The sequence below is a fragment of the Conger conger genome, chromosome 2 (genome assembly GCF_963514075.1).
Source record: "Conger conger chromosome 2, fConCon1.1, whole genome shotgun sequence".
NCBI lineage: Eukaryota > Metazoa > Chordata > Actinopteri > Anguilliformes > Congridae > Conger > Conger conger.
The window spans coordinates 29,222,027-29,294,115 of NC_083761.1; positions in this window are offsets into that span (position 1 = coordinate 29,222,027).

Below are 72,089 nucleotides of genomic sequence, written 5' to 3' on the forward strand. Positions count from 1 at the left end.
TGGTGGCATAGTTGTGACAATGACATGTTTCACAATATGTACACACTTTGGAAATAATCACCTTCCTGGACAACGCAAGTGTGCACAGGAATTCCTTTTTGATCAATGAAGATGTTTCTGCTGCTATTGAAATGCATCAATGATATAAGCCTCACTTCCTATTGCCAGATGGTGGCGCTATAATATTGAGCCGTGTATGGTTTATGGATTTGATTTCACTCCAATAATTAACATATTTGTACATTTTCAGCCAAATTGGAAGATGTCAAGTAAAATTTAAGCCACTTCCTGTTGCCAGATGGTGGCGGTATAATATTGAGCCGTGTATGGTTCATGGATTTGATTACACTCCAATAATTAACATATTTGTACATTTTCAGCCAAATTGGAAGATGTCAAGTAAAATTAAAGCCACTTCCTGTTGCCAGATGGTGGCGCTATGCCATTGAGCCTTTCTTGGTATATGGATGAGATTACACTCCAAAAATGAACATGTGTGACGTTTCTGCCACATCAGACAATGTAGAATGAAACAAAAATTACTTCTTGCTTGCACAGTGTAATAATATGCTCCAGTCCTGTATGGAGAGCAGAGATGAATTAATTTCCATAGATTTTACAGCGGGAGGCACAATTTACGCTTGAGAAGTCATTCGGTTATAAATATGCACTCAAAATAAAACCATTGGCGTAAAGAAACTATTCAACTTTATTGTGGCCGCACCGGGGATGGAACCGCGGACCTTGCATGTCTTAATCCACTGTCTGAACCATTAAGCTATACTGCCCTCTTATACACGTACGCCATTTATTGGCCAAAAGTTGTATGTTTCCTTTTATCCTGGTTAAATAATTTCTCTCCGAAGTGTCGGATAATATTGCATTAAACGTCGAGTTAGCCAGCATCATTCTTTTCCATTTCACCGGCAATTATGCTGCCTGAAACGCATTTGTTCAGCCAAATCTAAAGGAGATGCCAAGTCTCTGCCCTCAATCCGGTATTTTCATATTAAGTCAAAAATTCCTAGCGAAATTGTATGTTCTCTTAATTCGTGTTTAATGACAAGCAAAATAAACTAACATATCTGGCGATTTAACTGAAAGTTTTCTATTCATGTAAACAAACGTAGCTGACCTGTTTTTTGACTCACACAGAAAGTGGACAGGCTGGCTGCTGTTAGCCAACGACCTGCATGCCATACCTTTTTTGAACATAACGGTCTCATGTTAACACAGAGTTCGACCAGAGCCATCTCAAACGTTAACGTTTCTTTTTGACTTTTGACTCTTTTAAATATATGCTACTCTCCTGCCAGTTAAAGACAGTCATTAAATGTCTTTAATATTTATTTCAGATATTCAATTCATATAATGAAAATAGATGCAAAGAAACGTCGGGCTGGGTGTTGTCAATACATTTTGTCACGTAGGCTGCAGCTGTAAATCATACATCGTTATGCCTACTGCTGCTAGAAAAAAACAAAAACCTATCGTTGAAAAATCACTTGAAGGAAGAAAAAAAAAAAGTACCACTTTCAGCAAATAAATGGAATCCCCGTATCAGAAATGGGGGGAAGTTACAGCGACGCAGTTAGTCTGTGAGTAGAATAGATTATGTAGACAACTTCACTGTTTCCACAAAGGAACCAAAAATGTGCTTTTTAACAGGACTTGGTCAGTCTAATGATATAAATGGTAGCATTCGATTATGGTCAACGGTACCGAAAATGCCCGTTGCACCAGCCATCATAACAAATGTCCCAATATAGGATCGATTTAAACATCTATATATTTTTATTTCACGTTGACAGTGTAGGCGATTGTGTGTATTCCGACGCGAATTACATTTAATTGGGTTACGGCATTCACTTCAATCGAATGAAGTCAAATAGAAACGGCTCGAATTCCTTAATAAGGCTTCTTGGTTTTCAAGCTAACTTTCCGAACAGCTGTTTTGTATTGAGTCCTTAAAATGCTACAACACGGTTTTTTTTAAACCAAATAACATTGAACGTCATTGCAAGATATATGCAATACCAACTTTTGCCAGTAGATGGCAGTCGCGTATTAGAAATGGGAGAGTCATTTGCGACTTGCGTTGAAGTTTTAAGACCGGATATAATGAGTCTCCAGCGAAAATAGTGAACTATTATTGCTTAATGGATGTGATGACACTCCAACAATGAACATATGTGAAAAGTTGTAGCCTCAAAATCAGGCAATGTAGAATTTAATACCTTTTTGAAATTATTTAATACATAATTGTATTAAAACATGAACTGTTTGGGCAGCATTACAAGTTAATTTTAAGGCTGACCATAGCCATACCATTCCAAGATATTAAAAATCAGTTCATAGTTGTGTGTCAGGGCTATAATATCATGCTGACCACATTTTGTGTGAATGTGATGAACCCCCTAGGAAGAATATTTCCAAGTTTGGTACGTGAAAAAACACTTAAAAACACACAAAATCCAAAATAGCTCACTTCCTGTTGGGAAAAGTTAAGGGATGCAAATGAGAAATGTGTGTGTCTTGAGGAGACCCTTATGCCTACCAGACGTGGTGCATTTACGAGAAAGTATATGTCCACAATATTAGAAAAAAGCCATAGGGGGCGCTGTGTAGCCACGCCCAGATGAATGTGGATATGGATGTGATTGCACTCCAAAAGTGAATATATTTGTAAAATATCAGCCCGATCAGATGATGTAGAACGGAATTAAGCCCACTTCCTGTTTTTGGGCGTAACGTGTGTATTATACGCCTCGCCATTGCCAAACCGTTTGAGATATCAAAAATCCTTTCGTCATTTAGGGTCAGGACTATTCTAAGAAAATGATGACTACATTTGGTGTGAATGTGATGAATACCCTAGCAGGAACGCATACAAACATGATAAAAACCTCACTTCCGTTGCCAGATGGTGGCGCTATAACATTGACTTCTTCTTGGTTTAGCGTTGTGATTACACTCTAACAGTGAACATATTTGTAAAATATCAGCCAGATCAGACAATGTAGACCATGAATTTATGGCTACTTCCTGTTGGCGCGGCGTGACATGAAAATTGTACGCCTCGCCATGACCATACCGTTTGAGATATCAAAAATATCCTTTGGAATTAGTATCATGACTATCCTGAGACCGCTTTCACCACATTTCGTGTGAATGTAATGAACCCCCTAGGAGGAGTACTTAAAAGTGTAGTACATGTAAAATGCACAAAATTCAAAATGGCTGACTTCCTGTTCACATATTTGATTCGATGCGAATGACAAATGTGTTTTTCCAGAGGAGGCCCACATGCATACCAAATTAGGTGAAGGTAGCTCAAAGTGCCTGTCCACAATAGAAGACAAAGCATTAGGGGGCGCTGTGGAGTCCCTCGGCCACGCCCAGGTCTGAGCATCTGATACATCCTGAGAGCCAAAACTTCTCATGTGTGTGCAAAATTCCGTGAGTTTTCATCCATGGCAAGCACCTCAAAAATGCAAAATACATTGAAAAAAAAGAGAATAATAATTATAGGGGGCGCTGTCTAGCCACGCCCCGATTGATATGTATATATTTCATATTGTACTCGAACATTGAACATATTTATAAAATATCAGCCAGATCGGACGATGTCGAAAAAAAAGTCATTTTTTTGCACGCAATATGTGTACTGTACGACTCGCCATTTCCATACCGTTTGAGATATCAAAAATCCCTTCACAGCTTATGGTCATAACTATCCTAAGATCATGCGGACCACATTTCGTGTGAATGTGATGAATGCCCTAGCAGGAAGGCATACAAATATGATAAAGACCTCACTTCCTGTTGCCAAATGGTGGCGCTATAACATTGACTCGTTCTTGGGATATGGATGTGATTATACTCCAACATTAAACGTATTTCTAAAATATCAGCCAGATCAGACAATGTAGACCATGAAATTACGGCCACTTCCTGTTGGCGCGGCGTGACATAAAAATTGTACTCCTCCCCATGGCTGTCCCGTTTGATCTATCAAAAATATCCTGGCAATTTAGCATCATGAATATCCGGAGACCATTCTGACCACAGGTGGTGTGAATGTGATGAACCCCCTAGGAGGAGTACTTAAAAGTGCAGTATGTGTAAAACGCACAAAATCCAAAATGGCTGACTTCCTGTTTGTATATTTGATTAGATGCAAATTAGAAATGTGTTTGGTCCGAGGAGTGCTATATGCGTACTAAATTTGGTGAAGGTAGCTCAAAGTGCCTGCCCACAATAGATGACAATGCGATAGGGGGCGCTGTGGAGTCCCTCGGCCACGCCCAGGTCTGAGCATCTAATCGTTCCTGAAAGTCCTCCTTTCTGATGTGTGTGCAAAATTCCCAGACTTTTTATGCATGGCAAGCACCTCAAAAAGGCCCATTTGCATATAGAAAAAAGAATAATAATAATAAATATAGCTGCAAGCAGCAATGAACGGGCCCAAGCACCATGGGCGCAACCGCCTTGGTGGCATAGTTGTGCCAATGACATGTTTCACAATATGTACACACTTTGGAAATAATCACCTTCCTGGACAACGTATAGTGTGCACAGGAATTCCCCTTTGATCAATGAAGATGTTTCTGCTGCTATTGGAATGCATCAATGATATAAGCCTCACTTCCTATTGCCAGATGGTGGCGCTATAATATTGAGCCGTGTATGGTTTATGGATTTGATTTCACTCCAATAATTAACATATTTGTACATTTTCAGCCAAATTGGAAGATGTCACGTAAAATTTAAGCCACTTCCTGTTGCCAGATGGTGGCGGTATAATATTGAGCCGTGTATGGTTCATGGATTTGATTACACTCCAATAATTAACATATTTGTCCATTTTCAGCCAAATTGGAAGATGTCAAGTAAAATTAAAGCCACTTCCTGTTGCCAGATGGTGGCGCTATGCCATTGAGCCTTTCTTGGTATATGGATGAGATTACACTCCAAAAATGAACATGTGTGAAGTTTCTGCCACATCAGACAATGTAGAATGAAACAAAAATTACTTCTTGCTTGCACAGTGTAATAATATGCTCCAGTCCTGTATGGAGAGCAGAGATTAATTAATTTCAATAGATTTTACAGCGGGAGGCACAATTTACGCTTGAGAAGTCATTCGGTTATAAATATGCACTCAAAATAGAACCATTGGCGTAAAGAAACTATTCATCTTTATTGTGGCCGCACCGGGGATGGAACCGCGGACCTTGCATGTCTTAATCCACTGTCTGAACCATTAAGCTATACTGCCCTCTTATACACGTACGTTATCTATTGGCCAAAAGTTGTATGTTTCCTTTAATCCTGGTTAAATAATTTCTCTCCGAAGTGTCGGATAATATTGCATTAAACGTCGAGTTAGCCAGCATCATTCTTTTCCATTTCACCGGTAATTATGCTGCCTGAAACGCATTTGTTCAGCCAAATCTAAAGGAGATGCCAAGTCTCTGCCCTCAATCCGGTATTTTCATATTAAGTCAAAAATTCCTAGCGAAATTGTATGTTCTCTTAATTCGTGTTTAATGACAAGCAAAATAAACTAACATATCTGGCGATTTAACTGAAAGTTTTCTATTCATGTAAACAAACGTAGCTGACCTGTTTTTTTGACTCACACAGACAGTGGACAGGCTGGCTGCTGTTAGCCAATGCGCGTCATCTCGCAACGACCTGCATGCCATACCTTTGTTGAACATAACGGTCTCATGTTAACACAGAGTTCGACCACAGCCATCTCAAACGTTAACGTTTCTTTTTGACTTTTGACTCTTTTAAATATATGCTACTCTCCTGCCAGTTAAAGACAGTCATTAAATGTCTTTAATATTTATTTCAGATATTCTATTCAAAAATGAAAATAGATGCAAAGAAACGTCGGGCTGGGTGTTGTCAATACATTTTGTCACGTAGGCTGCAGCTGTAAATCATACATCGTTATGCCTACTGGCTCGCTAGAAAAAAAAAAAAAACCTATCGTTGAAAAATCAGTTGAAGGAAGAAAAATATAAAAGTTCCACTTTCTGCCAATAAATGGAATCCCCGTATCAGAAATGGGGGGAAGTTACAGCGACGCAGTTAGTCTGTGAGTAGAATAGATTGTGTAGACAACTTCACTGTTTCCACAAAGGTGATGTGCTTTTTAACAGGACTTGGTCAGTGTAATGATATAAATGCTAGCATTCGATTATGGTCAACGGTACCGAAAATGCCCGTTGCACCAGCCATCATAACAAATGTCCCAATATAGGATCGATTTAAACCTCTATATATTTTTATTTCACGTTGACAGTGTAGGCTATTATGTGTATTCCGACGCGAATTACATTTAATTGGGTTACGGCATTCACTTCAACCGAATGAAGTCAAATAGGAACGGCTCGAATTCCTTAATAAGGCTTCTTGATTTTCAAGCTAACTTTCCGAACAGCTGTTTTGTATTGAGTCCTTAAAATGCTACAACACGGTTTTTTTTAAACCAAATAACATTGAACGTCATTGCAATATATTTGCAATACCAACTTTTGCCAGTAGATGGCAGTCGCGTATTAGAAATGGGAGAGTCATTTGCGACTTGCGTTGAAGTTTTAAGACTGGATATAATGAGTCTCCAGCGAAAATAGTGAACTATTATTGCTTAATGGATGTGATGACACTCCAACAATGAACATATGTGAAAAGTTGTAGCCTCAAAATCAGGCAATGTAGAAATTAATACCTTTATGAAATTATTTAATACATAATTGTATTAAAACATGAACTGTTTGGGCAGCATTTCAAGTTAATTTTAAGGCTGACCATAGCCATACCATTCCAAGATATTAAAAATCAGTTCATAGTTGTGTGTCAGGGCTATAATATCATGCTGACCACATTTTGTGTGAATGTGATGAACCCCCTAGGAAGAGTATTTCAAAGTTTGGTACGTGAAAAAACACTTAAAAACACACAAAATCCAAAATAGCTCACTTCCTGTAGGGAAAACTTAACGGATGCAAATGAGAAATGTGTGTGTCTTGAGGAGACCCTTATGCCTACCAGACGTGGTGCATTTACGTGAAAGTATATGTCCACAATATTAGAAAAAAGCCATAGGGGGCGCTGTGTAGCCACGCCCAGATGAATGTGGATATGGATGTGATTGCACTCCAAAAGTGAATATATTTGTAAAATATCAGCCCGATCAGATGATGTAGAACGGAATTAAGCCCACTTCCTGTTTTTGGGCGTAACGTGTGTATTATACGCCTCGCCATTGCCAAACCGTTTGAGATATCAAAAATCCTTTCGTCATTTAGGGTCAGGACTATTCTAAGATCATGATGACTTCATTTGGTGTGAATGTGATGAATACCCTAGCAGGAACGCATACAAACATGATAAAACCCTCACTTCCGTTGCCAGATGGTGGCGCTATAACATTGATTTCTTCTTGGTATTTGGATGTGATTACACTCTAACAGTGAACATATTTGTAAAATATCAGCCAGATCAGACAATGTAGACCATGAATTTATGGCTACTTCCTGTTGGCGCGGCTTGACATGAAAATTGTACGCCTCGCCATGACCATACCCTTTGAGATATCAAAAATATCCTTCAGAATTAGTATCATGACTATCCTGAGACTACTTTGACCACATTTCGTGTGAATGCAATGAACCCCCTAGGAGGAGTACTTAAAAGTGTAGTACGTGTAAAATGCACACAATTCAAAATGGCTGACTTCCTGTTCACATATTTCATTCGATGCGAATGAGAAATGTGTTTGTCCAGAGGAGTCCCACATGCACACCAAATTAGGTGAAGGTAGCTCAAAGTGCCTGTCCACAATAGAAGACAAAGCATTAGGGGGCGCTGTGGAGTCCCTCGGCCACGCCCAGGTCTGAGCATCTGATACATCCTGATAGCCAACACTTCTCATGTGTGTGCAAAATTCCGTGAGTTTTTATCCATGGCAAGCACCTCAAAAATGCAAAATTCATTGAAAAAAAAAAGAATAATAATTATAGGGGGCGCTGTCTAGCCACGCCCCGATTGATATGTATATATTTCATATTGTACTCCAACAGTGAACATATTTGTAAAATATCAGCCAGATCGGACGATGTCAAAAAAAAAGTCATTTTTTTGCACGCAATATGTGTACTGTACGACTCGCCATTTCCATACCGTTTGAGATATCAAAAATCCCTTCACAGCTTATGGTCATGACTATCCTAAGATCATGCGGACCACATTTCGTGTGAATGTGATGAATGCCCTAGCAGGAAGGCATACAAATATGATAAAGACCTCACTTCCTGTTGCCAGATGGTGGCGCTATAACATTGACCCGTTCTTGGGATATGGATGTGATTATACTCCAACACTAAACGTATTTCTAAAATATCAGCCAGATCAGACGATGGACATTATGAAATTACGGCCACTTCCTGTTGGCGTGGCGTGACATAAAAATTCTACGCCTCCCCAGGACCGTCCCGTTTGAGCTATCAAAAATATCCTGGCAATTTAGCATCATGAATATCTTCAGACCATTCTGACCACAGGTGGTGTGAATGTGATGAACCCCCTAGGAGGAGTACTTAAAAGTGCAGTACGTGTAAAACGCACAAAATCCAAAATAGCTGACTTCCTGTTTGTATATTTGATTAGATGCGAATGAGAAATGTGTTTGGACCGAGGAGTGCTATATTCGTACTAAATTTTGTGAAGGTAGCTCAAAGTGCCTGCCCACAATAGATGACAATGCGATAGGGGGCGCTGTGGAGTCCCTCAGCCACGCCCAGGTCTGAGCATCTGAGACAACCTGACAGCCACAACTTCTGATGTGTGTGCAAAATTCTGTGAGTTTTCATCCATGGCAAGCACCTCAAAAATGCACAAAACATTGAAAAAAAAAGAATAATAATAATAATAATAATAATAATAATAATAATAATAATAATAATAATCCTTCCAATAACAATAGGGTCCTTCGCACCCTACGGTGCTTGGGCCCTAAATATAGCTGCAAGCAGCAATGAACGGGCCCAAGCACCATGGGCGCAACCGCCTTGGTGGCATAGTTGTGTCAATGACATGTTTAACAATATGTACACACTTTGGAAATAATCACCTTCCTTGGCAATGTATAGTGTGCACAGGAATTCCCCTTTTATCAATGAAGATGTTGGTGTTGCTATTGGAATGCATCAATGACATAAGACTCACTTCCTGTTGCCAGATGGTGGCGCTATAATATTGAGCCGTGTATTATTTATTACACTCCAATAATAAATCTATTTCAAAATTTTCAGCCACATCGGAAAATGTTGAGTGAAATTAAGGTCAATTCAATGTTCTAGTTTCCAGATGGTGGCGTTATAACATTGAGTCATTTTTGGAATATGGATTTAATTCCACTCCAACAATATACATATTTCTAAATTTTCGGCCACATCGGAAGATGTCGAGTGAAATTAAAGCCACTTCCTGTTGCCAGATGGTGGCGCTATAACATTGAGTCATTTTTGGGATATGGATTAGATTATACTCCCACAACGAACATATCTGTGTAATATCAACCAGATCAGACCATCTAGAATGAAATTACGAACACTTCCTGTTGCCACGGCGAGACCTCAAATTGTACGCCTTGCCATAGCCGTACCGTTTGACATATCAGAAATATCCTTTCAATTTAGCATCAGGCTTATCCTGAGACCATTCTCACCACATTTGGTGTGAATGTGATGAACTCCCTAGGAGGAGTATTTCAGAGTTTGGTACGTGTAAAAACACTTAAAAACACACAAAATCCAGAATAGCTCACTTCCTGTTTAGAAACGTTTAGGGATGCAAATGAGAAATGTGTGTGTCTTGAGGAGACCCATATGCATACCATATTCGGTGAATTTACGTGAAAGTATATGTCCACAATATTAGAAAAGAACCATAGGGGGCGCTGCGTAGCCACGCCCAGATGTATGTGGATATGGATGTGATTGGACTCCAACAGTGAATATATCTGTAAAATTTCAGCCCAATCAGACAATGTAGAACGGAATTAAGCCCACTTCCTGTTTTCGCTCGTAACGTGTGTATTGTACGCCTCGCCATTGCCAAACCATTTGAGATATCAAAAATCCGTTTGGCTTTTAGGGTCAGGACTATCCTAAGATCATGCTGACTTCATTTGGTGTGAATGTGATGAATACCCTAGCAGGAACACATACAAATATGATAAAAACCTCACTTCCTGTTGCCAGATGGTGGCGCTATAACATTGACTTCTTCTTGGGACAGGAATGTGAGTATACTCACACAATGAACATATTTGTAAAATATCAGCCAGATCAGTCGATGTAAACCACAAAATTATGGCCACTTCCTTTTGGCGCGGCGTGACATAAAAATTGTACGCCTCGCCATGACCATACTGTTTGAGATATCAAAAATATCCTGGCAATTTAGAATCATGACTATGTTCAGACCATTCTTACCCCATTTGGTGTGAATGCGATGAACCGCCTAGGAGGAGTACTTAAAAGTGTAGTACATGTGAAAACGCACAAAATTCAAAATGGCTGACTTCCTGTTTGCATATTTGCATCAATGCGAATTAGAAATGTGTTTGGTCCGAGGAGTGCTATATGCGAACTAAATTTGGTGAAGGTAGCTCAAAGTGCCTGCCCACAATAGACAACAATGCAGGGGGGGGGGGGGGTCAGCGCAATAGGGGGCGCTGTGGAGTCCCTCGGCCAAACCCAGGTCTGAGCATCTGATACATCCTGACGGCCACCACTTCTGATGTGTCTGCAAAATATCAAGACTTTTTACCCAGGGCAAGGCCCTCAAAAATGCCCATTTGACGGAAGAGAAAGAATAATAATAATAAATATAGCTGCAAGCAGCAATGAACGGGCCCAAGCACCATGGGCGCAACCGCCTTGGTGGCATAGTTGTGCCAATGACATGTTTCACAATATGTACACACTTTGGAAATAATCACCTTCCTGGACAACGTATAGTGTGCACAGGAATTCCCCTTTGATCAATGAAGATGTTTCTGCTGCTATTGGAATGCATCAATGATATAAGCCTCACTTCCTATTGCCAGATGGTGGCGCTATAATATTGAGCCGTGTATGGTTTATGGATTTGATTTCACTCCAATAATTAACATATTTGTACATTTTCAGCCAAATTGGAAGATGTCACGTAAAATTTAAGCCACTTCCTGTTGCCAGATGGTGGCGGTATAATATTGAGCCGTGTATGGTTCATGGATTTGATTACACTCCAATAATTAACATATTTGTCCATTTTCAGCCAAATTGGAAGATGTCAAGTAAAATTAAAGCCACTTCCTGTTGCCAGATGGTGGCGCTATGCCATTGAGCCTTTCTTGGTATATGGATGAGATTACACTCCAAAAATGAACATGTGTGAAGTTTCTGCCACATCAGACAATGTAGAATGAAACAAAAATTACTTCTTGCTTGCACAGTGTAATAATATGCTCCAGTCCTGTATGGAGAGCAGAGATTAATTAATTTCAATAGATTTTACAGCGGGAGGCACAATTTACGCTTGAGAAGTCATTCGGTTATAAATATGCACTCAAAATAGAACCATTGGCGTAAAGAAACTATTCATCTTTATTGTGGCCGCACCGGGGATGGAACCGCGGACCTTGCATGTCTTAATCCACTGTCTGAACCATTAAGCTATACTGCCCTCTTATACACGTACGTTATCTATTGGCCAAAAGTTGTATGTTTCCTTTAATCCTGGTTAAATAATTTCTCTCCGAAGTGTCGGATAATATTGCATTAAACGTCGAGTTAGCCAGCATCATTCTTTTCCATTTCACCGGTAATTATGCTGCCTGAAACGCATTTGTTCAGCCAAATCTAAAGGAGATGCCAAGTCTCTGCCCTCAATCCGGTATTTTCATATTAAGTCAAAAATTCCTAGCGAAATTGTATGTTCTCTTAATTCGTGTTTAATGACAAGCAAAATAAACTAACATATCTGGCGATTTAACTGAAAGTTTTCTATTCATGTAAACAAACGTAGCTGACCTGTTTTTTTGACTCACACAGACAGTGGACAGGCTGGCTGCTGTTAGCCAATGCGCGTCATCTCGCAACGACCTGCATGCCATACCTTTGTTGAACATAACGGTCTCATGTTAACACAGAGTTCGACCACAGCCATCTCAAACGTTAACGTTTCTTTTTGACTTTTGACTCTTTTAAATATATGCTACTCTCCTGCCAGTTAAAGACAGTCATTAAATGTCTTTAATATTTATTTCAGATATTCTATTCAAAAATGAAAATAGATGCAAAGAAACGTCGGGCTGGGTGTTGTCAATACATTTTGTCACGTAGGCTGCAGCTGTAAATCATACATCGTTATGCCTACTGGCTCGCTAGAAAAAAAACTAAAACCTATCGTTGAAAAATCACTTGAAGGAAGAAAAATATAAAAGTTCCACTTTCTGCCAATAAATGGAATCCCCGTATCAGAAATGGGGGGAAGTTACAGCGACGCAGTTAGTCTGTGAGTAGAATAGATTGTGTAGACAACTTCACTGTTTCCACAAAGGTGATGTGCTTTTTAACAGGACTTGGTCAGTGTAATGATATAAATGCTAGCATTCGATTATGGTCAACGGTACCGAAAATGCCCGTTGCACCAGCCATCATAACAAATGTCCCAAAATAGGATCGATTTAAACCTCTATATATTTTTATTTCACGTTGACAGTGTAGGCTATTATGTGTATTCCGACGCGAATTACATTTAATTGGGTTACGGCATTCACTTCAACCGAATGAAGTCAAATAGAAACGGCTCGAATTCCTTAATAAGGCTTCTTGATTTTCAAGCTAACTTTCCGAACAGCTGTTTTGTATTGAGTCCTTAAAATGCTACAACACGGTTTTTTTTAAACCAAATAACATTGAACGTCATTGCAAGATATATGCAATACCAACTTTTGCCAGTAGATGGCAGTCGCGTATTAGAAATGGGAGAGTCATTTGCGACTTGCGTTGAAGTTTTAAGACTGGATATAATGAGTCTCCAGCGAAAATAGTGAACTATTATTGCTTAATGGATGTGATGACACTCCAACAATGAACATATGTGAAAAGTTGTAGCCTCAAAATCAGGCAATGTAGAATTTAATACCTTTATGAAATTATTTAATACATAATTGTATTAAAACATGAACTGTTTGGGCAGCATTTCAAGTTAATTTTAAGGCTGACCATAGCCATACCATTCCAAGATATTAAAAATCAGTTCATAGTTTTGTGTCAGGGCTATAATATCATGCTGACCACATTTTGTGTGAATGTGATGAACCCCCTAGGAAGAGTATTTCAAAGTTTGGTACGTGAAAAAACACTTAAAAACACACAAAATCCAAAATAGCTCACTTCCTGTAGGGAAAAGTTAAGGGATGCAAATGAGAAATGTGTGTGTCTTGAGGAGACCCTTATGCCTACCAGACGTGGTGCATTTACGTGAAAGTATATGTCCACAATATTAGAAAAAAGCCATAGGGGGCGCTGTGTAGCCACGCCCAGATGAATGTGGATATGGATGTGATTGCACTCCAAAAGTGAATATATTTGTAAAATATCAGCCCGATCAGATGATGTAGAATGGAATTAAGCCCACTTCCTGTTTTTGGGTGTAACGTGTGTATTATACGCCTCGCCATTGCCAAACCGTTTGAGATATCAAAAATCCTTTCGTCATTTAGGGTCAGGACTATTCTAAGATCATGATGACTTCATTTGGTGTGAATGTGATGAATACCCTAGCAGGAACGCATACAAACATGATAAAAACCTCACTTCCGTTGCCAGATGGTGGCGCTATAACATTGATTTCTTCTTGGTATATGGATGTGATTACATTCTAACAGTGAACATATTTGTAAAATATCAGCCAGATCAGACAATGTAGACCATTAATTTATGGCTACTTCCTGTTGGCGCGGCGTGACATGAAAATTTTACGCCTCGCCATGACCATACCCTTTGAGATATCAAAAATATCCTTTGGAATTAGCATCAAGACTATCCTGAGACCACTTTGACCACATTTCGTGTGAATGCAATGAACCCCCTAGGAGGAGTACTTAAAAGTGTAGTACATGTAAAACGCACAAAATTCAAAATGGCTGACTTCCTGTTCACATATTTGATTTAATGCGAATGAGAAATGTGTTTGGCAAGAGGAGCCCCACATGCATACCAAATTAGGTGAAGGTAGGTCAAAGTGCCTGTCCACAATAGAAGACAAAGCAATAGGGGGCGCTGTGGAGTCCCTCGGCCACGCCCATGTCTGCGGATATGACAGATCCTGAAAGCTGCAACTCCTCATGTGTGTGCAAAATTCTGTGAGTTTTCATTTATGGCAAGCACCTCAAAAATGCAAAATACATTGAAAAAAAAGAGAATAATAATTATAGGGGGCGCTGTCTAGCCACACCCCGATTGATATGTATATATCTGATATTGTACTGCTACAGTGAACATATTTGTAAAATATCAGCCAGATCGGACGATGTCGAAAAAAAAGTCATTTTTTTGCACGCAATATGTGTACTGTACGACTCGCCATTTCCATACCGTTTGAGATATCAAAAATCCCTTCACAACTTAGCGTAAGGACTATCTTAAGATCATGCTGACCACATTTGGTGTGAATGTGCTGAATGCCCTAGCAGGAATGCATACAAATATGTTAAAGACCTCACTTCCTGTTGCCAGATGGTGGCGCTATAACATTGACTTGTTCTTGGGATATGGTTGTGATTATACTCCAACAATAAACAAATTTCTAAAATATCAGCCAGATCAGACAATGTAGACCATGAAATTAAGGCCACTTCCTGTTGGCGCGGCGTGACATAAAAATTGTACTCCTCCCCATGACCGTCCCGTTTGAGCTATCAAAAATATCCTGGCAATTTAGCATCATGCGTATCCTGAGACCATTCTGACCACAGGTGGTGTGAATTCGATGAACCCCCTAGGAGGAGTACTTAAAAGTGTAGTACGTGTAAAACTCAGAAAATCCATAATGGCTGACTTCCTGTTTGGATATTTGATTAGATCCGAATGAGAAATGTGTTTGGACCGAGGAGCGCTATAAGGGCACCAAATTAGGTGAAGGTAGCTCAAAGTGCCTGCCCACAATAGAAGACAATGCGATAGGGGGCGCTGTGGAGTCCCTCGGCCACGCCCAGGTCTGAGCATCTGAGAGCTCCTGACAGCAACCACTTCTGATGTGTGTGCAAAATGTCAAGACTTTTTATGCATGGCAAGGCCCTCAAAAAAGCCCATTTGCCTGAAGAAAAAGAATAATAATAATAATAATAATAATAATAATCTTTACAATAACAATAGGGTCCTTCGCACCCTACGGTGCTTGGGCCCTAATAATAATAATAATAATAATAATAATAATCCTTCCAATAACAATAGGGTCCTTCGCACCCTACGGTGCTTGGGCCCTAAATATAGCTGCAAGCAGCAATGAACGGGCCCAAGCACCAGGGGCGCAACCGCCTTGGTGGCATAGTTGTGCCAATGACATGTTTCACAATATGTACACACTTTGGAAATAATCACCTTCCTGGACAACGTATAGTGTGCACAGGAATTCTCCTTTGATCAATGAAGATGTTGCTGCTGCTATTGGAATGCATCAATGATATAAGCCTCACTTCCTGTTGCCAGATGGTGGCGCTATAATATTGAGCCGTGTATGGTTTATGGATTTGATTACACTCCAATAATTAACATATTTGTACATTTTCAGCCAAATTGGAAGATGTCGAGTAAAATTAAAGTCACTTCCTTTTGCCAGATGGTGGAGCTATAACATTGAGCCATTTTTGGTATATGGATTTAATTACACTCCAATAATAAAAATATTTCTACATTTTCAGCCACATCGGAAGATGTCGAGTGAAATTAAGGCCACTTCCTGTTGCCAGATGGTGGCGCTATGCCATTGAGCCTTTATTGGTATATGGATGAGATTACACTCCAAAAATGAACATGTGTGAAGTTTCAGCCACATCAGACAATGTAGAATGAAAAAAAAACAACAAACACATTGTGATAACGTGCTACAGTCCTGTATGGAGAGCAGAGATGAATTAATTTCCATAGATTTTACAGCGAGAGGCACATTTTATGCTTGAAAAGTCATTCGGTTATAAATATGCACTCAAAATAAAACCATTGGCTTAAACAAACTATTCAACTTCATTGTGACCGCACTGGGGATAGAACCGCCGACCTTGCATGTCTTAATCCACTGTCTAAACCATTAAGGTATACTGCCCTCTTATACACGGGCGTCATCTATTGGCCAAATGTTGTATGTTTCCTTTCATCTTGGTTAAATAATTTCTCGCCGAAGTGTCGGATAATATTGCATTAAAAGTCTAGTTAGCCAGCATCATTCTTTTCCATTTCACCGGTAATTATGCTGCCTGAAACGCATTTGTTCAGCCAAATCTAAAGGAGATGCCAAGTCTCTGCCCTCAATCCGGTATTTTCATATTAAGTCAAAAATTCCTAGCGAAATTGTATGTTCTCTTAATTCGTGTTTAATGACAAGCAAAATAAACGAACATAGCTGGCGATTTAACTGAAAGTTTTCTATTCATGTAAACCAACGTAGCTGACCTGTTTTTTGACTCACACAGACAGTGGAAAGGCTACGCAACGACGTGCATGCGATACCTTTGTTGAACATAACGGTCTCTTGTTAACACAGCGTTCGAGCAGAGCCACCTCAAACGCTACCGTTTCTTTTTGACTTCATGTGTTACTCTTTTAAATATATGACACTCTCCTGCCAGTTAAAGACAGTCATTAAATGTCTTTAATATTTATTTTAGATATTCAATTAAAATAATGAAAATAGATGCAAAGAAACGTCGGGCTGGGTGTTGTCAATACATTTTGTCACGTAGGCTGCAGCTGTAAATCATACATCGTTATGCCTACTGGCTCGATATAAAAAACGAAAACCTATCGTTGAAAAATCACTAGAAGGAAGACAAAAATCAAAGTACCACTTTTTGCCAATAAATGGAATCCCCGTTTCAGAAATGGGGGGAAGTTACAGCGACGCAGTTAGTCTGTGAGTAGAATATATTGTGTAGACAACTTCACTGTTTCCACAAAGGAGTCTAAAATGTGCTTTTTAACAGGACTTGGTCAGTTTAATGATATAAATGCTAGCATTCGATTATGGTCAATGGTACCGAAAATGCCCGTTGCACCAGCCATGATAACAAAAGTCCCAATATAGGATCGATTTAAACCTCTATATATTTTTATTTCACGTTGGCAATGTAGGCTATTATGTGTATTCCGACGCGAATTCCATTTAATTGGGTTACGGCATTCACTTCAATCGAATGAAGTCAAATAGAAACGGCGCGAATTCCTAAATAAGGCTTCTTGGTTTTCAAGCTAACTTTCCGAACAGCAGTTTTGTATTGAGTCCTGAAAATGCTACAATACGTTTTTTTTTTAACAAAATACCATTTAACGTCAATGCAAGATATGCATTATATGTGTAAATCTTTAAAATATATGATACTCTCCTGCCAGTTAAAGCCTGTCTTTAAGTCTTTAAATGTCTTTAATATTTATTTTAGATATTCAATTCAAATAATGAAAATAGATGCAAAGAAACGTCGGGCTGGGTGTTGTCAATACATTTTGTCACGTAGGCTGCAGCTGTAAATCTTACATCGTTATGCCTACTGGCTCGCTAGAAAAAAACAAAAACCTATCGTTGAAAAATCACTTGAAGGAAGAAAAAAATAAAAGTACCAATTTCTGCCAATAAATGGAATCCCCGTATCAGAAATGGGGGGAAGTTACAGCGACGCAGTTAGTCTGTGAGTAGAATAGATTATGTAGACAACTTCACTGTTTCCACAAAGGAACCAAAAATGTGCTTTTTAACAGGACTTGGTCAGTGTAATGATATAATTGCTAGCATTCGCTTATGGTCAACGGTACCGAAAATGCCCGTTGCACCAGCCATCATAACAAATGTCCCAATATAGGATCGATTTAAACCTCTATATATTTTTATTTCACGTTGACAGTGTAGGCGATTGTGTGTATTGCGACGCGAATTACATTTAATTGGGTTACGGCATTCACTTCAATCGAATGAAGTCAAATAGAAACGGCTCGAATTCCTTAATAAGGCTTCTTGGTTTTCAAGCCAACTTTCCGAACAGCTGTTTTGTATTGAGTCCTTAAAATGCTACAATACGGTTTTTTTTTAATCCAAATAACATTGAACGTCAAAGCAATATATGCATTATATGTGTTAATCTTTTAAATATATGATACTTTCCTGCCAGTAAAAGCCTGTCTTTTATTTTAGTTATTCAATCCATATAATTAAGGTAGATGAAAAAAACGTTGCTATGGGCTGGGTGTTGTCAGTACATTTTCTCACGTAGGCTGCCGCTGTTACTCATACATCGTTATGGTTACTGGCTCGCAAAAAGAAACAAAACTTGTCATTGAGAAATCACTTTATCCAAGAAAATTAGAAAGAATACTAACTTTTGCCACTAGATGGCAGTCGCGTATTAGAAATGGGAGAGTCAGTTGCGACTTGCGTTGAAGTTTTAAGACTGGATATAATGAGTCTCCAGCGAAAATAGTGAACTATTATTGCTTAATGGATGTGATGACACTCCAACAATGAACATATGTGAAAAGTTGTAGCCTCAAAATCAGGCAATGTAGAATTTAATACCTTTTTGAAATGATTTAATACATAATTTTCCTGTTTGGGCAGCATTACAAGTTAATTTTAAGGCTGACCATAGCCATTCCATTCCAAGTTATTAAAAATCAGTTCATAGTTGTGTGTCAGGGCTATAATATCATGCTGACCACATTTTGTGTGAATGTGATGAACCCCCTAGGAAGAGTATTTCAAAGTTTGGTACGTGAAAAAACACTTAAAAACACACAAAATCCAAAATAGCTCACTTCCTGTTGGGAAAAGTTAAGGGATGCAAATGAGAAATGTGTGTGTCTTGAGGAGACCCTTGTGCCTACCAGACGTGGTGCATTTACGTGAAAGTATATGTCCACAATATTAGAAAAGAGCCATAGGGGGCGCTGTGTAGCCACGCCCAGATGAATGTGGATATGGATGTGATTGCACTCCAAAAGTGAATATATTTGTAAAATATCAGCCCGATCAGATGATGTAGAACGGAATTAAGCCCACTTCCTGTTTTTGGGTGTAACGTGTGTATTATACGCCTCGCCATTGCCAAACCGTTTGAGATATCAAAAATCCTTTTGTCATTTAGGGTCAGGACTATTCTCAGATCATGATGACTCCATTTGGTGTGAATGTGATGAATACCCTAGCAGGAAGGCATACAAATATGATAAAAACCTCACTTCCTGTTGCCAGATGGTGGCGCTATAACATTGACTTCTTCTTGGTATATGGATGTGATTACACTCTAACAGTGAACATATTTGTAAAATATCAGCCAGATCAGACAATGTAGACCATGAATTTATGGCAACTTCCTGTTGGCGTGGCGTGACATGAAAATTGTACTCCTCGCCATGACCATACCGTTTGAGATATCAAAAATATCCTTCGGAATTAGTATCATAACTATCCTCAGACCACTTTGACCACATGTGCTGTGAATGCGATGAACCCCCTAGGAGGAGTACTTAAAAGTGTAGTACGTGTAAAACGCACAAAATTCAAAATGGCTGACTTCCTGTTCACATATTTGATTCGATGCGAATGAGACTTGTGTTTGGGCAGAGGAGCCCCACAAACCTACAAAATTAGGTGAAGGTAGCTCAAAGTGCCTGTCCACAATAGAAGACAAAGCAATAGGGGGCGCTGTGGAGTCCCTTGGCCACGCCCAGGTCTGAGCATCTGACAGTTCCTGAGAGACACCACTTCTCATGTTTGTGCAAAATTCCGTGAGTTTTCATCCATGGCAAGCACCTCAAAAATGCACAAAACATAGAAAAAAAAGATTATAATAATTATAGGGGGCGCTGTCTAACCGCGCCCCGATTGATATGTATATATTTGATATTGTATTCCAAGAGTGAACATATTTCTAAAATATCAGCCTGATCGGATGATATCGAAAAAAAAGTCATTTTTTTGCACGCACTATGTCTACTCTACGACTCGCCATTTCCATACCGTTTGAGATATCAAAAATCCCTTCGCAATTTAGTGTAAGGACTATCTTAAGATCATGCTGACCACATTTGGTGTGAATGTGATCAATGCCCTAGCAGGAAGGCATACAAATATGATGAAGACCACACTTCCTGTTGCCAGATGGTGGCGCTATAACATTGACCCGTTCTTGGGATATGGATGTGTTTATACTCCAACAATAAACGTATTTCTAAAATATCAGCCAGATCAGACGATGTCGACCATGAAATTACGGCCACTTCCTGTTGGCGTGGCGTGACATAAAAATTGTAATCCTCCCCGTGACTGTCCCGTTTGAGCTATCAAAAATATCCTGGCAATTTAGTATCATGACTATCCTGAGACCATTCTGACCACAGTTGGTGTGAATGCGATGAACCCCCTAGGAGGAGTACTTAAAAGTGTAGAACGTGTAAAACGCACAAAATCCAAAATGGCTGACTTCCTGTTCGCATATTTGATTAAATGCGAATTTACAATGTGTTTGGCCTGAGGAGTGCTATATGCATACTAAATATGGTGCAGGTAGCTCAAAGTGCCTGCCAACAATAGAAGACAATGCGATAGGGGGCGCTGTGGAGTCCCTCAGCGACGCCCAGGTCTGAGCATCTGAGAGATCCTGACAGCCACCACTTCTGATGGGTGTGCAAAATTCCGTGAGTTTTCATTCATGGCAAGCACCTCAAAAATGCACAAAACATTGAAAAAAAAAGAATAATAATAATAAATATAGCTGCAAGCAGCAATGAACGGGCCCAAGCCCCATGGGGGCAACCGCCTTGGTGGCATAGTTCTGCCAATGACATGTTTCACAACATGTACACACTTTGGAAATAATCACCTTCCTGGACAACGTATAGTGTGCACAGGATTTTCCCTTTGATCAATGAAGATGTTGGCGCTGCTATTGGAATGCATCAATGATATAAGCCTCACTTCCTGTTGCCAGATGGTGGCGCTATATTATTGATCCGTGTATGTTTTTTGAATTTGATTACACTCCAGAAATAAACATATTTGTACATTTTCAGCCACATCGGAAGATGTTCAGCGAAATTAAGGTCAATTCCTGTTTCCAGATGATGCTGCTATAACATTGAGTCGTTTTTGGAATATGGATTTGATTACACTCCAACACTGAGCATCTGTGTAAAGTTGCAGTCACATCAGACATTGGAGAATTTAAGTATGACCACTTCCTGTTTGTCTGGCATGATGTGTTTTTTATGTGCCTGACCATAGCTATATCATCCCAGTAAATCAAAAATCTGTTTTGTCAGGACCATCCTAGCATCATGCTGACCACATTTACCGTGAATGTCATGAACCCATTGAAAAATAATGCTTAAGAATGCAATATAAGGCTCACTTCCTGTTGCCAGCGGGTGGCGCTTTGCCATTTAGCCTTTATTGGAAAATGGATGAGATTACACTCCAAAAATGAACGTGTGAAGTTTCAGCCACATCAGACAATGTAGAATGAAATAAAAATAACGTCTTGCTTGCACATTGTGATAACATGCTACAGTCCTGTTTGGAGAGCAGAGATTAATTAATTTCCATAGTTTTTACACGGGGAGGCACAATTTATGCTTGAAAAGTCATTAGGCCATAAACATGCACTCAAAATGAAAACAATTGGCTTCAAGAAACTATTCAAATTCATTGTGGCTGCAGCGGGGATCGAACGGCTGAATTTGCGTGCCTTAATCCACCGCCCTAACCATTACGCTATACTGCCCGCTTATACACGGGTGCCATCTATTGGCCAAATGTCTCCTTTTATCTTGGTTTAATAATTTCTCTACGAAGTGTCGGATAATATTGCACGAAACGTCTAGTTAACCTGCATCATTCTTTTGCATTTCACTGGTAATTATGCTGCCTGAAACGCATTTGTTCAGCCAAATCTAAAAGAGATGCCAACTCTCTGCCCTCAATACAGTATTTTCATATTAATTTACCATTCCTAGCGAAATTGTATGTTCTCTTAATTCGTGTTTAATGACAAGCCTAATAAACTAACATAGCTGGCGATTTAACTGAAAGTTTTCTATTCATGTAAACCAACGTAGCTGACCTGTTTTTTGACTCACACAGACAGTGGACTGGCTGGCTGCTGTTAGCCCGTGCGTGTCATCTCGCAACGACCTGCATGTGATACCTTTGTTGAACAAAACGGTCTCATGTTAACACAGCGTTCGAGCAGAGCCACCTCAGACGCTAAAGTTTCTTTTTGACTTCATGTGTTAATCTTTTAAAAATATGATACTCTTGTCGTGAGCCACGGACCCCTTGCCGAGCTCAGACCTCACGTTCCCACGAGCAGTACCTCACCATGAGGTGTCTCGGGGACGAAATCAAGTACTCCGAACGTCCTGGAGCCCTGGTAAGTTCTACTGAACTTCCAGCCCAGTCTCGAAGTGAAGGGTGTGATGCAAATCTGGTAATCGATGTCCTGTATTCAATGTATTTACTCTAAAGACTCTTTGTCACATATGATTATAGTAAGATATATTTTATTATAATCAATCAAAAGAATAGAGTTGTACAGATTACAGTGTACATATCATCTTTTGCAGTTTGCTAATCACATGCAAGTTACATATACCCCTCTTAGCTCTTTCTAAATTACCTTTCCACCACGATGTTTAAAAATCAAGGTACACCCTTCCTATATCCATCCTCTTTGGCCTTAGCCTTATCCTATAGCTCCCCCTTCTTGACGTTTAAAAAGAAACTATTCCTATAATATTATATTTATCTAAATATGATAATTTCTCTACATTTTTCTACTTTATATAGTATCCTAATAAGAAATAAAAGATATATAAAAGTAAACTTATAATATGTTACTTTTCCTACTTCTACAAGTAATATAGATTATAATTACCACTCCAGCTTGGTTATAATTGTTCTGCGTGGATCTTTCTTCACCAGCTCGTAGATATCTTCTGAAGCCAAATTCTGGGATCCTGCTCTAAGGTCTAAAAACTTATCCCTTATATATCTTTTTTGTATACAAAAGTGTCCCCATGATGTCAAGCGGGAAGACATTTATCTTTTATATAACTTGTTTTTCAATGACCATATTAATTATTTCTGTTTTTCCAATTGTCATTTTCTCATACCTCCAAAGAACCGTCCCCAATATTTTATTTCATGGGCCCCTCTGGTTTGGGAATTTCCCCCATCTTAATATATGAGTGGAAAAACACTAGCCCTTATGTTGTTTTTAATGAACCTATTCATCACTGGTGTCTGTGTCAGTTTCATAATCTCTCCTTGACTTCCTCCAAACTTTGATTTCATGTAAGCCAGACGTTAAAGCCTGCCACCATCCCAACACCCTCTTCAGGTGCCCCTCTCCGCGGCGCCTTAAGGGATTTACAAAGGACATCCAGCCAATAGCTGAGTGTAAATCATCCGCCATTAATCATTAATTTTCTTTCGGTATTGACATCCCTTCCGTTTTCCTTATTTTTGTTTTTCTTTAGCCAGGCATTGTGCCCCTCCCCTGTAGGGTTGGGGTATTCTCAGTCAGAACTTTAACCTTGCTCCTTAAAACCCTAAATCTAAGTCCCCCGACTTCAGACTCCTCTACTGACAAGCATGGCTGCTCATTCTCTGAACCACATATTTTTCTTCTTACGGGCGTTCTTACTACCACCTCGATGGCGTGTGCGAGGGGTTAACAATGCATTCCTTTCTAACCCATTCCCCGTCAGTCTCTCATCAGGGGGGCCTAGGGCCGGGTCCTCGACACCCCCTTCAACCCCTCGCACTAAGCCAATCTTAGCCCGTAAGTGCCTCTCAATTAACTCACATAGCGTTAATATCCAGGTATCAAACGGTAGGGAGTACCAAGTACTAACTGGGCTCCCATCTGTCATCCTCCTCATTGTTTTTTATCATCAATCAAGCCCATGAGCACACCTACCAATGGGAGAGTGTTCTCCTGCACATATGCCTATATGACGTAAGCTGAGGAGAGCACTCACCCCTCCCTTACATTTTTTCTGGTTATCTGTCACAAGAACAATTTATTCTTTTAAGAAGTCCTCTGACTATATGCATGAGAATACATATCTGTATATATAAATCCTAGGTTATATTATACTTTTCTTCCATAATCCCTCCTTTTATCATATAAATGATAACATGTTCAAAGAGAAAAATAATTTGTCTACTTTGCTCATCCTGATACATAGAATAACATAAGATAATCATACTGATTCATAAGATTATCATAGAATAACTAGGAATAACTATGGAAAATATTCTATATAATTTTCCCCCTTTTGCAGCTTCTAAGCCACACACATAGCAAGCTTATCCAACAGTAATGTGCCTGTTTCGTGCCTCACTCCATCGTTAGCCACCTCATTTTAGACAGTTGCACATCCGCAGTGTGCTAATATAAAAACAAAAAATAAAAGAATAAAACAATGATGCAACCAATAGTCCCAAAAGCCACTCCTTTACAGGAGCCTCGTATCCAAAGTCCTGTCCATTCCTGAGCGTTGTCTTCAGGTTGAAGCAGACGCATTCCAGGCATCCCCGCATGCCTCCTCGCAGCGTGAAATGGGCAATGTCTCTCACATCCTCAAAGCAGATGATGCACCGACTCCTTGGGATCTTTCCTCCTTCAGGTTCAGGGATACAGCGTGTAATCTGGAAACTGTTCCTTCCATCGAGGAAGGCTTGTTGTTCCAGGAAAGCCTTTCTGTACACATCACCACCTCCTGTCCTTGGTTGGTACTTCTCCTTCAGAGGTATACCCCAAACTGTCTTTAAAAATAAAATAATATATAGATAATACAAACCCCTTCCCCACATAGTTCTCCCCGTTCGAGTGTTTTTACAGCTGTCGAGAGGGTACTTTTTTCCTCTTGATTATATATTTAGTTTGTTGTTTCCCTTCAAGGTCTTCGTAGATATACGGAAATATATTCCTGCGTATTGTCACAATACCTTGTTTTTCCTCATTATAAGGATAGAATTTAATCATGCTGATACATGTTATGGGTGTGAATAATCCCTCTGACAATGGGTAATTTGGAATGTCTGTATATACAGTCATTGTATTCTCTAAAATTTCAAATTTTTCTCTGTGATTGTCTAGGTTGATTATATTGATGCATTCATTCTTGTTCAAGATAAAGCATGGGGTGCAGAGACTACCGTATAGGCCCCTGGCCCCCCTCCTAAACCTCACGGTTTTCTCAGTTCAGACAGGAATCTAGTGGGGGGTATTTGAGGTTGCAGGTGTTAAATAACCTTTTCTTATCTCCAAAAGCAAACAAAGTATTCACTATATGATTACGATACCCTCCTAATTCTATGGGATTTCTGGGTGTATCTGTTTCATTTGCGAACCCCTCTTTTAGGGCTGTCACTGGGAATTGTGATTCACTGGCTTCCACTTGTTCTTTTTCCACAATCCATTTCCCGGTTTTATTCTGTAAGAGATCAAATACAATTTTTCTTTATTTTATATTATTTTTCCATCCTACCTCTACCAGAATATATACGTTTTTCCATGCGCTTTTGATTATCTATATTTCCTAGGAACTTAATTCTTTTATATATTTACACGGTTTCGATTAGGCCCGGTGAATAATTTAGGGGTTTATTATTATTTTTACTTTTTTTATGGATATACACTACAAGATTTCTCTTTTCCTTGTGAGAATGGTTATTTATTAACCAGCAGGATTTTCCCAATCAATCTTAAACGTCCAACGGATCAAGTTACATCTCTGTTGGATGCGTAGATTTATGTATACGGTTTGCTGGTTTGGTGCAGGAGGCCATGCAACTATTCTTACACGGGACATCTCTCTTTGGAGTTCATTTTTGAATTTGTAACTTCAGTGTGCGGATTCCTGTGAATCCCCTTCTTTGTTTGGAGGCCCTAGGCCTCAGGTGTCAATTTTGATTTTTAAGTACACAAGATATATAAATCATTCTTTGGGTTCCTACCCCTACATTTTTGATTCACAAGTATTTGCATTTCCATGGACATGCAACTGAGGACTGTTATTATTTGTGACCCATCGAACACAAGCATGATCAGGTATAGCATTTATATTATTTCTTAATACCTGCCTATTAAAAAAATTAGAATTGAGATATCCCATAGCCAATGCATGTTGTATTAATACTAGCCACTTAGTACATTTGTAATTCCATATTTGTATTCATAAGGTGCCTGTTATTGACAAAAATCAAATCTCATTCAGCATTCAAATTACATTTTGTTATCTTTGTCTGAAATCTTGTCCTGAAATCCGCATTCCAAATAAAACCATATTTTGATTTTAGAATTCAATTAACAATTTTTACTCCTAATGAGTTTAATTACTGTTACTATGTTACCAAGATTCAAATCAAGAGCTCGGAGGAGGGAACTCACCATGGATAGAGCTAACGGTATTGCTTCACCGTTATCCCGCATTCCCAGATTTCCTTCCCCTGATACATTCCCGATTAGGCTCATGGTTTCATAGGAACTGTTCCAAGTTGCCATTATTCCAATATGCTTGCCTCAGTTGTTTTTCTGCTGTGACCTGTGTCTCTGACTGTTCCAGGCTTTATACCTTATCTGTTTGTGTTTTGGGTAGCCATTTTGGTTTTTGAGGTCAGTATCCTTCACCCCTCTATCTTTTCCTTATGTCTATCTTAGGCCTCCCTTAACAGTTAGTGATTTCTTGCTGGGGTCGTCGGGTCAAGATTTCAGCAAAAGTACGCTGATGCTCATGCTCTTGTTTTTGAGACTCGAGCTTGTGATATGAATACTGTTGTCTATGACGCCTGCACCTTAAGCATACAAAAATGACATATATTATTCCTATGATTAATATTCCAACTCCTATAACCCATACCCAGGGCCCAAACAGGGATTTAATAGTGTCCCATCCCCAGGACATGATATTAGAGGTGGTTTCTTTAAACATATTTACTCCATTATTCACTCCTTGTTTAACTCCTGTCCAGATTGCTCTGATCACATTAGAGACCCCTCCTCTCCCTATAAAAATACGTTTACTTGTATTGCTATAAAGAGTTAAGTTTCTCATCCACTTATATCCTTCGTATACATGTCCTGCATTAATCATCTCCTTCCAAGCTTTCCATACCAGACGCAAGTCGTCTCGAAGGTCACAAGCTGGCTGTTGCCATATTAACTCTTTTCCTCTCTTACAGGTGTTATCTGGGGTTATGACCCCCATATTTTTAAGTAGGGCCCCAGAAGTCTGATTTACTATATACAACCTTTTCCCAAATTTGTCATTAAAATATATTAGTTGAGGCTTAGCTCCATGTTCTTGCTTCCCTGTGTAATTAGTTCTGAGCGGTGGCACGAAGTGGTCAGGGACATAATTTTTAAAATAGTCCTGGTTTTGTGCATTATTCCCTATATCTCCAGCATAGGCCTCCCACCAACCACTCATTAACGTATAATGAATCCATTCTTCCTTGTAATCTGTTTTAGGATCTTTTCCTTTCATAACTTTGTTCCAGTACCAACTTATCCAATTCCTAAGTTGTTCTTCTACGGGCCTATATCTGAAGGTTACGTATTCATCATCTTCCCAGGTGCATGCCATTGTCATTACACCCTTTTTAATGTCGTTTTTAGAGATTGATTTTTCCCTTATATCTTTTTCGTCTTCTATATATACTGATATTGCATACTGTCTCATTTCTTCTATCATCTCCCTTTCTTTCTGAAGTATCTTCTCTACTATTTCTCGAGAAGGTATTACTGTCTTAATCAATAACGATGGCATTGCTTGGATTGTATCAGCAGCCCAAATGCCCTTTCGAAATTTATCTTGACTCCAATAGGCTAATGTACACAGTAAAGTTCTATTCTGATATACATATGTATTTGTCCACCCTAGTTCCTTTTGTATCTTTATTGATTTATCTATTTTGGGATATTGTTGCGGGTCCCCTATATATAGACTAGTGAGTAGTGGTGTTGTGGGTCCCCATATTATTCCTCGTTGTTCTAATTGTGACCATCGAAGTCCAGTGTAACTCGGTAACCCTTTCCTTATAAGCAAGGGGTATCTAAGCTCACATCTCCTTGCCTTTTGAGTATTTTTTGTCGGGACCTCCCGCTTTACTTTATGCCCCAATGAGCTTGGATAATATCGAGTTTGCCTGCCTCTTGAACATTTCTGTTTCCCGTCTGTGTTGATACAGCTGACATCGCATTCTATCATACTGGATTTCCGACCTCCTTGAGTCAAATAGTGACAGCATGTTTCGTTTTTCATTTCCTGACCGCAATTTTCAGTACTATTTTCACTTCCTGGTGATGTCATGTTGTATTCACACCAGATCACATTTATTTCCTTAGTAACGCATGTGTATTGGTAAGGGACTCTATATTTCATTATATAATTTCCTAATCCTATTCCTACTACAAAAATTATTAACCCTAGTATTGCTAACCATTTCTTTTCCCGATTTTGTCCCTTCTTCAAAGACTCACTGCGCAGGATTTGTTGATTTTTCTTTTGATTTCGGATTTTCATGTACTCTGTCAGCATTTCCTGATCGGAAACACCCGCTGAAGCACGACATTCTCGTCCTCCTTGTGCGTCGTTGCTGAGAAGCATCTCTAGGTCCTCCATTGTTCGGGTTATTTCTCAGTGGTATTGTAGTAGCAAAATCGTGGACGTCCTTGTACTCTGGCTCGGGGTCTGGAACTACAGGTTCAGCTGCTTTTCCGTCAGCGTCTGTAGACAGGGGTTCCACTGAGTGCCTAGCTGAAACAGAGTATACACCTTCGCCAACCCCAACTCTGGTGGTGACTGTTATGGTTAGTGTGTAAAGAGGCCCTGTGGCCTCGTCTTTATCATCAGAATGGTTGCGGCGAGGGTTTATCCGCCCTGTGGCTCCCCTCCGAGATTCCTCAACCACAATTGTTTCTCTCACTTGCCCTTTATCATCAATTAGGCCTTCTGCGCACACAATTAATTGTCTTCTCACCCCTTTTAATATCCCTTCTACAGGGAAAGCATGTAACCTGAAGTATGCCACTTGCCCTACTTTTTGTGCTCTAGCTTTGAACTTTCTCATTAATAAATCTGTATCACTGCTGTACCATGCTCTGGTTTTATGATCCCCAAAAGGTATGTCTAGTATTTCAGCATCTTCTGGTGGGTACAGACAATTTTTAACTTCCTCTTTATAATCTGTTAATCTCCATACTACTCTTCCTTCTCTATTTATGGCTTTTCGCCTAAACCTCATAGGTCTGGTATCTGTCTCTCCCCTTCGGTTAACCATCAGCAGCCAGGTGGGCCCATAGTTGTATGTCTGTTCAATAACATTTCTTAGTTGGTCGTCTCTTTGTCTACCCATAATGGGCTGGGCATATGTTGACTTTTCCTGACCTTTGGAGGTCTCATTTTTATCATAGGGGATTAATGCATGAGTGAGGCCCGCTGCTACAGCTGATCCCTCGAAAGTGAGTTCCCTGCACTCATTACATGTCACAAGTTCCCCTTCTGCTGTTTCAAGGCAGCTACATTTTTTCCTAGGCTGCCCCCCCTTCTCAGGCCCCTCTATTTCTCTGGCCATGAGAAAAGTGGTATTTGTCGCAATGCTAATCCTGCACTGTCCACAGACCACTAATCTGTGCATCATTACTACTGGAGAATGCCCTGTCTGGGTTGTCATTCCCCATAGGGCGTCCCCTGGTAACCCCTCTATTTTTGGGGGTACTCTTGCCCCACCAGGTCCCTGATATCCTGGCCTTAATTCATTACATGAACACATGATGCAACAGCCTGGTCCTTTAATTTCTTCCAGCACTGGACAAGGTTTTATTAATTTCTGGCCCCCATGTTGTGCCAGGTCATGACCTTTTCTAGCTGTTAAAACTCTAAATGTTCCCTCTGTCTGTCTGACCACCTTGACCCAGACTTTAGGGAACAAGCTTTTAGGCAGTAAATATTTCTGTGATCCTATCTCCATTATATTTTCTTACACTGTGCTACTGAGGTTATTCCTCCCTTTTTCAATTCTACCGTGTTTTTATCTAACACTTTCTCTACCCTATCTATAGGTCCAAACCTCACCTTTACAGGGACACCTGGTTGTGGGCCTTGATTTCTAGTTCTGACTTGATCTCCTACCTGTAAGGGGCACAGAGGAGCGGTATTCACTACTGGTCTCCCTGTTTCTCTGGTTTCATATTCCCTTTGGAACATTTTATAAAAGGCCGTGCCCCCCCCCCGTAGTGTCATAGTCATTTATCTGCTCATGTAATTTTATGAGGTTCTGATCCCAATCCTTGCTATTACAAGTTTTAGCTATTAATCTCTTCACTGTTTGTATCTTCCTCTCTACTATCCCATTTGCTTGGGGATGATAGGGTGGGGAAAATATTCTTTCTATATTGTTTTTGATACACCATTTATTGATAAGGGTATTCTTGAAATGTGCTCCATTGTCTGATCTAATTTCTTTAGGTTTTCCTATTGCCATTACTGTGCTTTCTAGCTTGGCTAGAATCTGTCTCCCCGTACCTTGCCGCAGAGGATGGACCAGGGTGTACCCAGTGCACGAATCAACTATTATCAGCAAGTATCGGTGCCCCCCTGTGGATCGTACTACAGGACCGGCCACGTCCATGCAAATACTTCCCCAGGGTACACTCGACCTTATAGTTAATCCAGCACTCCACAGGCCGTGTGGTGTATTAATCATCTGGCATTGTGAGCAGTTCTTAACTACTCCCTTCACTACCTCTTTCAGCTTGGGTATATGTAACCTATTCAAGTTCTTAATTACATTAAAAGAGAAATATCCATTCTCTTCATGTATTTTCCGAACCTATGCCTCTCCCTCTGTCGGAGGCGCGACTTGTAGTCCCTAGTAGTCCCTACTATGGGCTATTCTTATTAGGTAATATACTTCTATATGTGGGTCTGGCATATCACTGACAGCCATTTTCCCACCTATTTATAAATTGATATGTATACTATTACTTTATTAGAATCTACTGTCCTATACAGTTTTCTAATATTGTAACTTATTCTAAATTACTTCGATTCCTTTTGAGTTCGAGTATTTACGGTTTCACTACTTAGGTGCCTATCACCTTTCTCTTCAGTGCCAGTAATCAACTCGAGACCCTCGAGTAGGTATCCACTCGGACAATGCCTCAATAGGCCGTGAGCAATTCTCTGCTGCTCGAGCCCCACGTTGGGCGCCAAAATTGTCGTGAGCCACGGACCCCTTGCCGAGCTCAGACCTCACGTTCCCACGAGCAGTACCTCACCATGAGGTGTCTCGGGGACGAAATCAAGTACTCCGAACGTCCTGGAGCCCTGGTAAGTTCTACTGAACTTCCAGCCCAGTCTCGAAGTGAAGGGTGTGATGCAAATCTGGTAATCGATGTCCTGTATTCAATGTATTTACTCTAAAGACTCTTTGTCACATATGATTATAGTAAGATATATTTTATTATAATCAATCAAAAGAATAGAGTTGTACAGATTACAGTGTACATATCATCTTTTGCAGTTTGCTAATCACATGCAAGTTACATATACCCCTCTTAGCTCTTTCTAAATTACCTTTCCACCACGATGTTTAAAAATCAAGGTACACCCTTCCTATATCCATCCTCTTTGGCCTTAGCCTTATCCTATAGCTCCCCCTTCTTGACGTTTAAAAAGAAACTATTCCTATAATATTATATTTATCTAAATATGATAATTTCTCTACATTTTTCTACTTTATATAGTATCCTAATAAGAAATAAAAGATATATAAAAGTAAACTTATAATATGTTACTTTTCCTACTTCTACAAGTAATATAGATTATAATTACCACTCCAGCTTGGTTATAATTGTTCTGCGTGGATCTTTCTTCACCAGCTCGTAGATATCTTCTGAAGCCAAATTCTGGGATCCTGCTCTAAGGTCTAAAAACTTATCCCTTATATATCTTTTTTGTATACAAAAGTGTCCCCATGATGTCAAGCGGGAAGACATTTATCTTTTATATAACTTGTTTTTCAATGACCATATTAATTATTTCTGTTTTTCCAATTGTCATTTTCTCATACCTCCAAAGAACCGTCCCCAATATTTTATTTCATGGGCCCCTCTGGTTTGGGAATTTCCCCCATCTTAATATATGAGTGGAAAAACACTAGCCCTTATGTTGTTTTTAATGAACCTATTCATCACTGGTGTCTGTGTCAGTTTCATAATCTCTCCTTGACTTCCTCCAAACTTTGATTTCATGTAAGCCAGACGTTAAAGCCTGCCACCATCCCAACACCCTCTTCAGGTGCCCCTCTCCGCGGCGCCTTAAGGGATTTACAAAGGACATCCAGCCAATAGCTGAGTGTAAATCATCCGCCATTAATCATTAATTTTCTTTCGGTATTGACATCCCTTCCGTTTTCCTTATTTTTGTTTTTCTTTAGCCAGGCATTGTGCCCCTCCCCTGTAGGGTTGGGGTATTCTCAGTCAGAACTTTAACCTTGCTCCTTAAAACCCTAAATCTAAGTCCCCCGACTTCAGACTCCTCTACTGACAAGCATGGCTGCTCATTCTCTGAACCACATATTTTTCTTCTTACGGGCGTTCTTACTACCACCTCGATGGCGTGTGCGAGGGGTTAACAATGCATTCCTTTCTAACCCATTCCCCGTCAGTCTCTCATCAGGGGGGCCTAGGGCCGGGTCCTCGACACTCTCCTGCCAGTTAAAGCCTGTCTTTAAGTCTTTAAATGTCTTTAATATTTATTTTAGTTATTCAATTCATGTAATGAAAATAGATGCAAAGAAACGTCGGGCTGGGTGTTGTCAATACATTTTGTCACGTAGGCTGCAGCTGTAAATCATACATCGTTATGCCTACTGGCTCGCTAGAAAAAAACAAAAACCTATCGTTGAAAAATCACTTGAAGGAAGAAAAAAATGAAAGTACCACTTTCTGCCAATAAATTGAATCGCCGTATCAGAAATGGGGGGAAGTTACAGCGACGCAGTTAGTCTGTGAGTAGAACAGATTGTGTAGACAACTTCACTGTTTCCACAAAGGAACCAAAAATGTGCTTTTTAACAGGACTTGGTCAGTGTAATGATATAAATGCTAGCATTCGATTATGGTCAACGGTACCGAAAATGCCCGTTGCACCAGCCATCATAACAAATGTCCCAATACAGGATCGATTTAAACCTCTATATATTTTTATTTCACGTTGACAGTGTAGGCTATTATGTGTATTCCGACGCGAATTACATTTAATTGGGTTACGGCATTCACTTCAATCGAATGAAGTCAAATAGAAACGGCTCAAATTCCTTAATAAGGCTTCTTCGTTTTCAAGCCAACTTTCCGAACAGCTGTTTTGTATTGAGTCCTTAAAATGCTACAATACGGTTTTTTTTAAATCCAAATAACATTGAATGTCAAAGCAATATATGCATTATATGTGTTAATCTTTTAAATATATGATACTTTCCTGCCAGTAAAAGCCTGTTTTTTATTTTAGTTATTCAATCGAGTTAATTAAGATAGATGAGAAAAAACGTTGCTGTGGGCTGGGTGTTTTCAGTACATTTTGTCACGTAGGCTGCCGCTGTTACTCATACATCGTTATGGTTACTGGCTCGCAAAAAGAAACAAAACTTGTCGTTGAGAAATCACTTCATCCAAGAAAAAGAGAAACAATACCGAAAATTAGAAAGAATACTAAGCTTTGCCACTAGATGGCAGTCGCGTATTAGAAATGGGAGAGTCAGTTGCGACTTGAGTTGAAGTTTTAAGACTGGAGATAATGAGTCTCCAGCGAAAATAGTAAACTATTATTGCTTAATGGATGTGATGACACTCCAACAATGAACATATGTGAAAAGATGTAGCCTCAAAATCAGGCAATGTAGAATTTAATACCTTTTTGAAATTATTTAATATATAATTTTCCTATTTGGGCAGCATTACAAGTTAATTTTAAGGCTGACCATAGCCATACCATTCCAAGATATTAAAAATCAGTTCATAGTTGTGTGTCAGGGCTATAATATCTTGCTGACCACATTTTGTGTGAATGTGATGAACCCCCTAGGAAGAGTATTTCAAAGTTTGGTACGTGAAAAAACACTTAAAAACACACAAAATCCAAAATAGCTCACTTCCTGTTGGGAAAAGTTAAGGGATGCAAATGAGAAATGTGTGTGTCTTGAGGAGACCCTTATGCCTACCAGACGTGGTGCATTTACGTGAAAGTATATGTCCACAATATTAGAAAAAAGCCATAGGGGGCGCTGTGTAGCCACGCCCAGATGAATATGGATATGGATGTGATTGCACTCCAAAAGTGAATATATTTGTAAAATATCAGCCCGATCAGATGATGTAGAACGGAATTAAGCCCACTTCCTGTTTTTGGGCGTAACGTGTGTATTATACGCCTCGCCATTGCCAAACCGTTTGAGATATCAAAAATCCTTTCGTCTTTTAGGGTCAGGACTATTCTAAGATCATGATGACTACATTTGGTGTGAATGTGATGAATACCTTAGCAGGAACGCATACAAACATGATAAAAACCTCACGTCCGTTGCCAGATGGTGGCGCTATAACATTGATTTCTTCTTGGTATTTGGATGTGATTACACTCTAACAGTGAACATATTTGTAAAATATCAGCCAGATCAGACAATGTAGACCATGAATTTATGGCAACTTCCTGTTGGCGCGGCGTGACATGAAAATTGTACGCCTCGCCATGACCATACCGTTTGAGATATCAAAAATATCCTTTGGAATTAGTATCATGACTATCCTGAGACCAATTTCACCACATTTCGTCTGAATGCAATGAACCCCCTAGGAGGAGTACTTAAAAGTGTAGTACGTGTAAAATGCACAAAATTCAAAATGGCTGACTTCCTGTTTACATATTTGATTCGATGCGAATGAGAAATGTGTTTGTCCAGAGGAGTCCCACATGCATACCAAATTAGGTGAAGGTAGCTCAAAGTGCCTGTCCACAATAGAAGACAAAGCATTAGGGGGCGCTGTGGAGTCCCTTGGCCACGCCCAGGTCTGAGCATCTGATACATCCTGACAGCCAACACTTCTCATATGTCTGCAAAATTTTGTGAGTTTCCATCCATGGCAAGCACCTCAAAAATGCAAAATACTTTGAAAAAAAAGAGAATAATAATTATAGGGGGCGCTGTCTAGCCACGCCCCGATTGATATGTATATATCTGATATTGTACTGCTACAGTGAACATATTTGTAAAATATCAGCCAGATCGGACGATGTCGAAAAAAAAGTCATTTTTTTGCACGCAATATGTGTACTGTACGACTCGCCATTTCCATACCGTTTGAGATATCAAAAATCCCTTCACAACTTAGTGTAAGGACTATCTTACGATCATGCGGACCGCATTTGGTGTGAATGTGCCGAATGCCCAAGCAGGAATGCATACAAATATGTTAAAGACCTCACTTCCTATTGCCAGATGGTGGCGCTATAACACTGACCAGTTTTTGGGATATGGATGTGATTACACTCCAACAATAAACAAATTTCTAAAATATCAGTCAGATCAGACAATGTAGACCATGAAATTATGGCCACTTCCTGTTGGCGTGGCGTGACATAAAAATTGTAATCCTCCCCGTGACTCTCCCGTTTGAGCTATCAAAAATATCCTGGCAATTTAGCATCATGACTATCCTGAGACCATTCTGACCACAGTTGGTGTGAATGCGATGAACCCCCTAGGAGGAGTACTTAAAAGTGTAGTACGTGTAAAACTCAGAAAATCCAAAATGGCTGACTTCCTGTTTGGATATTTGATTAGATCCGAATGAGAAATGTGTTTGGACCGAGGAGCGCTATTTGGCCACCAAATTAGGTGCAGGTAGCTCAAAGTGCCTGCCCACAATAGAAGACAATGCGATAGGGGGCGCTGTGGAGTCCCTCGGCCACGCCCAGGTCTGAGCATCTGAGAGCTCCTGACAGCAACCACTTCTGATGTGTGTGCAAAATGTCAAGACTTTTTACGCATGGCAAGGCCCTCAAAAAAGCCCATTTGCCTGAAGAAAAAGAATAATAATAATAAATATAGCTGCAAGCAGCAATGAACGGGCCCAAGCACCATGGGCGCAACCGCCTTGGTGGCATAGTTGTGCCAATGACATGTTTACCAATATGTACACACTTTGGAAATAATCACCTTCCTGGACAACGTATAGTGTGCACAGGAATTCCCCTTTGATCAATGAAGATGTTGCTGCTGCTATTGGAATGCATCAATGATATAAGCCTCACTTCCTATTGCCAGATGGTGGTGCTATAATATTGAGCCGTGTATGGTTCATGGATTTGATTACACTCCAATAATTAACATATTTGTACATTTTCAGCCAAATTGGAAGATGTCAAGTAAAATTTAAGCCACTTCCTGTTGCCAAATGGTGGCGCTATAATATTGAGCCGTGTATGGTTTATGGATTTGATTACACTCCAATAATTAACATATTTGTACATTTTCAACCAAATTGGAAGATGTCAAGTAAAATTAAAGCCACTTCCTGTTCCCAGATGGTGGCGCTATGCCATTGAGCCTTTCTTGGTATATGGATGAGATTACACTCCAAAAATGAACATGTGTGAAGTTTCTGCCACATCAGACAATGTAAAATGAAACAAAAATTACTTCTTGCTTGCACATTGTAATAATATGCTCCAGTCCTGTATGGAGAGCAGAAATGAATTAATTTCCATAGATTTTACAGCGGGAGGCACAATTTACGCTTGAGAAGTCATTCGGTTCTAAATATGCACTAAAAAATAAAACCATTGGCGTAAAGAAACTATTCAACTTTATTGTGGCCGCACCGGGGATGGAACCGCGGACCTTGCTTGTCTTAATCCACTGTCTGAACCATTAAGCCATACGCCATCTATTGGCCAAAAGTTGTATGTTTCCTTTTATCTTGGTTAAATAATTTCTCTCGTAAGTGTCGGATAATATTGCATTAAACGTCTAGTTAGCCAGCATCATTCTTTTCCATTTCACCGGTAATTATGCTGCCTGAAACGCATTTGTTCAGCCAAATCTAAAGGAGATGCCAAGTCTCTGCCCTCAATCCGGTATTTTCATATTAAGTCAAAAATTCCTAGCGAAATTGTATGTTCTCTTAATTCGTGTTTAATGACAAGCAAAATAAACTAACATATCTGGCGATTTAACTGAAAGTTTTCTATTCATGTAAACAAACGTAGCTGACCTGTTTTTTGACTCACACAGACAGTGGACAGGCTGGCTGCTGTTAGCCAATGCGCGTCATCTCGCAACGACCTGCATGCCATACCTTTGTTGAACATAACGGTCTCATGTTAACACAGAGTTCGACCAGAGCCATCTCAAACGTTAACGTTCCTTTTTGACTTTTGACTCTTAAATACATGCTACTCTCCTGCCAGTTAAAGACAGTCATTAAATGTCTTTAATATTCATGTCAGATATTCTATTCATATAATGAAAATAGATGCAAAGAAACGTCGGGCTGGGTGTTGTCAATACATTTTGTCACGTAGGCTGCAGCTGTAAATCATACATCGTTATGCCTACTGGCTCGCTAGAAAAAGAAAAAAAACCTATCGTTGAAAAATCACTTGAAGGAAGAAAAATATAAAAGTAGACAACTTCACTGTCTCCACAAAGGAACCAAAAATGTGCTTTTTAACAGGACTTGGTCAGTGTAATGATATAAATGCTAGCATTCGATTATGGTCAACGGTACCGAAAATGCCCGTTGCACCAGCCATCATAACAAATGTCCCAATATAGGATCGATTTAAACCTCTATATATTTTTATTTCACGTTCACAGTGTAGGCTATTATGTGTATTCCGACGCGAATTACATTTAATTGGGTTACGGCATTCACTTCAATCGAATGAAGTCAAATAGAAACGGCTCGAAATCCTTAATAAGGCTTCTTGGTTTTCAAGCTAACTTTCCGAACAGCTGTTTTGTATTGAGTCCTTAAAATGCTACAACACGGTTTTTTAAAAACCAAATAACATTGAACGTCATTGCAAGATATGCATTATATGTGTTAATCTTTGAAATATATGATACTTTCCTGCCAGTAAAAGCCTGTCTTTTATTTTAGTTATTCAATCCATATAATTAAGGTGGATGAGAAAAAACGTTGCTGTGGGCTGGGTGTTGTCAGTACATTTTGTAACGTAGGCTGCCGCTGTTACTCATACATCGTTATGGTTACTGGCTCGCAAAAAGAAACAAAACTTGTCATTGAATAATAACTTGAGAAACAATACCAACTTTTGCCAGTAGATGGCAGTCGCGTATTAGAAATGGGAGAGTCATTTGCGACTTGCGTTGAAGTTTTAAGACTGGATATAATGAGTCTCCAGCGAAAATAGTGAACTATTATTGCTTAATGGATGTGATGACACTCCAACAATGAACATATGTGAAAAGTTGTAGCCTCAAAATCAGGCAATGTAGAATTTAATACCTTTTTGAAATTATTTAATACATAATTGTATTAAAACATGAATTGTTTGGGCAGCATTACAAGTTAATTTTAAGGCTGACCATAGCCATACCATTCCAAGATATTAAAAATCAGTTCATAGTTGTGTGTCAGGGCTATAATATCATGCTGACCACATTTTGTGTGAATGTGATGAACCCCCTAGGAAGAGTATTTCAAAGTTTGGTACGTGAAAAAACACTTAAAAACACACAAAATCTAAAATAGCTCACTTCCTGTTGGGAAAAGTTAAGGGATGCAAATGAGAAATGTGTGTGTCTTGAGGAGACCCTTATGCCTACCAGACGTGGTGCATTTACGTGAAAGTATATGTCCACAATATTAGAAAAAAGCCATAGGGGGCGCTGTGTAGCCACGCCCAGATGAATGTGGATATGGATGTGATTGCACTCCAAAAGTGAATATATTTGTAAAATATCAGCCCGATCAGATGATGTAGAATGGAATTAAGCCCACTTCCTGTTTTTGGGCGTAACGTGTGTATTATACGCCTCGCCATTGCCAAACCGTTTGAGATATCAAAAATCCTTTCGTCATTTAGGGTCAGGACTATTCTACGATCATGATGACAACATGGTGTGAATGTGATGAATACCCTAGCAGTAACGCATACAAACATGATAAAAACCTCACTTCCGTTGCCAGATGGTGGCGCTATAACATTGATTTCTTCTTGGTATTTGGATGTGATTACACTCTAACAGTGAACATATTTGTAAAATATCAGCCAGATCAGACAATGTAGACCATGAATTTATGGCAACTTCCTGTTGGCGCGGCGTGACATGAAAATTGTACGCCTCGTCATGACCATACCGTTTGAGATATCAAAAATATCCTTTGGAATTAGTATCATGACTATCCTGAGACCACTTTGACCACATTTCGTGTGAATGCAATGAACCCCCTAGGAGGAGTACTTAAAAGTGTAGTACGTGTAAAATGCACAAAATTCAAAATGGCTGACTTCCTGTTCACATATTTCATTCGATGCGAATGAAAAATGTGTTTGTCCAGAGGAGGCCAACATGCATACCAAATTAGGTGAAGGTAGCTCAAAGTGCCTGTCCACAATAGAAGACAAAGCATTAGGGGGCGCTGTGGAGTCCCTCGGCCACGCCCAGGTCTGAGCATCTGATACATCCTGACAGCCAACACTTCTCATGTGTCTGCAAAGTTCTGTGAGTTTTCATCCATGGCAAGCACCTCAAAAATGCAAAATACATTGAAAAAAAAGAGAATAATAATTATAGGGGGCGCTGTCTAGCCACGCCCCGATTGATATGTATATATTTCATATTGTACTCCAACACTGAACATATTTGTGAAATATCAGCCAGATCGGACGATGTCAAAAAAAAAGTCATTTTTTTTCACGCAATATGTGTACTGTACGACTCGCCATTTCCATACCGTTTGAGATATCAAAAATCCCTTCACAGCTTATGGTCATGACTATCCTAAGATCATGCGGACCTCATTTCGTCTGAATGTGATGAATGCCCTAGCAGGAAGGCATACAAATATGATAAAGACCTCACTTCCTGTTGCCAGATGGTGGCCCTATAACATTGACCCGTTCTTGGGATATGGATGTGATTATACTCCAACAATAAACGTATTTCTAAAATATCAGCCAGATCAGACGATGTAAACCATGAAATTACGGCCACTTCCTGTTGGCGTGGCGTGACATAAAAATTCTACGCCTCCCCAGGACCGTCCCGTTTGAGCTATCAAAAATATCCTGGCAATTTAGCATCATGAATATCCTGAGACCATTCTGACCACAGGTGGTGTGAATGTGATGAACCCCCTAGGAGGAGTACTTAAAAGTGCAGTACGTGTAAAACGCACAAAATCCAAAATGGCTGACTTCCTGTTTGTATATTTGATTAGATGCGAATGAGAAATGTGTTTGGACCGAGGAGTGCTATATTTGTACTAAATTTTGTGAAGGTAGCTCAAAGTGCCTGTCCACAATAGATGACAATGCGATAGGGGGCGCTGTGGAGACCCTCAGCCACGCCCAGGTCTGAGCATCTGAGACAACCTGACAGCCACCACTTCTGATGTGTGTGCAAAATTCTGTGAGTTTTCATCCATGGCAAGCACCTCAAAAATGCACAAAACATTGAAAAAAAAGAGAATAATAATTATAGGGGGCGCTGTCTAGCCACGCCCCGATTGATATGTATATATTTCATATTGTACTCCAACACTGAACATATTTGTGAAATATCAGCCAGATCGGACGATGTCAAAAAAAAAGTCATTTTTTTTCACGCAATATGTGTACTGTACGACTCGCCATTTCCATACCGTTTGAGATATCAAAAATCCCTTCACAGCTTATGGTCATGACTATCCTAAGATCATGCGGACCTCATTTCGTCTGAATGTGATGAATGCCCTAGCAGGAAGGCATACAAATATGATAAAGACCTCACTTCCTGTTGCCAGATGGTGGCCCTATAACATTGACCCGTTCTTGGGATATGGATGTGATTATACTCCAACAATAAACGTATTTCTAAAATATCAGCCAGATCAGACGATGTAAACCATGAAATTACGGCCACTTCCTGTTGGCGTGGCGTGACATAAAAATTCTACGCCTCCCCAGGACCGTCCCGTTTGAGCTATCAAAAATATCCTGGCAATTTAGCATCATGAATATCCTGAGACCATTCTGACCACAGGTGGTGTGAATGTGATGAACCCCCTAGGAGGAGTACTTAAAAGTGCAGTACGTGTAAAACGCACAAAATCCAAAATGGCTGACTTCCTGTTTGTATATTTGATTAGATGCGAATGAGAAATGTGTTTGGACCGAGGAGTGCTATATTTGTACTAAATTTTGTGAAGGTAGCTCAAAGTGCCTGTCCACAATAGATGACAATGCGATAGGGGGCGCTGTGGAGACCCTCAGCCACGCCCAGGTCTGAGCATCTGAGACAACCTGACAGCCACCACTTCTGATGTGTGTGCAAAATTCTGTGAGTTTTCATCCATGGCAAGCACCTCAAAAATGCACAAAACATTGAAAAAAAAAGAATAATAATAATAATAATAATAATAATAATAATAATAATAATAATAATAATCCTTCCAATAACAATAGGGTCCTTCGCACCCTACGGTGCTTGGGCCCTAAATATAGCTGCAAGCAGCAATGAACGGGCCCAAGCCCCATGGGGGCAACCGCCTTGGTGGCATAGTTCTGCCAATGACATGTTTCACAACATGTACACACTTTGGAAATAATCACCTTCCTGGACAACGTACAGTGTGCACAGGAATTTCCCTTTGATCAATGAAGATGTTGGCGCTGCTATTGGAATGCATCAATGATCTAAGCCTCACTTCCTGTTTCCAGATGGTGGCGCTATATTATTGATCCGTGTATGTTTTTTGAATTTGATTACACTCCAGAAATAAACATATTTGTACATTTTCAGCCACATCGGAAGATGTTCAGCGAAATTAAGGTCAATTCCTGTTTCCAGATGATGCTGCTATAACATTGAGTCGTTTTTGGAATATGGATTTGATTACACTCCAACACTGAGCATCTGTGTAAAGTTGCAGTCACATCAGTCATTGGAGAATTTAAGTATGACCACTTCCTGTTTGTCTGGCATGATGTGTTTTTTATGTGCCTGACCATAGCTATATCATCCCAGTAAATCAAAAATCTGTTTTGTCAGGACCATCCTAGCATCATGCTGACCACATTTACCGTGAATGTCATGAACCCATTGAAAAATAATGCTTAAGAATGCAATATAAGGCTCACTTCCTGTTGCCAGCGGGTGGCGCTTTGCCATTTAGCCTTTATTGGAAAATGGATGAGATTACACTCCATAAATGAACATGTGAAGTTTCAGCCACATCAGACAATGTAGAATGAAATAAAAATAACGTCTTGCTTGCACATTGTGATAACATGCTACAGTCGTGTATGGAGAGCAGAGATTAATTAATTTCCATAGTTTTTACACGGGGAGGCACAATTTATGCTTGAAAAGTCATTAGGCCATAAACATGCACTCAAAATGAAAACAATTGGCTTCAAGAAACTATTCAAATTCATTGTGGCTGCAGCGGGGATCGAACGGCTGAATTTGCGTGCCTTAATCCACCGCCCTAACCATTACGCTATACTGCCCGCTTATACACGGGTGCCATCTATTGGCCAAATGTCTCCTTTTATCTTGGTTTAATAATTTCTCTACGAAGTGTCGGATAATATTGCACGAAACGTCTAGTTAACCAGCATCATTCTTTTCCATTTCACTGGTAATTATGCTGCCTGAAACGCATTTGTTCAGCCAAATCTAAAAGAGATGCCAACTCTCTGCCCTCAATACAGTATTTTCATATTAATTTACCATTCCTAGCGAAATTGTATGTTCTCTTAATTCGTGTTTAATGACAAGCCTAATAAACTAACATAGCTGGCGATTTAACTGAAAGTTTTCTATTCATGTAAACCAACGTAGCTGACCTGTTTTTTGACTCACACAGACAGTGGACTGGCTGGCTGCTGTTAGCCCGTGCGTGTCATCTCGCAACGACCTGCATGTGATATCTTTGTTGAACTAAACGGTCTCATGTTAACACAGCGTTCGAGCAGAGCCACCTCAGACGCTAAAGTTTCTTTTTGACTTCTTGTGTTAATCTTTTAAAAATATGATACTCTCCTGCCAGTTAAAGCCTGTCTTTAAGTCTTTAAATGTCTTTAATATTTATTTTAGTTATTCAATTCATGTAATGAAAATAGATGCAAAGAAACGTCGGGCTGGGTGTTGTCAATACATTTTGTCACGTAGGCTGCAGCTGTAAATCATACATCGTTATGCCTACTGGCTCGCTAGAAAAAAAAAAAAACATATCGTTGAAAAATCACTTGAAGGAAAAAAAATATAAAAGTTCCACTTTCTGCCAATAAATGGAATCCCCGTATCAGAAATGGGGGGAAGTTACAGCGACGCAGTTAGTCTGTGAGTAGAATAGATTGTGTAGACAACTTTACTGTTTCCACAAAGGAACCAAAAATGTGCTTTTTAACAGGACTTGGTCAGTGTAATGATATAAATGCTAGCATTCGATTATGGTCAACGGTACCGAAAATGCCCATTGCACCAGCCATCATAACAAATGTTCCAATATAGGATCGATTTAAACCTCTATATAGTTTTATTTCACGTTGACAGTGTAGGCTATTATGTGTATTCCGACGCGAATTACATTTAATTGGGTTACGGCATTCACTTCAATCGAATGAAGTCAAATAGAAACGGCTCGAATTCCTTAATAAGGCTTCTTGGTTTTCAAGCTAACTTTCCGAACAGCTGTTTTGTATTGAGTCCTTAAAATGCTACAACACGGTTTTTTTTAAACCAAATAACATTGAACGTCATTGCAAGATATATGCAATACCAACTTTTGCCAGTAGATGGCAGTCGCGTATTAGAAATGGGAGAGTCATTTGCGACTTGCGTTGAAGTTTTAAGACCGGATATAATGAGTCTCCAGCGAAAATAGTGAACTATTATTGCTTAATGGATGTGATGACACTCCAACAATGAACATATGTGAAAAGTTGTAGCCTCAAAATCAGGCAATGTAGAATTTAATACCTTTTTGAAATTATTTAATACATAATTGTATTAAAACATGAACTGTTTGGGCAGCATTACAAGTTAATTTTAAGGCTGACCATAGCCATACCATTCCAAGATATTAAAAATCAGTTCATAGTTGTGTGTCAGGGCTATAATATCATGCTGACCACATTTTGTGTGAATTTGATGAACCCCCTAGGAAGAATATTTCAAAGTTTGGTACGTGAAAAAACACTTAAAAACACACAAAATCCAAAATAGCTCACTTCCTGTTGGGAAAAGTTAAGGGATGCAAATGAGAAATGTGTGTGTCTTGAGGAGACCCTTATGCCTACCAGACGTGGTGCATTTACGAGAAAGTATATGTCCACAATATTAGAAAAAAGCCATAGGGGGCGCTGTGTAGCCACGCCCAGATGAATGTGGATATGGATGTGATTGCACTCCAAAAGTGAATATATTTGTAAAATATCAGCCCGATCAGATGATGTAGAACAGAATTAAGCCCACTTCCTGTTTTTGGGCGTAACGTGTGTATTATACGCCTCGCCATTGCCAAACCGTTTGAGATATCAAAAATCCTTTCGTCATTTAGGGTCAGGACTATTCTAAGATCATGATGACTACATTTGGTGTGAATGTGATGAATACCCTAGCAGGAACGCATACAAACATGATAAAAACCTCACTTCCGTTGCCAGATGGTGGCGCTATAACATTGATTTCTTCTTGGTATATGGATGTGATTACACTCTAACAGTGAACATATTTGTAAAATATCAGCCAGATCAGACAATGTAGACCATGAATTTATGGCTACTTCCTGTTGGCGCGGCGTGACATGAAAATTGTACGCCTCGCCATGACCATACCGTTTGAGATATCAAAAATATCCTTTGGAATTAGTATCATGACTATCCTGAGACCGCTTTCACCACATTTCGTGTGAATGTAATGAACCCCCTAGGAGGAGTACTTAAAAGTGTAGTACATGTAAAATGCACAAAATTCAAAATGGCTGACTTCCTGTTCACATATTTGATTCGATGCGAATGACAAATGTGTTTTTCCAGAGGAGGCCCACATGCATACCAAATTAGGTGAAGGTAGCTCAAAGTGCCTGTCCACAATAGAAGACAAAGCATTAGGGGGCGCTGTGGAGTCCCTCGGCCACGCCCAGGTCTGAGCATCTGATACATCCTGAGAGCCAACACTTCTCATGTGTGTGCAAAATTCCGTGAGTTTTCATCCATGGCAAGGACCTCAAAAATGCAAAATACATTGAAAAAAAAGAGAATAATAATTATAGGGGGCGCTGTCTAGCCACGCCCCGATTGATATGTATATATCTGATATTGTACTGCTACAGTGAACATATTTGTAAAATATCAGCCAGATCGGACGATGTCGAAAAAAAAGTCATTTTTTTGCACGCAATATGTGTACTGTACGACTCGCCATTTCCATACCGTTTGAGATATCAAAAATTCCTTCACAACTTAGCGTAAGGACTATCTTAAGATCATGCTGACCGCATTTGGTGTGAATGTGCTGAATGCCCTAGCAGGAATGCATACAAATATGTTAAAGACCTCACTTCCTATTGCCAGATGGTGGCGCTATAACACTGACCTGTTCTTGGGATATGGATGTGATTACACTCCAACAATAAACAAATTTCTAAAATATCAGCCAGATCAGACAATGTAGACCATGAAATTATGGCCACTTCCTGTTGGCGTGGCGTGACATAAAAATTGTAATCCTCTCCGTGACTGTCCCGTTTGAGCTATCAAAAATATCCTGGCAATTTAGCATCATGACTATCCTGAGACCATTCTGACCACAGTTGGTGTGAATGCGATGAACCCCCTAGGAGGAGTACTTAAAAGTGTAGTACGTGTAAAACTCAGAAAATCCAAAATGGCTGACTTCCTGTTTGGATATTTGATTAGATTCGAATGAAAAATGTGTTTGGAACGAGGAGCGCTATTTGGCCACCAAATTAGGTGCAGGTAGCTCAAAGTGCCTGCCCACAATAGAAGACAATGCGATAGGGGGCGCTGTGGAGTCCCTCGGCCACGCCCAGGTCGGAGCATCTGAGAGCTCCTGACAGCAACCACTTCTGATGTGTGTGCAAAATGTCAAGACTTTTTACGGATGGCAAGGCCCTCAAAAAAGCCCATTTGCCTGAAGAAAAAGAATAATAATAATAATAATAATAATAATAATAATAAATATAGCTGCAAGCAGCAATGAACGGGCCCAAGCACCATGGGCGCAACCGCCTTGGTGGCATAGTTGTGCCAATGACATGTTTCACAATATGTACACACTTTGGAAATAATCACCTTCCTGGACAACGTATAGTGTGCACAGGAATTCCCCTTTGATCAATGAAGATGTTGCTGCTGCTATTGGAATGCATCAATGATATAAGCCTCACTTCCTATTGCCAGATGGTGGCGCTATAATATTGAGCCGTGTATGGTTCATGGATTTGATTACACTCCAATAATTAACATATTTGTACATTTTCAGCCAAATTGGAAGATGTCAAGTAAAATTTAAGCCACTTCCTGTTGCCAGATGGTGGCGCTATAATATTGAGCCGTGTATGGTTTATGGATTTGATTACACTCCAATAATTAACATATTTGTACATTTTCAGCCAAATTGGAAGATGTCAAGTAAAATTAAAGCCACTTCCTTTTGCCAGATGGTGGCGCTATGCCATTGAGCCTTTCTTGGTATATGTATGAGATTACACTCCAATAATGAACATGTGTGAAGTTTCTGCCACATCAGACAATGTAGAATGAAACAAAAATTACTTCTTGCTTGCACATTGTAATAATATGCTCCAGTCCTGTATGGAGAGCAGAGATGAATTAATTTCAATAGATTTTACAGCGGGAGGCAGAATTTACGCTTGAGAAGTCATTCGGTTATAAATATGCACTCAAAATAAAACCATTGGCGTAAAGAAACTATTCAACTTTATTGTGGCCGCACCGGGGATGGAACCGCGGACCTTGCATGTCTTAATCCACTGTCTGAACCATTAAGCTCTACTGCCTTCTTATACACGTACGCCATCTATTGGCCAAAAGTTGTATGTTTCCTTTTATCTTGGTTAAATAATTTCTCTCCGAAGTGTCGGATAATATTGCATTAAACGTCGAGTTAGCCAGCATCATTCTTTTCCATTTCACCGCTAATTATGCTGCCTGAAACGCATTTGTTCAGCCAAATCTAAAGGAGATGCCAAGTCTCTGCCCTCAATCCGGTATTTTCATATTAAGTCAAAAATTCCTAGCGAAATTGTATGTTCTCTTAATTCGTGTTTAATGACAAGCAAAATAAACTTACATATCTGGCGATTTAACTGAAAGTTTTCTATTCATGTAAACAAACGTAGCTGACCTGTTTTTTGACTCACATAGACAGTGGACAGGCTGGCTGCTGTTAGCCAATGCGCGTCATCTCGCAACGACCTGCATGCCATACCTTTGTTGAACATAACGGTCTCATGTTAACACAGAGTTCGACCAGAGCCATCTCAAACGTTAACGTTTCTTTTTGACTTTTGACTCTTTTAAATATATGCTACTCTCCTGCCAATTAAAGACAGTCATTAAATGTCTTTAATATTTATTTCAGATATTCTATTCATATCATGAAAATAGATGCAAAGATACGTCGGGCTGGGTGTTGTCAATACATTTTGTCACGTAGGCTGCAGCTGTAAATCATACATCGTTATGCCTACTGGCTCGCTAGAAAAAAAACAAAAACCTATCGTTGAAAAATCACTTGAAGGAAGAAAAATATAAAAGTTCTACTTTCTGCCAATAAATGGAATCCCCGTATCAGAAATGGGGGGAAGTTACAGCGACGCAGTTAGTCTGTGAGTAGAATAGATTGTGTAGACAACTTCACTGTTTCCACAAAGGAACCAAAAATGTGCTTTTTAACAGGACTTGGTCAGTGTAATGATATAAATGCTAGCATTCGATTATGGTCAACGGTACCGAAAATGCCCGTTGCACCAGCCATCATAACAAATGTTCCAATATAGGATCGATTTAAACCTCTATATAGTTTTATTTCACGTTGACAGTGTAGGCTATTATGTGTATTCCGACGCGAATTACATTTAATTGGGTTACGGCATTCACTTCAATCGAATGAAGTCAAATAGAAACGGCTCGAATTCCTTAATAAGGCTTCTTGGTTTTCAAGCTAACTTTCCGAACAGCTGTTTTGTATTGAGTCCTTAAAATGCTACAACACGGTTTTTTTTAAACCAAATAACATTGAACGTCATTGCAAGAAATATGCAATACCAACTTTTGCATGTAGATGGCAGTCGCGTATTAGAAATGGGAGAGTCATTTGCGACTTGCGTTGAAGTTTTAAGACCGGATATCATGAGTCTCCAGCGAAAATAGTGAACTATTATTGCTTAATGGATGTGATGACACTCTAACAATGAACATATGTGAAAAGTTGTAGCCTCAAAATCAGGCAATGTAGAATTTAATACCTTTTTGAAATTATTTAATACATAATTGTATTAAAACATGAACTGTTTCGGCAGCATTACAAGTTAATTTTAAGGCTGACCATAGCCATACCATTCCAAGATATTAAAAATCAGTTCATAGTTGTGTGTCAGGGCTATAATATCATGCTGACCACATTTTGTGTGAATGTGATGAACCCCCTAGGAAGAATATTTCAAAGTTTGGTACGTGAAAAAACACTTAAAAACACACAAAATCCAAAATAGCTCACTTCCTGTTGGGAAAAGTTAAGGGATGCAAATGAGAAATGTGTGTGTCTTGAGGAGACGCTTATGCCTACCAGACGTGGTGCATTTACGAGAAAGTATATGTACACAATATTAGAAAAAAGCCATAGGGGGCGCTGTGTAGCCACGCCCAGATGAATGTGGATATGGATGTGATTGCACTCCAAAAGTGAATATATTTGTAAAATATCAGCCCGATCAGATGATGTAGAACGGAATTAAGCCAACTTCCTGTTTTTGGGCGTAACGTGTGTATTATACGCCTCGCCATTGCCATACCGTTTGAGATATCAAAAATCCTTTCGTCATTTAGGGTCAGGACTATTCTAAGATCATGATGACTACATTTGGTGTGAATGTGATGAATACCCTAGCAGGAACGCATACAAACATGATAAAAACCTCACTTCCGTTGCCAGATGGTGGCGCTATAACATTGATTTCTTCTTGGTATATGGATGTGATTACATTCTAACAGTGAACATATTTGTAAAATATCAGCCAGATCAGACAATGTAGACCATGAATTTATGGCTACTTCCTGTTGGCGCGGCGTGACATGAAAATTGTACGCCTCGCCATGACCATATTGTTTGAGATATCAAAAATATCCTTTGGAATTAGTATCATGACTATCCTGAGACCGCTTTCACCACATTTCGTGTGAATGTAATGAACCCCCTAGGAGGAGTACTTAAAAGTATAGTACGTGTAAAATGCACAAAATTCAAAATGGCTGACTTCCTGTTCACATATTTGATTCGATGCGAATGACAAATGTGTTTTTCCAGAGGAGGCCCACATGCATACCAAATTAGGTGAAGGTTGCTCAAAGTGCCTGTCCACAATAGAAGACAAAGCATTAGGGGGCGCTGTGGAGTCCCTCGGCCACGCCCACGTCTGAGCATCTGATACATCCTGAGAGCCAAAACTTCTCATGTGTGTGCAAAATTCCGTGAGTTTTCATCCACGGCAAGCACCTCAAAAATGCAAAATACATTGAAAAAAAAGAGAATAATAATTATAGGGGGCGCTGTCTAGCCACGCCCCGATTGATATGTATATATTTCATATTGTACTCCAACAGTGAAAATATTTATAAAATATCAGCCAGATCGGACGATGTCAAAAAAAAAGTCATTTTTTTGCACACAATATGTGTACTGTACGACTCGCCATTTCCATACCGTTTGAGATATCAAAAATCCCTTCACAGCTTATGGTCATGACTATCCTAAGATCATGCTGACCACATTTCGTGTGAATGTGATGAATGCTCTAGCAGGAAGGCATACAGATATGATAAAGACCTCACTTCCTGTTGCCAGATGGTGGCGCTATAACATTGACCCGTTCTTGGGATATGGATGTGATTATATTCCAACAATAAACGTATTTCTAAAATATCAGCCAGATCAAACAATGTAGACCATGAAATTACGGCCACTTCCTGTTGGCGCGGCGTGACATAAAAATTCTACGCCTCCCTAGGACCGTCCCGTTTGAGCTATCAAAAATATCCTGGCAATTTAGCATCATGAATATCCTGAGACCATTCTGACCACAGGTGGTGTGAATGTGATGAACCCCCTAGGAGGAGTACTTAAAAGTGCAGTACATGTAAAACGCACAAAATCCAAAATGGCTGACTTCCTGTTTGTATATTTGATTAGATGCGAATTAGAAATGTGTTTGGTCCGAGGAGTGCTATATGCGTACTAAATTTGGTGAAGGTAGCTCAAAGTGCCTGCCCACAATAGATGACAATGCGATAGGGGGCGCTGTGGAGTCTCTCGGCCACGCCCAGGTCTGAGCATCTAATCGATCCTGAAGGTCCTCATTTCTGATGTGTGTGCAAAATTCCCAGACTTTTTATCTATGGCAAGCACCTCAAAAAGGCCCATTTGCATATAGAAAAAAGAATAATAATAATAATAATAATAATAATCTTTACAATAACAATAGGGTCCTTCGCACCCTACGGTGCTTGGGCCCTAATAATCCTTCCAATAACAATAGGGTCCTTCGCACCCTACGGTGCTTGGGCCCTAATAATAATAATAATCCTTCCAATAACAATAGGGTCCTTCGCACCCTACGGTGCTTGGGCCCTAATAATAATCTTTACAATAACAATAGGGTCCTTCGCACCCTACGGTGCTTGGGCCCTAAATATAGCTGCAAGCAGCAATGAACGGGCCCAAGCACCATGGGCGCAACCGCCTTGGTGGCACAGTTGTGCCAATGACATGTTTCACAATATGTTCACACTTTGGAAATAATCACCTTCCTGGACAACGAATAGTGTGCACAGGAATTCCCCATTGATCAATGAAGATGTTGCTGCTGCTATTGGAATGCATTAATGATATAAGCCTCACTTCCTGTTGCCAGATGGTGGCGCTATAATATTGAGCCGTGTATGGTTTATGGATTTGATTACACTCCAATAATTAACATATTTGTACATTTTCAGCCAAATTGGAAGATGTCAAGTAAAATTAAAGCCACTTCCTGTTGCCAGATGGTGGCGCTATGCCATTGAGCCTTTCTTGGTATATGGATGAGATTACACTCCAAAAATGAACATGTGTGAAGTTTCTGCCACATCAGACAATGTAGAATGAAACAAAAATTACTTCTTGCTTGCACATTGTAATAATATGCTCCAGTCCTGTATGGAGAGCAGAGATGAATTAATTTCCATAGATTTTACAGCGGGAGGCAAAATTTACGCTTGAGAAGTCATTCGGTTATAAATATGCACTCAAAATAAAACCATTGGCGTAAAGAAACTATTCAACTTTATTGTAGCCGCACCGGGGATGGAACCGCGGACCTTGCATGTCTTAATCCACTGTCTGAACCATTAAGCTATACTGCCCTCTTATACACGTACGCCATCTATTGGCCAAAAGTTGTATGTTTCCTTTAATCCTGGTTAAATAATTTCTCTCCGAAGTGTCGGATAATATTGCATTAAACGTCGAGTTAGCCAGCATCATTCTTTTCCATTTCACCGGTAATTATGCTGCCTGCAACGCATTTGTTCAGCCAAATCTAAAGGAGATGCCAAGTCTCTGCCCTCAATCCGGTATTTTCATATTAAGTCAAAAATTCCTAGCGAAATTGTATGTTCTCCTAATTCGTGTTTAATGACAAGCAAAATAAACTAACATATCTGGCGATTTAACTGAAAGTTTTCTATTCATGTAAATAAACGTAGCTGACCTGTTTTTTGACTCACACAGACAGTGGACAGGCTGGCTGCTGTTAGCCAATGCGCGTCATCTCACAACGACCTGCATGCCATACCTTTGTTGAACATAACGGTCTCATGTTAACACAGAGTTCGACCAGAGCCATCTCAAACGTTAACGTTTCTTTTTGACTTTTGACTCTTTTAAATATATGGTACTCTCCTGCCAGTTAAAGACAGTCATTAAATGTCTTTAATATTTATTTCAGATATTCTATTCATATAATGAAAATAGATGCAAAGAAACGTCGGGCTGGGTGTTCTCAATACATTTTGTCACGTAGGCTGCAGCTGTAAATCATACATCGTTATGCCTACTGGCTCGCTAGAAAAAAAACAAAAACCTATCGTTGAAAAATCAGTTGAAGGAAGAAAAATATAAAAGTTCCACTTTCTGCCAATAAATGGAATCCCCGTATCAGAAATGGGGGGAAGTTACAGCGACGCAGTTAGTCTGTGAGTAGAATAGATTGTGTAGACAACTTCACTGTTTCCACAAAGGAATCAAAAATGTGCTTTTTAACAGGACTTGGTCAGTGTAATGATATAAATGCTAGCATTCGATTATGGTCAACGGTACCGAAAATGCCCGTTGCACCAGCCATCATAACAAATGTCCCAATATAGGATCGATTTAAACCTCTATATATTTTTATTTCACGTTGACAGTGTAGGCTATTATGTGTATTCCGACGCGAATTACATTTAATTGGGTTACGGCATTCACTTCAATCGAATGAAGTCAAATAGAAACGGCTCGAAATCCTTAATAAGGCTTCTTGGTTTTCAAGCTAACTTTCCGAACAGCTGTTTTGTATTGAGTCCTTAAAATGCTACAACACGGTTTTTTATAAACCAAATAACATTGAACGTCATTGCAAGATATGCATTATATGTGTTAATCTTTGAAATATATGATACTTTCCTGCCAGTAAAAGCCTGTCTTTTATTTTAGTTATTCAATCCATATAATTAAGGTGGATGAGAAAAATGTTGCTGTGGGCTGGGTGTTGTCAGTACATTTTGTCACGTAGGCTGCCGCTGTTACTCATACATCGTTATGGTTACTGGCTCGCAAAAAGAAACAAAACTTGTATTTGAGAAATCACTTGAGAAACAATACCAAGTTTTGCCAGTAGATGGCAGTCGCGTATAAGAAATGGGAGAGTAATTTGCGACTTGCCTTGAAGTTTTAAGACTGGATATAATGAGTCTCCAGCGAAAATAGTGAACTATTATTGCTTAATGGATGTGATGACACTCCAACAATGAACATATGTGAAAAGTTGTAGCCTCAAAATCAGGCAATGTAGAATTTAATACCTTTTTGAAATTATTTAATACATAATTGTATTAAAACATGAACTGTTTGGGCAGCATTACAAGTTAATTTTAAGGCTGACCATAGCCATACCATTCCAAGATATTAAAAATCAGTTCATAGTTGTGTGTCAGGGCTATAATATCATGCTGACCACATTTTGTGTGAATGTGATGAACCCCCTAGGAAGAGTATTTCAAAGTTTGGTACGTGAAAAAACACTTAAAAACACACAAAATCCAAAATAGCTCACTTCCTGTTGGGAAAAGTTAAGGGATGCAAATGAGAAATGTGTGTGTCTTGAGGAGACCCTTATGCCAACCAGACGTGGTGCATTTACGTGAAAGTATATGTCCACAATATTAGAAAAAAGCCATAGGGGGCGCTGTGTAGCCACGCCCAGATGAATGTGGATATGGATGTGATTGCACTCCAAAAGTGAATATATTTGTAAAATATCAGCCCGATCAGATGATGTAGAACGGAATTAAGCCCACTTCCTGTTTTTGGGCGTAACGTGTGTATTATACGCCTCGCCATTGCCAAACCGTTTGAGATATCAAAAATCCTTTCGTCATTTAGGGTCAGGACTATTCTAAGATCATGATGACTACATTTGGTGTGAATGTGATGAATACCCTAGCAGGAACGCATACAAACATGATAAAAACCTCACTTCCGTTGCCAGATGGTGGCGCTATAACATTGATTTCTTCTTGGTATATGGATGTGATTACACTCTAACAGTGAACATATTTGTAAAATATCAGCCAGATCAGACAATGTAGACCATGAATTTATGGCTACTTCCTGTTGGCGCGGCGTGACATGAAAATTTTACGCCTCGCCATGACCATACCGTTTGAGATATCAAAAATATCCTTTGGAATTAGTATCATGACTATCCTGAGACCACTTTGACCACATTTCGTGTGAATGCAATGAACCCCCTAGGAGGAGTACTTAAAAGTGTAGTACGTGTAAAATGCACAAAATTCAAAATGGCTGACTTCCTGTTCACATATTTGATTCGATACGAATGAGAAATGTGTTTGTCCAGAGGAGGCCCACATGCATACCAAATTAGGTGAAGGTAGTTTAAAGTGCCTGTCCACAATAGAAGACAAAACATTAGGGGGCGCTGTGGAGTCCCTCGGCCACGCCCAGGTCTGAGCATCTGATACATCCTGACAGCTAACAATTCTCATGTGTGTGCAAAATTCCGTGAGTTTTCATCCATGGCAAGCACCTCAAAAATGCAAAATACATTGAAAAAAAAGAAAATAATAATAATAGGGGGCGCTGTCTAGCCACGCCCCGATTTATATGTATATATTTCATATTGTACTCCAACAGTGAACATATTTGTAAAATATCAGCCAGATCGGACGATGTCGAAAAAAAAGAAATTTTTTTGCACGCAATATGTGTACTGTACGACTCGCCATTTCCATACCGTTTGAGATATCAAAAATCCCTTCACAGCTTATGGTCATGACTATCCTAAGATCATGCTGACCACATTTCGTGTGAATGTGATGAATGCCCTAGCAGGAAGGCATACAAATATGATAAAGACCTCACTTCCTGTTGCCAGATGGTGGCGCTATAACATTGACCCGTTCTTGGGATATGGATGTGATTATACTCCAACATTAAACGTATTTCTAAAATATCAGCCAGATCAGACAATGTAGACCATGAAATTACGGCCACTTCCTGTTGGCGCGGCGTGACATAAAAATTCTACGCCTCCCCAGGACCGTCCCGTTTGAGCTATCAAAAATATCCTGGCAATTTAGCATCATGAATAGCCTGAGACCATTCTGACCACAGGTGGTGTGAATGTGATGAACCCCCTAGGAGGAGTACTTAAAAGTGCAGTACATGTAAAACGCACAAAATCCAAAATTGCTGACTTCCTGTTTGTATATTTGTTTAGATGCAAATTATAAATGTTTTTGGTCCGAGGAGTGCTATATGCGTACTAAATTTTGTGAAGGTAGCTCAAAGTGCCTGCCCACAATAGATGACAATGCGATAGGGGGCGCTGTGGAGTCTCTCGGCCACGCCCAGGTCTGAGCATCTAATCAATCCTGAAGGTCCTCATTTCTGATGTGTGTGCAAAATTCCCAGACTTTTTATGCATGGCAAGCACCTCAAAAAGGCCCATTTGCATATAGAAAAAAGAATAATAATAATAAATATAGCTGCAAGCAGCAATGAACGGGCCCAAGCACCATGGGCGCAACCGCCTTGGTGGCATAGTTGTGCCAATGACATGTTTAACAATATGTACACACTTTGGAAATAATCACCTTCCTTGGCAATGTATAGTATGCACAGGAATTCCCCTTTGATCAATGAAGATGGTGGTGTTGCTATTGGAATGCATCAATGATATGAGACTCACTTCCTGTTGTCAGATGGTGGCGCTATAACATTGAGTCGTTTTTGGAATATGGATTTAATTACACTCCAACAATATACATATTTCTAAATTTTCGGCCACATCGGAAGATGTCAAGTAAAATTAAAGCCACTTCCTGTTGCCAGATGGTGGCGCTAAAACATTGAGTCATTTTTGGGATATGGATGTGATTACACTCCCACAACGAACATATCTGTGTAATATCAACCAGATCAGACCATCTAGAATGAAATTACGACCACTTCCTGTTGCCGCGGCGAGACCTCAAATTGTACGCCTCGCCATAGCCGTACCGTTTCACACATCAGAAATATCCTTTCAATTTAGCATCAGGATTATCCTGAGACCATTCGCACCACATTTGGTGTGAATGTGATGAACTCCCTAGGAGGAGTATTTCAGAGTTTGGTACGTGTAAAAACACTTAAAAACACACAAAATCCAGAATAGCTCACTTCCTGTTTGGAAAAGTTAAGGGATGCAAATGAGAAATGTGTGTGTCTTGAGGAGACCCATATGCATACCATATTCGGTGAATTTACGTGAAAGTATATGTCCACAATATTAGAAAAGAACCATAGGGGGCGCTGCGTAGCCACGCCCAGATGAATGTGGATATGGATGTGATTGCACTCCAACAGTGAATATATCTGTAAAATTTCAGCCCAATCAGACGATGTAGAACGGAATTAAGCCCACTTCCTGTTTTCGCTCGTAACGTGTGTATTGTACGCCTCGCCATTGCCAAACCATTTGAGATATTAAAAATCCGTTTGGATTTTAGGGTCAGGACTATCCTAAGATCCTGCTGACTTCATTTGGTGTGAATGTGATGAATACCCTAGCAGGAACACATACAAATATGATAAAAACCTCACTTCCTGTTGCCAGATGGTGGCGCTATAACATTGACTTCTTCTTGGGACATGGATGTGAGTATACTCACACAATGAACATATTTGTGAAATATCAGCCAGATCAGACGATGTAAACCACAAAATTATGGCCACTTCCTTTTGGCGCGGCGTGACATAAAAATTGTACGCCTCGCCATGACCATACCGTTTGAGATATCAAAAATATCCTGGCAATTTAGAATCATGACTATCTTGAGACCATTCTTACCACATTTGGTGTGAATGCGATGAACCGCCTAGGAGGAGTACTTAAAAGTGTAGTACATGTGAAAACGCACAAAATTCAAAATGGCTGACTTCCTGTTCGCATATTTGCATCAATGCGAATGAGAAATGTGTTTCAACTGAGGAGCCACACATGCCTACCAAATTATGTTCATGTAGCTCAAAGTGCCTGCCCACAATAGACAACAATGCGGGGGGGGGGGGGGGACAGCGCAATAGGGGGCGCTGTGGAGTCCCTCGGCCACACCCAGGTCTGAGCATCTGATAGATCCTGACGGCCACCACTTCTGATGTGTCTGCAAAATTCCAAGACTTTTTAGCCAGGGCAAGGCCCTCAAAAATGCCCATTTGACGGAAGAGAAAGAATAATAATAATAAATATAGCTGCAAGCAGCAATGAACGGGCCCAAGCACGATGGGCGCAACCGCCTTGGTGGCATAGTTGTGCCAATGACATGTTTAACAATATGTTCACACTTTGGAAATAATCACCTTCCTTGGCAACGTATACTGTGCACAGGAATTCCCCTTTGATCAATGAAGATGTTGGTGTTGCTATTGGAATGCATCAATGATATAAGACTCACTTCCTATTGCCAGATGGTGGCCCTATGATATTGAGCCGTGTATGGTTTTTGAGTTTGATTACACTCCAATAAAAAAACCTATTTCAAAATTTTCAGCCACATCGGAAGATGTTGAGTGAAATTAAGGTGAATTCAATGTTCTAGTTTCCAGATGGTGGCGCTATAACATTGAGTCGTTTTTGGAATATGGATTTAATTACACTCCAACAATATACATATTTCAAAATTTTCGGCCACATCGGAAGATGTCGAGTAAAATTAAAGCCACTTCCTGTTTCCAGATGGTGGCGCTATAACATTGAGTCATTTTTGGGATATGTATGTGATTACACTCCCACAACGAACATATCTGTGTAATATCAACCAGATCAGACCATCTAGAATGAAATTACGACCACTTCCTGTTGCCGCGGCGAGACCTCAAATTGTACGCCTCGCCATAGCCGTACCGTTTCACATATCAGAAATATCCTTTCAATTTCGCATCAGGATTATCCTGAGACCATTCTCACCACATTTGGTGTGAATGTGATGAACTCCCTAGGAGGAGTATTTCAGAGTTTGGTACGTGTAAAAACACTTAAAAACACACAAAATCCAGAATAGCTCACTTCCTGTTTGGAAAAGTTAAGGGATGCAAATGAGAAATGTGTGTGTCTTGAGGAGACCCATATGCATACCATATTCGGTGAATTTACGTGAAAGTATATGTCCACAATATTAGAAAAGAACCATAGGGGGCGCTGCGTAGCCACGCCCAGATGTATGTGGATTTGGATGTGATTGCACTCCAACATTGAATATATCTGTAAAATTTCAGCCCAATCAGACGATGTAGAACGGAATTAAGCCCACTTCCTGTTTTCGCTCGTAACGTGTGTATTGTACGCCTCGCCATTGCCAAACCATTTGAGATATTAAAAATCCGTTTGGCTTTTAGGGTCAGGACTATCCTAAGATCATGCTGACTTCATTTGGTGTGAATGTGATGAATACCCTAGCAGGAACACATACAAATATGATACAAACCTCACTTCCTGTTGCCAGATGGTGGCGCTATAACATTGACTTCTTCTTGGGACATGGATGTGAGTATACTCACACAATGAACATATTTGTAAAATATCAACCAGATCAGACGATGTAAACCACAAAATTATGGCCACTTCCTTTTGGCGCGGCGTGACATAAAAATTGTACGCCTCGCCATGACCATACCGTGTGAGATATCAAAAATATCCTGGCAATTTAGAATCATGACTATGTTCAGACCATTCTTACCCCATTTGGTGTGAATGCGATGAACCGCCTAGGAGGAGTACTTAAAAGTGTAGTACATGTGAAAACGCACAAAATTCAAAATGGCTGACTTCCTGTTCGCATATTTGCATCAATGCGAATTAGAAATGTGTTTGGTTTGAGGAGTGCTATATGCGTACTAAATTTGGTGAAGGTAGCTCAAAGTGCCTGCCCACAATAAACAACAATGCAGGGGGGGGGGGGGGTCAGCGCAATAGGGGGCGCTGTGGAGTCCCTTGGCCAAACCCAGGTCTGAGCATCTGATACATCCTGCCGGCCACCACTACTGATGTGTCTGCAAAATATCAAGACTTTTTAGCCAGGGCAAGGCCCTCAAAAATGCCCATTTGACGGAAGAGAAAGAATAATAATAATAATAATAATAATAATAATAATAATAATAATAATCCTTCCAATAACAATAGGGTCCTTCGCACCCTACGGTGCTTGGGCCCTAATAATAATAATAATAATAATAATAATAATAATCCTTCCAATAACAATAGGGTCCTTCGCACCCTACGGTGCTTGGGCCCTAATAATAATCCTTCCAATAACAATAGGGTCCTTCGCACCCTACGGTGCTTGGGCCCTAATAATAATAATCTTTACAATAACAATAGGGTCCTTCGCACCCTACGGTGCTTGGGCCCTAATAATAATCTTTACAATAACAATAGGGTCCTTCGCACCCTACGGTGCTTGGGCCCTAATAATAATAATAATAATAATAATAATAATCCTTCCAATAACAATAGGGTCCTTCGCACCCTACGGTGCTTGGGCCCTAATAATAATAATAAATATAGCTGCAAGCAGCAATGAACGGGCCCAAGCCCCATGGGGGCAACCGCCTTGGTGGCATAGTTCTGCCAATGACATGTTTCACAACATGTACACACTTTGGAAATAATCACCTTCCTGGACAACGTATAGTGTGCACAGGAATTTCCATTTGATCAATGAAGATGTTGGCGCTGCTATTGGAATGCATCAATGATATAAGCCTCACTTCCTGTTGCCAGATGGTGGCGCTATATTATTGATCCGTGTATGTTTTTTTAATTTGATTACACTCCAGAAATAAACATATTTGTACATTTTCAGCCACATCGGAAGATGTTCAGCGAAATTGAGGTCAATTCCTGTTTCCAGATGATGCTGCTATAACATTGAGTCGTTTTTGGAATATGGATTTGATTACACTCCAACACTGAGCATCTGTGTAAAGTTGCAGTCACATCAGACAATGGAAAATTTAAGTATGACCACTTCCTGTTTGTCTGGCATGATGTGTTTTTTATGTGCCTGACCATAGCTATATCATCCCAGTAAATCAAAAATCTGTTTTGTCAGGACCATCCTAGCATCATGCTGACCACATTTACCGTGAATGTCATGAACCCATTGAAAAATAATGCTTAAGAATGCAATATAAGGCTCACTTCCTGTTGCCAGCGGGTGGCGCTTTGCCATTTAGCCTTTATTGGAAAATGGATGAGATTACACTCCAAAAATGAACGTGTGAAGTTTCAGCCACATCAGACAATGTAGAATGAAATAAAAATAACGTCTTGCTTGCACATTGTGATAACATGCTACAGTCCTGTATGGAGAGCAGAGATTAATTAATTTCCATAGTTTTTACACGGGGAGGCACAATTTATGCTTGAAAAGTCATTAGGCCATAAACATGCACTCAAAATGAAAACAATTGGCTTCAAGAAACTATTCAAATTCATTGTGGCTGCAGCGGGGATAGAACGGCTGAATTTGCGTGCCTTAATCCACCGCCCTAACCATTACGCTATACTGCCCGCTTATACACGGGTGCCATCTATTGGCCAAATGTCTCCTTTTATCTTGGTTTAATAATTTCTCTACGAAGTGTCGGATAATATTGCACGAAACGTCTAGTTAACCTGCATCATTCTTTTCCATTTCACTGGTAATTATGCTGCCTGAAACGCATTTGTTCAGCCAAATCTAAAAGAGATGCCAACTCTCTGCCCTCAATACAGTATTTTCATATTCATTTACCATTCCTAGCGAAATTGTATGTTCTCTTAATTCGTGTTTAATGACAAGCCTAATAAACTAACATAGCTGGCGATTTAACTGAAAGTTTTCTATTCATGTAAACCAACGTAGCTGACCTGTTTTTTGACTCACACAGACAGTGGACTGGCTGGCTGCTGTTAGCCCGTGCGTGTCATCTCGCAACGACCTGCATGTGATACCTTTGTTGAACAAAACGGTCTCATGTTAACACAGCGTTCGAGCAGAGCCACCTCAGACGCTAAAGTTTCTTTTTGACTTCATGTGTTAATCTTTTAAAAATATGATACTCTCCTGCCAGTTAAAGCCTGTCTTTAAGTCTTTAATTGTCTTTAATATTTATTTTAGTTATTCAATTCATGTAATGAAAATAGATGCAAAGAAACGTCGGGCTGGGTGTTGTCTATACATTTTGTCACGTAGGCTGCAGCTGTAAATCATACATCGTTATGCCTACTGGCTCGCTAGAAAAAAACAAAAACCTATCGTTGAAAAATCACTTGAAGGAAGAAAAAAATGAAAGTACCACTTTCTGCCAATAAATTGAATCGCCGTATCAGAAATGGGGGGAAGTTACAGCGACGCAGTTAGTCTGTGAGTAGAACAGATTGTGTAGACAACTTCACTGTTTCCACAAAGGAACCAAAAATGTGCTTTTTAACAGGACTTGGTCAGTGTAATGATATAAATGCTAGCATTCGATTATGGTCAACGGTACCGAAAATGCCCGTTGCACCAGCCATCAAAACAAATGTCCCAATACAGGATCGATTTAAACCTCTATATATTTTTTTTTCACGTTGACAGTGTAGGCTATTATGTGTATTCCGACGCGAATTACATTTAATTGGGTTACGGCATTCACTTCAATCGAATGAAGTCAAATAGAAACGGCTCGAATTCCTTAATAAGGCTTCTTGGTTTTCAAGCCAACTTTCCGAGCAGCTGTTTTGTATTGAGTCCTTAAAATGCTACAATACGGTTTTTTAAAAATCCAAATAACATTGAACGTCAAAGCAATATATGCATTATATGTATTAATCTTTTAAATATATGATACTTTCCTGCCAGTAAAAGCCTGTTTTTTATTTTAGTTATTCAATCGAGTTAATTAAGATAGATGAGAAAAAACGTTGCTGTGGGCTGGGTGTTTTCAGTACATTTTGTCATGTAGGCTGCCGCTGTTACTCATACATCGTTATGGTTACTGGCTCGCAAAAAGAAACAAAACTTGTCGTTGAGAAATCACTTTATCCAAGAAAAAGAGAAACAATACCGAAAATTAGAAAGAATACTAACCTTTGCCACTAGATGGCAGTCGCGTATTAGAAATGGGAGAGTCAGTTGCGACTTGAGTTGAAGTTTTAAGACTGGAGATAATGAGTCTCCAGCGAAAATAGTAAACTATTATTGCTTAATGGATGTGATGACACTCCAACAATGAACATATGTGAAAAGATGTAGCCTCAAAATCAGGCAATGTAGAATTTAATACCTTTTTGAAATTATTTAATATATAATTTTCCTATTTGGGCAGCATTACAAGTTAATTTTAAGGCTGACCATAGCCATACCATTCCAAGATATTAAAAATCAGTTCATAGTTGTGTGTCAGGGCTATAATATCATGCTGACCACATTTTGTGTGAATGTGATGAACCCCCTAGGAAGAGTATTTCAAAGTTTGGTACGTGAAAAAACACTTAAAAACACACAAAATCCAAAATAGCTCACTTCCTGTTGGGAAAAGTTAAGGGATGCAAATGAGAAATGTGTGTGTCTTGAGGAGACCCTTATGCCTACCAGACGTGGTGCATTTACGTGAAAGTATATGTCCACAATATTAGAAAAAAGCCATAGGGGGCGCTGTGTAGCCACGCCCAGATGAATGTGGATATGGATGTGATTGCACTCCAAAAGTGAATATATTTGTAAAATATCAGCCCGATCAGATGATGTAGAACGGAATTAAGCCCACTTCCTGTTTTTGGGCGTAACGTGTGTACTATACGCCTCGCCATTGCCAAACCGTTTGAGATATCAAAAACCCTTTCGTCATTTAGGGTCAGGACTATTCTAAGATCATGATGACTACATTTGGTGTGAATGTGATGAATACCTTAGCAGGAACGCATACAAACATGATAAAAACCTCACGTCCGTTGCCAGATGGTGGCGCTATAACATTGATTTCTTCTTGGTATTTGGATGTGATTACACTCTAACAGTGAACATATTTGTAAAATATCAGCCAGATCAGACAATGGAGACCATGAATTTATGGCCACTTCCTGTTGGCGCGGCGTGACATGAAAATTGTACGCCTCGCCATGACCATACCGTTTGAGATATCAAAAATATCCTTTGGAATTAGTATCATGACTATCCTGAGACCAATTTGACCACATTTCGTGTGAATGCAATGAACCCCCTAGGAGGAGTACTTAAAAGTGTAGTACGTGTAAAATGCACAAAATTCAAAATGGCTGACTTCCTGTTTACATATTTGATTCGATGCGAATGAGAAATGTGTTTGGCCAGAGGAGTCCCACATGCATACCAAATTAGGTGAAGGTAGCTCAAAGTGCCTGTCCACAATAGAAGACAAAGCATTAGGGGGCGCTGTGGAGTCCCTTGGCCACGCCCAGGTCTGAGCATCTGATACCTCCTGACAGCCAACACTTCTCATGTGTGTGCAAAATTCTGTGAGTTTCCATCCATGGCAAGCACCTCAAAAATGCAAAATACATTGAAAAAAAAGAGAATAATAATTATAGGGGGCGCTGTCTAGCCACGCCCCGATTGATATGTATATATCTGATATTGTACTGCTACAGTGAACATATTTGTAAAATATCAGCCAGATCGGACGATGTCGAAAAAAAAGTCGTTTTTTTGCACGCAATATGTGTACTGTACGACTCGCCATTTCCATACCGTTTGAGATATCAAAAATCCCTTCACAACTTAGCGAAAGGACTATCTTACGATCATGCTGACCGCATTTGGTGTGAATGTGCTGAATGCCCTAGCAGGAATGCATACAAATATGTTAAAGACCTCACTTCCTATTGCCAGATGGTGGCGCTATAACACTGACCTGTTCTTGGGATATGGATGTGATTACACTCCAACAATAAACAAATTTCTAAAATATCAGCCAGATCAGACAATGTAGACCATGAAATTATGGCCACTTCCTGTTGGCGTGGCGTGACATAAAAATTGTAATCCTCCCCGTGACTGTCCCGTTTGAGCTATCAAAAATATCCTGGCAATTTAGTATCATGACTTTCCTGAGACCATTCTGACCACAGTTGGTGTGAATGCGATGAACCCCCTAGGAGGAGTACTTAAAAGTGTAGTACGTGTAAAACTCAGAAAATCCAAAATGGCTGACTTCCTGTTTGGATATTTGATTAGATCCGAATGAGAAATGTGTTTGGAACGAGGAGCGCTATTTGGCCACCAAATTAGGTGCAGGTAGCTCAAAGTGCCTGCCCACAATAGAAGACAATGCGATAGGGGGCGCTGTGGAGTCCCTCGGCCACGCCCAGGTCTGAGCATCTGAGAGCTCCTGACAGCAACCACTTCTGATGTGTGTGCAAAATGTCAAGACTTTTTACGCATGGCAAGGCCCTCAAAAAAGCCCATTTGCCTGAAGAAAAAGAATAATAATAATAAATATAGCTGCAAGCAGCAATGAACGGGCCCAAGCACCATGGGCGCAACCGCCTTGGTGGCACAGTTCTGCCAATGACATGTTTCACAACATGTACACACTTTGGAAATAATCACCTTCCTGGACAACGTATAGTGTGCACAGGAATTTCCATTTGATCAATGAAGATGTTGGCGCTGCTATTAAAATGCATCAATGATATAAGCCTCACTTCCTGTTGCCAGATGGTGGCGCTATATTATTGATCCGTGTATGTTTTTTGAATTTGATTACACTCCAGAAATAAACATATTTGTACATTTTCAGCCACATCGAAAGATGTTCAGCGAAATTAAGGTCAATTCCTGTTTCCAGATGATGCTGCTATAACATTGAGTCATTTTTGGAATATGGATTTGATTACACTCCAACACTGAGCATCTGTGTAAAGTTGCAGTCACATCAGACAATGGAGAATTTAAGTATGACCACTTCCTGTTTGTCTGGCATGATGTGTTTTTCATAGCTATATCATCCCAGTAAATCAAAAATCTGTTTTGTCAGGACCATCCTAGCATCATGCTGACCACATTTACCGTGAATGTCATGAACCCATTGAAAAATAATGCTTAAGAATGCAATATAAGGCTCACTTCCTGTTGCCAGCGGGTGGCGCTTTGCCATTTAGCCTTTATTGGAAAATGGATGAGATTACACTCCAAAAATGAACGTGTGAAGTTTCAGCCACATCAGACAATGTAGAATGAAATAAAAATAACGTCTTGCTTGCACATTGTGATAACATGCTACAGTCCTGTATGGAGAGCAGAGATTAATTAATTTCCATAGTTTTTACACGGGGAGGCACAATTTATGCTTGAAAAGTCATTAGGCCATAAACATGCACTCAAAATGAAAACAATTGGCTTCAAGAAACTATTCAAATTCATTGTGGCTGCAGCGGGGATCGAACGGCTGAATTTGCGTGCCTTAATCCACCGCCCTAACCATTACGCTATACTGCCCGCTTATACACGGGTGCCATCTATTGGCCAAATGTCTCCTTTTATCTTGGTTTAATAATTTCTCTACAAAGTGTCGGATAATATTGCACGAAACGTCTAGTTAACCAGCATCATTCTTTTCCATTTCACTGGTAATTATGCTGCCTGAAACGCATTTGTTCAGCCAAATCTAAAAGAGATGCCAACTCTCTGCCCTCAATACAGTATTTTCATATTAATTTACCATTCCTAGCGAAGTTGTATGTTCTCTTAATTCGTGTTTAATGACAAGCCTAATAAACTAACATAGCTGGCGATTTAACTGAAAGTTTTCTATTCATGTAAACCAACGTAGCTGACCTGTTTTTTGACTCACACAGACAGTGGACTGGCTGGCTGCTGTTAGCCCGTGCGTGTCATCTCGCAACGACCTGCATGTGATACCTTTGTTGAACAAAACGGTCTCATGTTAACACAGCGTTCGAGCAGAGCCACCTCAGACGCTAAAGTTTCTTTTTGACTTCATGTGTTAATCTTTTAAAAATATGATACTCTCCTGCCAGTTAAAGCCTGTCTTTAAGTCTTTAAATGTCTTTAATATTTATTTTAGTTATTCAATTCATGTAATGAAAATAGATGCAAAGAAACGTCGGGCTGGGTGTTGTCAATACATTTTGTCACGTAGGCTGCAGCTGTAAATCATACATCGTTATGCCTACTGGCTCGCTAGAAAAAAACAAAAACCTATCGTTGAAAAATCACTTGAAGGAAGAAAAAAATGAAAGTACCACTTTCTGCCAATAAATTGAATCGCCGTATCAGAAATGGGGGGAAGTTACAGCGACGCAGTTAGTCTGTGAGTAGAACAGATTGTGTAGACAACTTCACTGTTTCCACAAAGGAACCAAAAATGTGCTTTTTAACAGGACTTGGTCAGTGTAATGATATAAATGCTAGCATTCGATTATGGTCAACGGTACCGAAAATGCCCGTTGCACCAGCCATCATAACAAATGTCCCAATACAGGATCGATTTAAACCTCTATATATTTTTATTTCACGTTGACAGTGTAGGCTATTATGTGTATTCCGACGCGAATTACATTTAATTGGGTTACGGCATTCACTTCAATCGAATGAAGTCAAATAGAAACGGCTCGAATTCCTTAATAACGCTTCTTGGTTTTCAAGCCAACTTTCCGAACAGCTGTTTTGTATTGAGTCCTTAAAATGCTACAATACGGTTTTTTAAAAATCCAAATAACATTGAACGTCAAACCAATATATGCATTATATGTATTAATCTTTTAAATATATGATACTTTCCTGCCAGTAAAAGCCTGTTTTTTATTTTAGTTATTCAATCGAGTTAATTAAGATAGATGAGAAAAAACGTTGCTGTGGGCTGGGTGTTTTCAGTACATTTTGTCATGTAGGCTGCCGCTGTTACTCATACATCGTTATGGTTACTGGCTCGCAAAAAGAAACAAAACTTGTCGTTGAGAAATCACTTTATCCAAGAAAGAGAAACCATACCGAAAATTAGAAAGAATACTAACCTTTGCCACTAGATGGCAGTCGCGTATTAGAAATGGGAGAGTCAGTTGCGACTTGAGTTGAAGTTTTAAGACTGGAGATAATGAGTCTCCAGCGAAAATAGTAAACTATTATTGCTTAATGGATGTGATGACACTCCAACAATGAACATATGTGAAAAGATGTAGCCTCAAAATCAGGCAATGTAGAATTTAATACCTTTTTGAAATTATTTAATATATAATTTTCCTATTTGGGCAGCATTACAAGTTAATTTTAAGGCTGACCATAGCCATACCATTCCAAGATATTAAAAATCAGTTCATAGTTGTGTGTCAGGGCTATAATATCATGCTGACCACATTTTGTGTGAATGTGATGAACCACCTAGGAAGAGTATTTCAAAGTTTGGTACGTGAAAAAACACTTAAAAACACACAAAATCCAAAATAGCTCACTTCCTGTTGGGAAAAGTTAAGGGATGCAAATGAGAAATGTGTGTGTCTTGAGGAGACCCTTATGCCTACCAGACGTGGTGCATTTACGTGAAAGTATATGTCCACAATATTAGAAAAAAGCCATAGGGGGCGCTGTGTAGCCACGCCCAGATGAATGTGGATATGGATGTGATTGCACTCCAAAAGTGAATATATTTGTAAAATATCAGCCCGATCAGATGATGTAGAACGGAATTAAGCCCACTTCCTGTTTTTGGGCGTAACGTGTGTATTATACGCCTCGCCATTGCCAAACCGTTTGAGATATCAAAAATCCTTTCGTCATTTAGGGTCAGGACTATTCTAAGATCATGATGACTACATTTGGTGTGAATGTGATGAATACCTTAGCAGGAACGCATACAAACATGATAAAAACCTCACGTCCGTTGCCAGATGGTGGCGCTATAACATTGATTTCTTCTTGGTATTTGGATGTGATTACACTCTAACAGTGAACATATTTGTAAAATATCAGCCAGATCAGACAATGTAGACCATGAATTTATGGCTACTTCCTGTTGGCGCGGCGTGACATGAAAATTGTACGCCTCGCCATGACCATACCGTTTGAGATATCAAAAATATCCTTTGGAATTAGTATCATGACTATCCTGAGACCACTTTGACCACATTTCGTGTGAATGCAATGAACCCCCTAGGAGGAGTACTTAAAAGTGTAGTACGTGTAAAATGCACAAAATTCAAAATGGCTGACTTCCTGTTCACATATTTGATTTGATGCGAATGACAAATGTGTTTTTCCAGAGGAGGCCCACATGCATACCAAATTAGGTGAAGGTAGCTCAAAGTGCCTGTCCACAATAGAAGACAAAGCATTAGGGGGCGCTGTGGAGTCCCTTGGCCACGCCCAGGTCTGAGCATCTGAAACATCCTGACAGCCAACACTTCTCATGTGTGTGCGAAATTCTGTGAGTTTCCATCCATGGCAAGAACCTCAAAAATGCAAAATACATTGAAAAAAAAGAGAATAATAATTATAGGGGGCGCTGTCTAGCCACGCCCCGATTGATATGTATATATCTGATATTGTACTGCTACAGTGAACATATTTGTAAAATATCAGCCAGATCGGACGATGTCGAAAAAAAAGTCATTTTTTTGCACGCAATATGTGTACTGTACGACTCGCCATTTCCATACCGTTTGAGATATCAAAAATCCCTTCACAACTTAGCGTAAGGACTATCTTAAGATCATGCTGACCGCATTTGGTGTGAATGTGCTGAATGCCCTAGCAGGAATGCATACAAATATGTTAAAGACCACACTTCCTGTTGCCAGATGGTGGCGCTATAACATTGACCTGTTCTTGGGATATGGATGTGATTATACTCCAACAATAAACGTATTTCTAAAATATCAGCCAGATCAGACAATGTAAACCATGAAATTATGGCCACTTCCTGTTGGCGCGGCGTGACATAAAAATTGTACTCCTCCCCATGACCGTCCCGTTTGAACTATCAAAAATATCCTGGCAATTTAGCATCATGACTATCCTGAGACCATTCTGACCACCGTTGGTGTGAATGCGATGAACCCCCTAGGAGGAGTACTTAAAAGTGTAGTACGTGTAAAACTCAGAAAATCCAAAATGGCTGACTTCCTGTTTGTATATTTGATTAGATGCAAATTAGAAATGTGTTTGGTCCGAGGAGTGCTATACGCCTCCTAAATTTGGTGAAGGTAGCTCAAAGTGCCTGCCCACAATAGATGACAATGCGATAGGGGGCGCTGTGGAGTCCCTCGGCCACGCCCAGGTCTGAGCATCTAATCGATCCTGAAGGTCCTCATTTCTGATGTGTGTGCAAAATTCCCAGACTTTTTATGCATGGCAAGCACCTCAAAAAGGCCCATTTGCATATAGAAAAAAGAATAATAATAATAATAATAATAATAATAATAATAATCTTTACAATAACAATAGGGTCCTTCGCACCCTACGGTGCTTGGGCCCTAAATATAGCTGCAAGCAGCAATGAACGGGCCCAAGCACCATGGGCGCAACCGCCTTGGTGGCATAGTTGTGCCAATGACATGTTTCACAATATGTACACACTTTGGAAATAATCACCTTCCTGGACAACGTATAGTGTGCACAGGAATTCCCCTTTGATCAATGAAGATGTTTCTGCTGCTATTGGAATGCATCAATGATATAAGCCTCACTTCCTATTGCCAGATGGTGGCGCTATAATATTGAGCCGTGTACGGTTTATGGATTTGATTTCACTCCAATAATTAACATATTTGTACATTTTCAGCCAAATTGGAAGATGTCACGTAAAATTTAAGCCACTTCCTGTTGCCAGATGGTGGCGGTATAATATTGAGCCGTGTATGGTTCATGGATTTGATTACACTCCAATAATTAACATATTTGTCCATTTTCAGCCAAATTGGAAGATGTCAAGTAAAATTAAAGCCACTTCCTGTTGCCAGATGGTGGCGCTATGCCATTGAGCCTTTCTTGGTATATGGATGAGATTACACTCCAAAAATGAACATGTGTGAAGTTTCTGCCACATCAGACAATGTAGAATGAAACAAAAATTACTTCTTGCTTGCACAGTGTAATAATATGCTCCATTCCTGTATGGAGAGCAGAGATTAATTAATTTCAATAGATTTTACAGCGGGAGGCACAATTTACGCTTGAGAAGTCATTCGGTTATAAATATGCACTCAAAATAGAACCATTGGCGTAAAGAAACTATTCATCTTTATTGTGGCCGCACCGGGGATGGAACCGCGGACCTTGCATGTCTTAATCCACTGTCTGAACCATTAAGCTATACTGCCCTCTTATACACGTACGTTATCTATTGGCCAAAAGTTGTATGTTTCCTTTAATCCTGGTTAAATAATTTCTCTCCGAAGTGTCGGATAATATTGCATTAAACGTCGAGTTAGCCAGCATCATTCTTTTCCATTTCACCGGTAATTATGCTGCCTGAAACGCATTTGTTCAGCCAAATCTAAAGGAGATGCCAAGTCTCTGCCCTCAATCCGGTATTTTCATATTAAGTCAAAAATTCCTAGCGAAATTGTATGTTCTCTTAATTCGTGTTTAATGACAAGCAAAATAAACTAACATATCTGGCGATTTAACTGAAAGTTTTCTATTCATGTAAACAAACGTAGCTGACCTGTTTTTTTGACTCACACAGACAGTGGACAGGCTGGCTGCTGTTAGCCAATGCGCGTCATCTCGCAACGACCTGCATGCCATACCTTTGTTGAACATAACGGTCTCTTGTTAACACAGAGTTCGACCACAGCCATCTCAAACGTTAACGTTTCTTTTTGACTTTTGACTCTTTTAAATATATGCTACTCTCCTGCCAGTTAAAGACAGTCATTAAATGTCTTTAATATTTATTTCAGATATTCTATTCAAAAATGAAAATAGATGCAAAGAAACGTCGGGCTGGGTGTTGTCAATACATTTTGTCACGTAGGCTGCAGCTGTAAATCATACATCGTTATGCCTACTGGCTCGCTAGAAAAAAAACAAAAACCTATCGTTGAAAAATCACTTGAAGGAAGAAAAATATAAAAGTTCCACTTTCTGCCAATAAATGGAATCCCCGTATCAGAAATGGGGGGAAGTTACAGCGACGCAGTTAGTCTGTGAGTAGAATAGATTGTGTAGACAACTTCACTGTTTCCACAAAGGTGATGTGCTTTTTAACAGGACTTGGTCAGTGTAATGATATAAATGCTAGCATTCGATTATGGTCAACGGTACCGAAAATGCCCGTTGCACCAGCCATCATAACAAATGTCCCAATATAGGATCGATTTAAACCTCTATATATTTTTATTTCACGTTGACAGTGTAGGCTGTTATGTGTATTCCGACGCGAATTACATTTAATTGGGTTACGGCATTCACTTCAACCGA